The 60,528-nt window shown below is 42.4% G+C and overlaps 2 protein-coding genes across 5 annotated transcripts; both read right to left on the minus strand.

Annotated features, from left to right (window-relative positions):
• Positions 1-4,966: 4,966 nt before the first annotated feature.
• On the minus strand, positions 4,967-16,478 carry HIKESHI (heat shock protein nuclear import factor hikeshi). 2 transcript variants are annotated; one of them, XM_067314588.1, is made up of 5 exons: positions 16,367-16,478; positions 15,308-15,545; positions 9,212-9,363; positions 6,248-6,366; positions 4,967-5,333 (listed from the first exon to the last, which is right to left on the minus strand). In XM_067314588.1, exons 1-5 carry the CDS (start codon positions 16,394-16,396, stop codon positions 5,279-5,281), a joined length of 594 nt encoding a protein of 197 aa, XP_067170689.1. In that variant the 5' UTR covers positions 16,397-16,478; the 3' UTR covers positions 4,967-5,278. The 2 variants fall into 2 exon arrangements, with proteins under 2 accessions (XP_067170689.1, XP_067170771.1); XM_067314670.1 differs by lacking the exon at positions 16,367-16,478 and adding an exon at positions 15,826-16,323.
• A 12,359-nt stretch (positions 16,479-28,837) lies between these two features.
• On the minus strand, positions 28,838-46,631 carry EED (embryonic ectoderm development). Of its 3 annotated transcripts, XM_067314776.1 has the most exons (12): positions 46,494-46,631; positions 43,548-43,700; positions 37,985-38,077; positions 37,028-37,093; positions 36,110-36,235; positions 35,920-36,001; positions 33,535-33,626; positions 32,642-32,775; positions 31,465-31,570; positions 30,538-30,696; positions 30,027-30,100; positions 28,838-29,167 (listed from the first exon to the last, which is right to left on the minus strand). In XM_067314776.1, the coding sequence occupies exons 1-12, from the start codon at positions 46,620-46,622 to the stop codon at positions 29,041-29,043; spliced, it is 1,341 nt and encodes a 446-aa protein (XP_067170877.1). In that variant the 5' UTR covers positions 46,623-46,631; the 3' UTR covers positions 28,838-29,040. The 3 variants fall into 3 exon arrangements, with proteins under 3 accessions (XP_067170877.1, XP_067171018.1, XP_067170949.1); XM_067314917.1 differs by lacking the exon at positions 43,548-43,700; XM_067314848.1 differs by lacking the exon at positions 33,535-33,626 and having other exon boundaries at positions 35,930-36,001.
• Between the last annotated feature and the right edge of the window lie 13,897 nt (positions 46,632-60,528).

A 60,528-nucleotide genomic window follows, 5' to 3' on the forward strand; every position in this document is an offset into this window, starting at 1 on the left:
AGTTCAAAAAAAAAAAAAAACACTTTTTTAAGCATTTTTTTTTCCTGTGGAGCTCCTTCTCGAAGCGTGTTTTGAATATTAAAATTTTACAAGGGTTCAGAAAGCACCTGCACAAATTCATGGAAAAATAATCCATGTGAGGCTGTTAAATACAAAGACATAGCATAGAAAGTCTGTACAATGTAAATTGTTGGAGGCTGGGGAAGAATTATCACTGTAAACCTGCTCTAATCCTTCATAAACCTCAGTTTTTGTAACTGTCAGAGGTAGGATCCTGGTGGAGATGAACCTCTGGCCTGAACCAATACAGTCCTAATCCCATGCCATGTAGAACAGGTTTGAGGAACTCATCTTACTTATTTGCACTCTTTCCAGAGTACACAGAAGGTAGAAACATGGACAGGCTGCCTGGGAGACACAGAGACATTGCCTAAGCGTGCAGCAATGGGATTAGGAAAGCCAAAGCTCAGCTGGAGTTGGAACTACCAAGGGACGTGAAAGGCAATGAGAAGGCCTCCTCTAAGTATGTCAGCTACAAAAGAAAGGCTAAGGAAAGTGTGCTCGATGCGTCTGTAACCTGTAATAAAGACATAGGAAAGGCTTAAGTGCTTAATGTCTTTTTTTGCCTCAGCCTTTATTTATGAAGTCAGCTCTCATGCCTCTCAGGTCCCTGAGGCTAGCGGCAGAGTTTGTAGGAGTTAAACATAACCCACAAGAGAGGAAAATATAATTAGGGAACACTTAAGCCTGAACACACACAAGGCCATGGCATCAGTATGGCATTAGCTATGGGAGCCACAAGCCAGTCTGCCTAAACTTAGTCCCTGGTAAGGCTTTGGAGCAAATCCTCCTGGAAACCCTGTCTAGTCACATGACGGACAAGAAGGTGATTGGGAACAGACAGGATGGATTCACCGAGTGCAAGTCATGCCTGACCAAGTTGATTGCCTTCTGTAACAAGATAACTGGTAGTGCAGACAAGGGAAGAGCTGTGGATGGCATTTATTATGATTTTATCAAGGTTCCCGTAGTCTCCTTTTAGCCAAATTGAAGGGATATGAACTGGATGAAGTGGACTATAAAGCAGGTGGAAAACTGCCTGTACTGTATGGGTCAAAGATTCATGGCCAGTGATTCTAAGTCCAGCTGGCTTACTGATTTCTCCTTACTAAAGCTACTAGTTACCATTCCAACTGGTTACTAATGGTGTTTCTCGTGAGTCAGTACTGAGGCCAATACTGTTCAAAATCTTTATTAACAACATGGATGATGGGACAGAGAGCACACCGAGAAAGTCTGCACTCCATGAAACTTGGGGGAGGGTACGTCACAGATCAGGGTTGCTATGCAGAGGGCCGTAGACAGGCTGGAGGAATGGGCTCAGGAACCTCGCAAAAGCACCTCAGGGACCTTCAACAGAGGCAAATGCAAAGTCCTGCACCTGAGATGGAATAACCCAATGCAACACTGTATGCTAGGATACTGAGTACTGGCTAGAAAGCAGCTTTGCAGAGAAAGACCTGGAGCTCCTGGTGGGCAACAAGCTGGACATGAATCAGTAGTGCGTCCTGTTGGCAAGGAAGGCCAACTGCATCCTGAACTGCATTGTTAGGAACATAGCCAGCAAGTCAAGGGAAGTGATTATCCTCACTATTCAGTACTTGTGAGATCATATCTACTATATATACTATACTTGTGAGATCATACTACTACATCCAGTGCTGGGCTCCCACATAAAAGGAAAACATTCACATACCAGAGTGAGTCCTGTGAAGGACCAGCAAGATGGTCAGGGGTGAGGGGAGACTGAGAGCTGAGCTTCTTGCTAGAGAGGAAAAGGAGAAGGGGGAAAACTAACTTTTGTCTTCAGCACTCCTGGGGTGGTTAAAATGGAGCAAGACTCAGCACAAAGGTGCACAGTGAGAAGACAAGAGGCAACAAATACAAGTTATATCAATAAAAGCTTTGATATCAGGAAAAGTTTCACTGTGTAGGTGGCCAAACATGGGAATAAGGGCTCAAGGAGTGTGTGGAATCTCCCTCCTTGGAGATATTCAGACCTTGGCCTGACAAGATCCTGAACACCTGATCTAACTGAAGATAGTCCTGCTCTGAGCAGAAGTTGGGACCAGATAACTTCCAACAATCCCCTCAAACCTAAATTATTCTGTAACTTTCTGAATAACTACCATTTAAAAAAGCTGTAAGAACTCCTAAAGTATCAGGACAACATAAAAAATTGACATTAATACCAGTTTACAGAGACTGAGTTGACTTGAGGAAGAACAGACACTGGCAAACCAAGAGAGAAAGATAGTTAGGGAAGGAGGAAAGGGAAAAAAGATAACTACCAAACCAGTCTCCTGCATAAAGGTTATTGTTGCTGTTGGAAGTGTAACTAATTTGAATAGATCAAGCTCATAATACAAAAGAATCACCCTTTACTTAGGAAACATGGAATTACTGGTCACAGGTCCTGCTTATCAAGTGTCCAGACCTTAATGCACCCATGTTCTGATACTCGTAGATGCTGCCAATCTGGGTGTTCAAGCAGGGTCCCAATATGCATCCTGATACATCAGGCACCATTGTATGAGTGAGGTTGCACATCAGTCTGGACTCAACTTGGCTGGGATTCCTTCTTCTTATTCATACCTTTCCTTCACCCAGAAATGGCTACCTTCCTCTCAGCTGTCCTCTACATATACTGTAATTGTGCGTTGTACTGCTACCAGCTAATATTGAGTGGGAAATATATTTGAATTATTGCACACAGGGAATATGCTTGCTCTGTGTGATCTTGCTTTACCTAAATGGCAGTAAGCCACTTACAAACAAAACCCACCTCATTTCCATCCCTTTTCTAGGCTGTCTACAGCACACATAGCCCCACTTTGAACTAGGAACGTGCAGTAAGAGCCACCTTGAATTCTGATTTTTGTATTGACAAGGTCTGGTGCAACATAACTGTAAAGCATGAGCTTTAACTCAGTTTAATCACAATGAACAGCTCCAGTAAATTTCCTTCAGGCAGCAGGTACCATAACACTGAAAAAAGGTAGCAGGTAGCCAACTCTCAAAGGGATTCAAAGACAGAGAATCTAACTAAAGGCAGTGTTATTAACACAGTCATACAGAAACTGCTATTTGGTGACCTGTTTGTTTTGGAGGAGCTGAAGTTGCTCTTCAGGACCTTTTAATGGAATTCTGCATGTCTGTCGGTCATTTATACACAACAACTTGCATGCAAGAGTGCAAGAGAAATCCAAACGTTTTAATCTGTCTTCTTACTAGGAACATCTATGTTAGCATACATAAGCCTATGAAACTGCAAAATCCTTGGGCAGTTAAAACACAAGCCTCTGAACCAGTACATGGTCAATGGTTCCAGTAGCCAGCTGTCGTTTAACAAGACAGAAGGTCCCCAGTCCAGGTATTCTGACACCCGGGGCTACCAGCGTGGAGGTACAAGAAGATGTGGTGGGATAAAACTAGCCAGAGAGCCTTGACTCCTCCACAGAAAGGAAGATTTCACTGATAGAAAAAAATTCTTCTCTAATCCTTGAATTTCCCTCAGGCCATCACTCTCAAACACAGCAGGAGCTGTAGGACACTTTCACCTTCTTTAAACATGACTCCTTTCTGCTCAGACTCAGTTTGGTCAGCGTAACCCACTGAATAGGAAAATTAGTCAAGTGTCTCATTGTAGCCACCAGCCCTGCACACCCACCTACCTCAGGCCCCAAGGTTATAATAGCAGTTTCTAATAGTTTGCACTAAGAGATCACTGAAAAAATAGCTCCTGAAAGGCTTTCTGGAGCACTGGGAACAAGAGCCCCATAATAACAGTGTTCATGCCTTCCATCTAGGTTATATCCCTCTCTACAGACGACAGAGCAGCCCTCCAACGCTATTCTCCTGCCTCCCTTCTCCTTCACACTGCAAGGCATATCTTCAAGAGAAAGGCAGCTGTGAGAGCACCGGCGAGTGCCTGGCACCTCCCAGCAGCGTGCAGGCAGGCGAGGGGAGCAGGGCTGGGCAGTGGGTCGTGTCACTAGGACACAGCTAACCCGTTACCCCCACCCATGTGTCACAAGAGGGGCTGCAGCCTCCATCACCAGGAGCTTCAGCCAGGTTCTGCCCTGAAATGGCTGTTTTGGGAGCTGGCCCCTCCCCAAGGAGGGCCGTGCATCGAGGAGAACCACAACCTGCTGTTCCCAGGCTGAGGCTCAGCCCATTCACTGCAGTGTGCGGACCCTACAGTTGCCTCTAAAGAAGGAAATTTGGCTGCAACTTCTGGTAGTGGTGGAGTCTGCTGACTCTTCCCTGACTGACTGACTAAAGACAGTAGTTCTTACTGCATTCATTTCGCTCCTGGGGTGAAAACAAAATCAAAAAAGGCCGATTTGTTGTTTCATGATACTATAAGCCCTCCAGATAGTAAGAGGCATTATGCTAATTTTTTCCTCTACATTATTCTTTATACCATAATTAGAGAAAGCTGAAGAGAAGTAAGAATTAATCAAATACCTCCACTGCCAGTAATCCAGCTCTCATCTCACTGAACACTCCTGGATTGCAAAATACCAATCTACATTTCTTAATTGGCCCATAACAGCCATTTCTATGCTATTTGGCATGCAGTGGGGAAAGAGTCCCAAAAGATTTCACTACGCTTTCATGCACGAGAAATTAAAAACAGCTACCCTGAGATTGAGCCCAAAAGTGTCTTAATGAGGAAAAAGTAGTAAATACAGTTGTACCATTTATATGGTACAGTACACATTCATGGGGACAGGAATCTCAGTCGTCTGCAAAATCTAAGTACTTACAGCCTAAGTACTAGGCATAAAATAATCATTGTATTCTTAGTCAGTAGCCTGATCATCCTTAAGAATGAGGTAAAGAAAGATACTACTTTCTTTTGTTTACAGTTCACCACCACCAGAAAACTTCACACCACAAGTATGAAACCATACTGCCATCTTTCATCTTTTAATTCCTTCCATTTTACATACAGTTGCAGAAGAGTATTTCTAAATATGCGTATGCACCACTGACTTCTTGCTGAAGCCAAGTACTTCAATTAAAAAAAAAGAAATGCGTAAGCAAGTAGTTTTCATGGGTTTTAATTTTAAATAATTTTCGAGTATTATAAAAGCTACAAGGTTGTCTATTCAGACTAATCGTTTTTTCCCAAAAAATTTTTAGTGGAGATATTTGCTGCATCTTTCAGGTAACACTCTTCAGAAAGCACTTCAAATGCCATGATTTAAGTTTATGTTTTCCAAAAGAGAGGGTTCTGTGTCAGACGTCTCTGGAAGTTCTCATACCTAGGAGAAACAAAAGGTGTCATAATTAGAATGGCTTCAAAATGATACAAATCAGGTTCTCTTGCAGAGAACAAGAAAAATTGCATCTATTCCGCAACATGAAATGCTTTTTAATTTACAGCACATTGATGTTCTGCATCAATTGCACAAAGGAAACCTACTGCTTCCGCTAAGTGCTTACGTGTCCATGCTGATCCATACTAATGGACAAACCGAATTCAGAGAGCCGAAAATACTGTTCTAAAACAATGGGTTAGGTTAATACTGTAGAGATGGCTAAAGGGAGCTAAACTGATAAACTGTAGGTAAGAGTTTTTTCAGACATTCTGAAGACTGTCTGCAGTTCACCAGACTACGTGTGCTATCCCCATAACGAGTTATTTCTGAAATTAGTCCCTGAAAAACAGTCCTTAGAGACTTCTGCATCTGTGCTCAAGGTTTGTTGGTGGTACAATCAGGTCAGCTAGGAACATGATTTCTCCACCTCTCCCACATACTTAAGCTACAGAACTATGCTGGAACTATGTCTAGGAAGAGACCAAGCATAACAAATAAGCACGAACTGACAGACATAGCATGTTCTGTCTTTCCATGACTCGAGAAGCATTTGTAGAATCAGTAACACACTGTAAATCCGCATATGATAAGGATTACATTTCTAAAAGAAGCAAAACTCATAGGCATAGTATTTTTCTAATCAAAATCATTATATGAAGACACTGACAAGTAAATACAAGAACAGTGGACAGAACATCTCTATTTCAGATAAACAGTGGCAAATCAGTAACAGTTTTAAATATTTTTGCATCATTTCACCACACAGCATGACAGTAATCTAATACTTCGAAACTAGCCGTTTTGATGCCTAGAAAAAAAAAACAAAAAGAAAAGGTGCTTGAGATCATTTCCATTACCATTTCAGAACTATGTTTGCAGGAATGAAAGCTTCAGAAGGATTTGGAGTCATCTGCGCCTGAGTAACAGCAAATGAGGAAGCAAAATTATAGAAGTTATCCAACATCTTCTGAGTGAACTGAAATAAAAGAGACATTTTACATTTAATTTCAAGAGGGTTATTTTTTTCCCCCCAATTTAAATTTTTGTGCAAAAGTTTAACTGATACGTAACTCCCACATGAAGTAAAATTAGCATTGTTATCTCATGCAGCGGGGAGATGGATATGTTAATACACACCTCCCTGGTGACCTAAAGAGATCAAAACATCCTAACTCTGTCTTGTCCTCAGATCCTTCTACTGTCAAGAAATCATCTTGGAATCTTCAACTTCCACCCTCCCTGCCCAATTTTATCCAACTGGATAAAGAGCTTTGGAAAGAACATTTTCCCTGATTCATTTGGGGACCACATCTTGGTAAAATCCTGCGACTAACCAGTGACACAGTGACTACAGCTGGTCTTTTCCTCCAAATTAAACCATTGGGAGAACTCTACATCAGGACAAAGTGGCAAAGCCCAGGTCATAGCAAAACACTAGCTGTTAAACCAGCTGAAAAGCCTGCAGTGATCTGCCTTGTTACATTACAATTTCCACAGATTCCTGCCAAGACAGGAGACAGACTCCAGCAACTGGGAAACTTTGTTCAGCTTTTATCACAGAAGGGTTGATTCCCTGGCATCCTCTGCCACATGTTCTTGCTGGGAAAAACATGAGAAAGATACATAGCAAAAACTGTGGGAATGAGGAAGTACAAGCGATGAAAATGGATTGAGAGATTTCAGCCAAGAATCAGCAAGACTTGTGTGGGGAGGAGGGGACAGCTGGAAATTCTTAGTTAGCTTACAAATAAATAAGTGTACAATATCTCCTTCCTTCTTTCCCCTATTCATTACAGTTAAAAGAAATTATTTTTATACACACAAATACATACACACACATATGGGTTGTTTCAGTGGGGGAACAAAGTATCTTCAGAGTAAAAAAGATGGAGAAAAACAGAGCCTGAGGCAACGTATCAGCACCCTTGAACTTCCCACCACCTACTTTGATGCAAACAGAGGGTGGGAGAAGAGATGATGCCCTAGAACCCAAGGAATGTATCCTCAGTCTCACCCCACTCTCATGCAGAATTCTGCTTTTTTGTCCCGCTTCTTTCCATTATTTTTTTTTATACTATAATTATGTAAAATGTATCATCATAAATTTTTATATGCCTTCTTAAAATGTAGTGGAAGAACAATCGCTTAATTTAGAATAGTGACAAATGATTCTGGCTTTAAAAGAATCTATTTTTATTGCTATGAAGTAGTAGTTCCAAATAGCTGATATCAAGATTTGAAAAAAGCCATTAGCCATTCACAAACTGTGTTCCCATCTACACATATCACCTGTATCACCTTCCTCTTCTATCTAATCCTTCAAACATTTCCTTCAACAACGCCTTCATAAATCGTCTCTACAAGAGTAATTGTTGTTTCAAACCCTTACTGAACTGACATTCCTTAAAAACAATGTAAAAATTTTGGTTAAAATTTCATTGTGTTTTAATAGGGAAAAATCCACCTACCTGGAAATAACATTTGCAAAGTGACATATAATCATGAGGTGTTTTTTTCTTTACACATTATTGCCAGGAAAATCCACCAGCCAGCTTGCAAATGACTTCAGGTTGCACGTTATTAACTGGTGACCTAACTACTGCTATTATAAAAATTGGTAGAATCAGAAATAACATTTAGATGTCATTTGCCCCAATAAGCCAAAAAGCTTGATTAACCCTAATATACACAAATAGCTGTCAGTCAACTCATAGTCAAGACAACTTTCTCCAAAGGAGACATTACGTATTTGGAACTATAATGTATATAACCTGTCAGAGGACATCAGCTTCATTATCAGGATTACTGTTCAATTACCAGTCTACTTCAATAAGTGTCTGTATGAAAAGCAAGCAAGAAAAAAAAAATGCCTCAAACAAAGCCTCTCTTTGACTTCTTAAGTGTTAAAAGATAATGCCAGAGCCAACAATGGTTCTGGGAACATCAATTTGATCTTAGTTTTGACCAGAAGATCAAAGCCTAAACTCAAAACACACCTACATAACAAGATTTCAAAGACACCTTCTTGCCTTTTCAAGACACAAGTAAGTATTCAGAAGAAGCATACAGTGATCTGACGTGTTATGTGCAGACACCAGTTTCATCCAGAACACTGTTAGGGAAATCAAGAGTTGCCATGCAGATCTAGCTTGCCTTGAGTACTGCTGTTAGATGGCTGACTAACTGCTATTGCTGGCTGAGGATTTCCAGAGGTTCAAATTATCAGACCTGCTGAGTAAAAATGGCTAATGTTGCAGCCCAAGGCCTGGTCTGCAGGAAAAAAATACATCCTTCTGTGGCAGAGTGCATCATTTTTTAATTCTGCAGAACTACATTAAAAGGATTTCTCAAGGGTAAGTGGTACCATTAAATCTCTACATGCATCTATGCTCAAGTCTGTGTTACCACTTGAGTAGTTTTCGATCATCCCTGTAGGTCTATGCCCTGAACATCTACAAATCATCAGATACTAACTGAACACGTGTGAGAGACAGCAGGTATTTGCTCCTGTGAGGAAGCCTCCCAAGTATTTTTACAGTAGAGTGACATAGATACTATAGACATTAATGACCTGATTCCACTGAACAGGCAAAAAAAAAACCCAGTCTTCTGCAGGAGACATATTCTTTCAGGGCAATACAATGTAATCTCAAAACACCATAGCATCCAGCCAAATGATTAGACAACAAATTAGGTTAGTTATGATTCTGTAACCACTTTTATCAGCTTAAAAGAAGGAAAAAAAAAAGTTCTTCAGAGGCTCAGTTCTTAACAAACTTCAGTACTACAGAGGACTTCTTGAAACAGGATGCCCAAGTTACCTCAGTGAATGAATCTACTGATGATACAGCAGCACTTGCGACAGGAGTCTGTTGGGCCAAACTCTCCAGCAGTTCCACCGAGATTCCAATCTGGGCTACTGTTGGCGTCTGAGGGAGGTTCATGGCACCAAAGGGGTGTTGGCTTCCTTTCCCTGAAAACACCATAAACAGCATAAATGTTAGACTTGGTACACACGTAAAGACGGTTTTACTTAAATCATCATATTTCTTCTGTATAAGATACTCCCCCCTCCCACCAAAGAGTTCTCCCAATCACAGAAATCCAGAAGAAAAGCACAGTCCAAACACATGCGCAAGTACACACAAGCACATACACACCCAATAGATGAAACAGTGAATAGGTAAATTTAAAATACAGCAGATCTTAAGGATTTTTCTAAGAACAGAAAGAAAAAAACCCCCACAACTTTCAAAGCTTTCTATGATGAAAACTGATCCCAAGTACAATAGGAAAGATGATCTGTGAGTAAAAGACACAGCAATACCTTTCTTTACAGAAACCAATTCTTTAATTCCCATCATAATGACTATAGAAAAACCCCAAACACATTTAGCACTGCTGAACGCTTTTTTGATTCACTCATTCAAATGAAGTGCTGGTGAACCTCTTTGTGCAGTGAGAATTAAAGGGTGTTCTTTGAAGATCACTCTGACTTTAAGCTATCCCTACAGCAAAGTGGGCAGCCCCATGTATGAACAGAACAGCTCAAAACCACCACCAACTACAGCAAAGGTCACATCTCAATGGCCGCGAAACAGAAGTGTCTCCAGCTTTGCAAAAGTCACAAAGAAAACAGCAAATCAGGCAGAACACATACCCACAAATTGCAAAACTCTTATACAGGCATCATTCCAGCCCCCACCATCACCTCTGATCTTTCTCAGCTGAGCTTTAACCAGCACTTTCAGTCCCAACTTCAGCTACAGACTCTGCAAACAATAACAATTGTCTACAGTCACTGAAATTGCTCACTCTTCTTTATCAGTATCCGACAAGGAAAAAATAGGAAAAAAATCTGGGGGGGACCACAATGTTACTAGTAAGCAAATACTAACACTCCAGGTAAGTCTGAGCTAACATAATAGGCAAGTATTCTCATAACATAGAAGCAATGCTTCAGCACCACTCTCTGGCCTTTTACTAGCTGGAGAAAGCAAAGCTAGTCAAGAGCTATCCTACAGGCCTGTAAGCACTATCTTGAGCTGCAAGGAAGTCTAACTGAAATCTGAAGCACCATCTGACTTAGCTCCACGGCCAAGAACTCAGCCAGCAAGAAAAGCATAAGTCCGAGGAATCAAACTGAAGATCTCAGAAACCTGCCAATTCTTCTGCAGAGATGCAAGGCTCTACCATGAAGGAAGCCAACATCCAACCCATACAGAAATCGCATTCAAAACTCAATAGCCCTTTCAATTGAAGCCAAGTGTCAATCCTGCACACGCTCAGGAATATACTAGCTTAAATCCCCTTCCACATCACCTTTCTTTTCTGCTCCCATGAGATTTAGCCTGCCAAATCAATTCCAAGAAAAGAAGAATTAGTCCAATTCATGAGAGACACTCTAACATTTATTTTAACATTAAGGTAAGTGTACAAGAGAATCTGTTGAGCATTAAAAACAAACCCCCACATAAGCAAAAAAAAAAAAAAAAAAAGAAAAGAAAAAAAAAGAAATAGATGGCAGAAGCTATCTGCAATATCCTAGTACCTTACACCAGAAGGCTGTTACCCTCTTCTCCTTCACCTCCGATATAAAATTCACACTGGTTAGAAAGTCTTTGAATTCTGATCTGTTTCCTCAACACACTCCATATCTTAGAACTGATATCCAGTGGCACTTTACAAGAAAAGCACTCACTGTTCTATTAAAACATACTTTAACACAAGGCCAGTAAGAAGAGTTAGTCTCCTAAAATGCTATTTAGCAGCTCTTTCGGGAAATGCCATTGTTGTTTGAGCTCAGTCCATACAGTGCATAGATGCTTGCTTTATAACTTTAGAATTTACAGAAGTATTAAAAACAAACCAAAAAAGCTATCAGAAACCAGAATGACTAAATATCATGTTTAAGTTTACTATTAGAAATTCTAAAGCGATACAGTTGGCACAAGTTTTATATCTTCTAACACATTCACTTGAGAAACTGACATTTACAATAAAAACCTAACACCCTCAAGCAACAAGAACCATCAGAAAACATCACTACTTTAGAAAGACTTAATTAATGAAAGTGCATCTATTCTGTCACTTTGCATGCAAGAATGATACTTCCCGAGACCGATGGCCTCTGCAAGCACTACCCCAGCAGTACAGATACTTAGCACCGCACTCCCACGGAGCCACTCTCCTGGAGAGGTGCCTGCCTAAAAGGATCAGAGAAAAATGTCCCCTGCCATCCTTATACCAACTGTATACTCCACATTTCAAATGCTACCTCTTATAATTAGTATTTCAAACCTTATGAATGCAAAGAACACAGTGTGTTGATGTACTAAAACACAGACTGAGATTTTGGCGTTCAGATCCTGTACTCTCCAAGATACCGCGTCATAACCAGAGCAAAGAGCAATCAGAAAAGTATTTTAATTTTCTCCCCTCTCTCCTTTCATGCAATCTTGACCCCAATACCCTTCAGCACAACCTTGTCAGAAACCTTACCCATTTGCATTCCTCAAATACAGACATTATTTTACCGGGTATATTTGTGAGTGGGAAACAGAAGATCACACACACAACCACACACTGTGCAGCAGAGAAAGTCTGGAATGCAAAAGGCTATCCTGTAACTTCATCCCACTTGTCAATATACTCCCAGTAAGACTGCACAGTCCCCCCTAAAGGCTGTTTTCCATTTCTACCACACTTTCAGTCACAATTAAGAAAATAAACTTTGCAATTGTGAGGTAAATAGCATTTCCAGACCCTTCTCTATGGACAATCAAATGAAATTCATCTACATTTGATTAGCAAAATAGCACACAAAGCAGTCAGAAAAGAATGTATAATCACATTCACTGAAGCACTACCAGACCTTATACCGTAGGGAAGCAGTTCAGGCCTAGAGGAGCGGCTGATACAAATGAGGGCTGCGCCGCCATTCAGAGGGACCTTGACAGACTGGAGAAATGGGCAGAGAAGAACCTCATGAACTCCTCAAACCAGATTTTTGTGTTGTTGCCCTACTCACTCCAAACAAGAAGAGTGTATTTCACAAAAGTGATCCCCCCCCCTTAGCTCATTTACCAAAGCAACCTTGGTAACACTACAATGTTCCTCTGTAGTGGCTTTCCTAAGGGAGCACGGGAGAGGAGGAAGGAGGGAAGAAAACTAAGCAAGCTGTGGCAATGCCATTCCACTTGATCCACACAGGCTAGAAGTCTTAAATACAATATACGCAGTTAGGGTATTTTTACACCACAACTAGTCATTGCAATGACTGGCAATGTGCGCAAGTCACACGCAGGGCAAAACCTGCAGAGTACCAAGGAATTCTAGACACAAAGCACGAACTTCATGTGTGAGTAAGAAACTCTACACTTAACCTTTCACAACTTACCTGCAATAAAATGCTAGGGCCCTTCAGCTGACCACACCTGCCCACTTCAGACACACTGTAGCCCTCTTCTGTTCATCACACAGCAAGAAAGAGAAATCCTCCTACAGCCACTGCTTCACAGGGAACTTACAATTAGTGCCACAGTTTACTGAAAGTGTGAATTGGTTCTGCTCAACCTGGGATTAAATTTAAGCACGCATATCAGTCTGCAGTATTTTGACTCTGTAGCATTTTGACTCTGCAGCACAACAATTAATACAACTATATAACATCCAGCAAGCAAGCTAATGTCACAATATACACCCGGAGCCATTTTATAAAAATTTACGCAAAGTTTCTTCCATCACTTTTAATGCACATACTCTTCACATAAGTAACAAAAAGCTGACTTAATCCATACACTTATACAAGTTCTCGCCAACTATTGTAGATTGTAAAAGGAACAGACACACTCTTTATTATTACTTCCTTTTTTTTTCCAAAAGCAAAGGCCACATCAACTTAATTCTGCTATTAATTGTCAAATTACCTCTTAGCATTATTATTTTAGCCTGAACTTCCCATGTTAGAAACATCTGCCCAACCTCCATGCTTCTCATCTTAAAGGGTTACTTGCCATTTCCCCTCAGAAAATGTAATTATGCTGAAAATACCTTCCCACCTTGGCAACTGAACTACTCAGCTTGAAACTACTGCTTTAACTAAATGGAACCAGGCTAGAAACATAATCCCTTGCCACTTCTTACAGAATAAAACTCAAGTTCAACTTCCTTATTTATTCTCTTCATGGAACAGCACTGCTACCTACTAGTGAAAACAGACACTCTGAATCAGGAGACGTCCTGGCACCCCATCCACTGGATGAGGACATGCCAATGACATTTGTCATGTTCAAGAAATTAACCTGAGATATTCAAATGCAAAACACAGACTTCAACAGGATGGTTCCTACTTTCCAAGATCACTCTCTCCATCTCCTCTTTCTACACAGTCCTCTCCATCAGACAACTGTTTATGGGCACGGAAACTAAGGTTGTGCAGCTTATACTGACTCTGAAGCCAGACAATCAGTAGACAACAACAGAAAGGCAGAGCTCTCTTCTTCAGGTGAAACACAGCACTGCCACATGGCACAGCCAGCACATTCAACTAGGTCACAGAATTGTTCCTCAAATGCAACCCTTTGCAACTTTTCTGCTTCCAACAGGAATTCTAGCAACTGTCTCAACATTTCAACCAAACCAGAGACAAAAAACAATTCTGAGAAAATTCAAGGGACTAGAGCCACATTTACAACACACAGGATTATACAAATGAAAGCAACCTAATATTCACTTGGAAATAATGCCTAAAGGTGCTATCCTTCAAAAGCATCTGAAGATATTTTTTGCTACAAAGCTCTCTGAAGACACACATAACAAAGAAAGTCCAGCACGAGAAAAACACTGCAATAGCTGGGGAAGAAAGCAGGTCCTACGCTTTACTCTGTTTCACTCACTCCACAACTTCTGGACATACAAAACCACACAAAAATAAAATTTTCATGTGGCTGTTACATGTTCCAAGAAGGCCCAAAACTTCTGAGTAACATACATGGCCAGAAATTATTTTGCCCTGCACCTGTAAAGCCTTTACCTTACGTCAGATTACTATCCAGGACTCATTCAAGAGAAAGCACGCCACCTACTGAATTAATACATTTCCTCACAGCATCTTCAATAGTTATCTAAACAGAAATTAAAGTTAAGGTTGTAAACTACACTTAAACCTATAAAAGATGCATATTACTTTATCACCATAGTCCTACAAACTGCATGACTGACATACCCATTCCTTTATTAGACGAAAGGTGTGCCTTTGGGATACTTCACTTTGACAGCACGCATGGAAAAAAGACCACATAATCAAAAAACCCTACTTCATGTAGCACTAGTCTTTTCTGACTCCCATATCTTTACTCAGGTGTACATCAAGGATAAAAAAAGCATTTGGAAAACTGCTTTCCAACGATAATACCCTGAACTGAACCATTACATAGTGCACAGCACCTGGACTAGACGAAGCTAGCTTTCCAAAGCCATTGTGACAAACTGCTCCTTAGAAAAGGCAGCTCTATGCCACAGTGAATACAGCGCCTTGGTAACAAGAGGTACAAGAAAATATCGCAGGCATGTCCAGCCAAATGCCTAAAACCACACTACGGAAAGTGCACAGACGTTCTTCCTCAGCTTCCCCATACAGGTTGCAGAAGCACTGCAACCTGTATGCCAACGCTGTTGCAGTGAAGTTCCAAATCAACACTGCCGACAAGGGCAAACAAGTGAGAAACTTCCCCAGGAGCATTAATACACGGCCAGACTTCCACAAAACCACTCCTCATATCTCCTAGGGACTACCAGAATAAACACAGCGGTCCGGCTTTTCAAGCACCCTTTTGATCAACACCTCCCAACATTTAGTCCCTCAGGCACGCAGCAACACACCCATTCCACTGACTGCTATGTTTTACTAATCTTACCAGATTTGAGACCAGAAATTTTGAAGATGGCACTTGGCTTCTCATTAGTGACAAACCCAAGCAGCTGCCACACTGCCATCCCACTCTGGTCCGGATAACAAAAATAGACAGATCCTCCCATTCCTTCGGGAAATGGCAGAGTTCCCAGCATGAACACCACAACATGGTTGATGTTTTCATAGTCCGGTAAGTCAAAGACAAATTTGTCCTCAGCCACTTGTTGAGGAGCTGCTTGCACCTAGAAAAAATAAATAAATAAAATAAAAAAGCAATGTTAGTAAAGATTTTGTTCTCTTTCTTTTGACTATAACCATGAGCTTCCCTTTTCAGAACTACACCCAAGGCGGAATGTACACTACACTACACCCAAGACGCGAGGAATACACTAAACCTAAGTAGCAAACATTCAGATGAAAGGCAAACTCAGCAATTGTGCAAAAGGCTGCTAAAAAAGAATCACAAGCCCTCACCAGCTACACCCTTTGCACATCCCACCCGGGACTACAGCATCAGAATACCTTCGCTCCCCATCTGCCTAGGAGGAAGACAGGGTGCAGCAGAGCTTGACAAGTCTGTCAGTTGTGGCTCTTGACCACCTGGCTAGGACAACCCCAGTAATCACGGAAACCTGTTCACATAGGAAATACAACAGGCTTTCAGACAGGTAGTACAAGGATGGCCAAATGCCACAGCACAAAGAAACCCTCCTTTTTACCCCAGGTGCCACATCCTTGCAGCCAACATAGAGCCTGGCCTTGAAAAGCTTCTTTTAAGTGCCCAGCTTGCCAGAAGCTGACTCAGGAGCTCAAAGCCCTGCATGACTAGAGAGCAGGGTGACTGCCGCCAGGCAGGATGCCAGCAATGAAGCTCCACAACGCAGCTGCCTCTGGGGATGAAGGGCAGGAGCCAGCAGAGGCGTGGGGCGAGCGTGAGGGGGGCGGCAGGTCCCCTCGGCCTGGGGCCGGCCCCGGGAGGAGCTCGGGCGAGGGGAAGAGCGAGATCCACGGGGCGGCTCTGCGGCCCCTTGGCAGCTCCACCCGCGGCCCGGGCAGTGCTCACCAGCCTGCCCGCCACCAGGCAGCCGAACATGGCGGCGGCGGCCGCCGAGCCCCTCAAACGCTTGGCTACTCCGGAGCCTCCATGAGTGCCGACTCCCGGAAACCACCGCGCCCCCGGGCGGCCACAGAATCACTTCCGGAGCGGCGCCCCAGGTGCGGCAGCGCAGGACTACAGCTCCCGCTGTGCACCGCGCGCTCGCGCCGCTTGCGGCGCTGCGCGGGGCGGAGCGGTGCCTGATGGGAGATGTAGTTCGCATCACCGCTCCCCCTCCCCAGTCCCCGCGCCATCAGTGCAGAACCCAGGACAGACAGTGCTCGGGAGAGCGCGGGCTCTGCTAGGGGCTTTCTATCGACGATGTCTTGAAATCGAAGTTTTAGCAGAAGACACTGTCGAAGAAAAAAAAAAGGATAGTCTTCATTCACTTGCTTTGTCATCTGGTACGTTTGCATTTAAGGACATCACGCTGCACTGATCACAGCCCTGCAAGCCGAGCCCGTGCTGCTGTCCCACGCTCTGCCGAGCCTACCAAAGCCCTGGGAGTATTTCTCCCCCGGCGCTGGGGACAGCTGCACGCGAGCGTGGTTTCTGCTGCGCCTGGGCAGCCATGCAGTCACAGCTAAAAACTTCCAGTGTGAAATTATTCAGCTACTGACTGTGGCACAGCCTATCGCTTAGGACAGCCTTATTATTTTTTTTTTTTTAAGTTCACAGAGCTGTAAATCTGACTCCAGTATGAAAGTGTCTTTGGTACAAGCAGTGACTAAATAAGTGAGCACGTCAACCTCGAAGAGAAAATGTGGCATGGCTATAACAAAGGTCTGTAATATCAGGAGTGGCATAAAAATTAAAAAAATAATCATTCATCGTTTCTGCAATACAAGAAATAGCACCACATCAAATTATTGGGTAGAAAAAGGAGATAACATCTGCACGGTGTGTAGAAATATCTGCCACAGTTGCAAGAATTTTACATGTGTTCAAAAACAGATTATAAAAATTCAAAGGAAAATGCATCAAGGCTTAAGTACCAAGTCACAACCTCTTGTTCAGAAATGCAGGAGTCACCAGGAACCTGAACTTAAGAGGTAACACCTGAAAACAATGCTCTGTTTTCCCTGTTCTTCTACACTATTACATAACTCTTCCTGGACACTGCCAGAGATAGGGCGCTTTGGTCTCGCCCAATGCAGCCATCCTTTAAACAAACATGACTGATTTTCTTTGAGTACTGAAGAGCAGTGGAAATTTTATGTCTTGGTTCATATATCTAGAAATTAAAGTTGATACTGCTATGAAAGTAAAAGGTTAGATCCAAAATGCTTATATCCAGATAAAGCTGGCAATCAACTTAGCCAAAGCAATTAGGAGACCTCGCTGTTATGGAGCAAATAAAATCTGCATTAGAAAATTAAAGAGACAAACACTAAGGGAAAAAAATAATCAGAAAACATATCTAATTAAATATGCTGACATATACAACAAACTAAACTGAGGGACAATTGATGTAACAGTATATGATGCTGCATTGCAAAAAAACTGAATTTGTCCTCACAGATATAGTTCAGATTCTGGAAGTTTACATTAAAGCAGTGTGCACGTCATGTACATTTACTGTGTAAACTGATGATTGGTGCCATATCAGAGTACTTACCCTTAGACAGCACGCAGTGGTCAGAGAACAACCCTCACTGACTTCAGCATGAACTTCCACCAAAGAGATTTCCAGTCTTACATCAGACTTTTCACAGATGCCTGCACAATGGTTTAAGGGCCAGGTTAGCATCACATATGAACTCTGTGGCACAAAGACGAACAAAATCTAGTTCCCCGAACAGTCTTTGCTATGTCATCATCCCTTCTCTTCCTGCAAATGCCAGCCTCTCAACATCTTCCGACTTTTGCAAAAAGAGGCAAAGGTCCTGACAGCAAAAAAAGACTTGAAATTTCAATGCTATCTGGCAGTGAAAGGAGAAGGGAAATCTACCTTTGCATTTCACAGACCTTTACACAGGTAAGAGGTGATAAGTGACAGAACATTGTGCTCTGTGCCAGAATAAAAGGAAAAACCCACCAGGGGGTTGAAACAGCTGCTCATTCCCCTCAGGCTCAGTCCCCTCTTCTGTCTGCCCCAGGTTCCCTTTCCAGACCTATTTGCAGTGCTGAGAAGTCTTGGCCCACTTTTAGTCTAACCAGTTCTCCCCCATTCCCGTAAGATCCTCAGTCCTCTGCCCACAACCGTTTCCAGTTTCTGTGTACATCCAGAACCTGCCTCCAGGAGCCTCCCCAGATTCCTGATCTTTTTCAGTTATTCACTGATATCTGTTTCTATATCTCAGCCTCTGTCTTGGCTATCTTATTTTTCCACTGTCTTTCTTCCTGTCTGACCTGTATCTCTGCCAGGCACCATTCCTTAAACAACTCCCTAAATCCGTATCTTTTTTTTTTTCTGCTTCAATTTTAGCTATTTTTGAGATGCGTGACACACAACTACCTGTAACATATTACCAAAGTACATCCTTTTTTTTCTCCAAGGTGCTGATACCTGGTTAAAGAAATAAGCAACTGAAAACAGGGAATTTCAACAGAGTAGTTTCAGCACACAATGCTGCTGACTCCACCTAGCATAAAAATTTTAAAGCTAGATCTAACCAAATTTGATTTAACAACAGCAGGATAAGACATCTTTAAAATGCTTTAATGCTTTAAATGTTGAAAGTAATTTTTTTGTCAAATTTTTTCATATGAACTTCCATTGAAAAGATAAAAGCATACACCTTGTATCCAAGCTCTTTCACTTAGCTTTGAAAAATAAAAGCAAATACATATCTTCGTAAGCATTAGGCTCATTTTGATTTTACACTTTAGAATATGTTCCTGCTGTAGCTGAGCCACAATATACAAAAGAGAACATGATTAAGGAGCCAAGGAGACAATTTAACAGGAAGACACTGATGAGAACTCCCTCCGAGGGAAAAGACAGTCTGTAGTCCTGGTTTATGCATTTTAACCAACGTCTCTTCAGGACAGGATTCATTAATGACTCTAAAGCAGACACAAAAGGCCAGAGCTCACCCATGAATATGCTTTTAAGAAGATATCAACGGAAGAAATCGCACGACTTTGGACGGCTAGTTTCTCTAAAGGACTTCCTGCACTCAGCGAAAGAGGAAAGCCCTTGTTTCGAACTCAGGAGCCCGGCTTTCTCTCCACTGACTACAAAGACTGCTGACAGGGACTAGCTGGCCACCTTACCTGTTGAAATCTGGTGCCTGAAAATGGAAGGCGGTTAACCTCTCCCAACATCTTGCCTGCAAGTTGTGAGGAAGGAACCGGCCGATTCTGCAAACAAAACTTGGCAAGGAAGCCTGCGGAGGACGGTACAGGGAGGAGAAGGAGACAGGTTTCTCCCACGAGTACACCGGCGCACCGCACGGACAGCCGACGCCGCTGAGGCCAGGAGTTGTAACTCTGAATACCAACTGGGACAGGCTAGTTTATGTCAAACAACCGTATATAAGGAGCATCCACAGACTATAAGGTCGCATTTACGTGTAACAAAAAACACAGCCAGGGCAACAAATTCTTCGTCTTCTGTTTTTGCTCGGGATTGTGTCTGGCACATGCCTCCACAGCAATAAAAAGCTAAAGCGCTTTACTGCCACCCTCTTAGGACTCTATTAAAAACATTCGGTTAACATTAAGAGCGCGGCAGGCTCCCCGAGCGGGCAGAGCAGCGGCGGCAGCGAGAGGACGAGGCGCCTCGAGCCGAGGAGAAGAGCTGCCGTCGGGGCCGTTAGGGCCGTTGGGGCGGCTGCCGCCTCTCGCGCGCGCCCTCCCGAGCCCGTGGGCGCCAGGCAGGGGCGGGCCGGGCGCCGCGGAGACGAGGGCGGGCGAGGCAGGCGCGGCGGCACCGCTGCCCCTGCGCGGCACCGAACTGCATCTCCCGTCAGCCCGCGCGCGGCCCGGTGCCGTGCGGCCGCGCCCCCTCGGCCGCCCGCGCCGCGCGGAGCACCTTGGGAGTTGTAGTCCCGCGCCTCACGGGCTCGCCACCGCCCGCCGCGGCGCTTCGCGCAGCATCTGAGGGGGCGGCCGCTGTGTTTGGGTGGCCCTCCTTGTTGTTCTTGACATCTCTTGCCAGATTTAATTCCAAACGGGCCTTAGCCTTCCTCGTCGCATCCCTGCATACTCTGACAACATTCCTATATTCCTCCCAAGTGGCCTGTCCCCCTTTCCACTTTAAGTATACTTCCTTCTTCTGGTTGAGTTTTGCCAGGAGCTCCTTGCTCATCCATGCAGCTCTCCTGCCTCCCTTGCTTGACTTCCTACTCGTAGGGATGCACCGCTCTTGAGCTTGGAGGAAGTGATGCTCAAATATTAACCAGCTCTCTTGAACCCCCCTTCCTTCTAGGGCCGTAGCCCATGGAATTCCTCCAAGGAGGGCCCTTTAAACAAAGGCGCCTTCGTGCACCCTTCTGCGCGAACTGCTGCATAAACTGCTGCCTCTGGGAGCTGCACTCTAGGCCTGGCTCTTATATAGGCCTCTCCCTAGCACTGGCTAAGAGGGTGCTTGACCCGCCCTAATCAAGGGCCACCGGCATCAAAGGCCCCAACTCCCTCTGGTCAGGGGCAACCAAGAAAGCTCATTAGCAGCAGCCACTCCTAGCTAGAGCTTCTTCCAGGAGAAGTTAAGGTCTCCTGCACTTGTCCTTGCCTAGCTTCCCCTTTCCTGTTCACAGCAATCACCTTCTAGTTCCTCAGGGGTCCTCAGAAAGCCCACAACTTCCAACAAGATCCTCAAGTTCTAGTCAGAGCCCAAACATGGCTGTGCAAACTCCTGCGTCTGTTCGCTGCCTCTTTTAGCTGCGCTCAGCTCTCCTCATACTCTTATGCCTCAGTCTTTACTGCTAAAACCAGCCCTGAGGAATCCCAGGCCCTGGAGAGCAGGGAGAAGGTCTGGGGAAAGGAAGATATTCCCCTGGTGGAGGAGGATTGGATTAGGGATCACTCAAGCAAACTGGACATCCACAAGGCCATGGGCCCTGATGGGATGCACCCACGAGTGCTGAGGGAGCTGGCGGATGTCCTTGCAAGGCCCCTCTCAATCATCTTGGAAAGGTCGTGGTGTTCAGGAGAGGTGCCTGAGCACTGGAAGAAAGCCAGTGTCACTCCAGTCTTCAAAAAGGGCAAGAAGGAGGACTCGGGGAAGTACAGGCCAGTCAGCCTACCTCGATCCCTGGAAAGGTGATGGAGCAGCTCATCCTGGATGCCATCTCTAAGCATGTGGAGGGAAAGAAGGTGATCAGGAGTGGTCAGCATGGATTCACAAGGGGGAAATCATGCTTAACCAACCTGCTTGCCTTCTATGATGGAATGACTGGCTGGGTAGATGAGGGGAGAGCGGTGGATATTGTCTGCCTTGACTTCAGTAAGGCTTTCGACACTCTCTCCTGTAACATTGTCTCAGGCAAGCTGAGAAAGTACTGGTTTAAATGAGCAGACAGCAAGGTGGATTGAGAAGTGGCTGAATGGCAGAGCTCAGAGGGCAGTGATCAGTGGCGCAGAGTCTAGTTGGAGGCCTGCAGCTAGCGGTGTCTCCCAGGGGTCAATACTGGGTCCAGTCTTGTTCAGCTTACCCAGCAATGACCTGGCTGAAGGGACAGAGCGCACCCTCAGCCTCCAAGGTTGCCGATGATACAAAACTGGGAGGAGTGGCTGATACACCAGGGGGCTGGAGAGACGGGCAGAGGGGAACCTCATGAAGTTGAATAAAGGGAAATGCCTAGGGAGCAATAATGCCATGCACCAGTACGGGCTGGGGGCTGACCTGCTGGAGAGCAGCTATGCGGAGAAGGACGTGGGAATCCTGGTGGACAACAAGTAGACCACGAACCGGCAGCGTGCCCTTGTGGCCAAGAAAGCCAGTGGTATCCTGGGTTGCATTAGGAAGAGCATTGTCAGAGGATGGGCCCAGGCTCTTCTCAGTGGTACCCACGGATCAGACAAGAGGCGCCGGGCACAAACTGAAACACAGGAAGTTCCCTCTGAACATAAAGAAAAACATCTTTACTGTGAGGGTGGCTGAGCACTGGAACAGGCTGCCCCAAGAGTTTGTGGAGTCTCCATCCTTGGAGATACTCAAAAGTCGTCTGCACACGGTCCTGGACAACGTGCTCTAGGTGACCCTGCTGTAGCAGGGGGATTGGATTGGATGATCTGCAGAGGTCCCTTCCAACCTCAACCGTTCTGTGATTTTGTGATACTTGAAGAGTATCATTATGGTGAATTATTGCTAAACTTCACTGGTTGTGTAAAAGCTACAAATACAATCACTATAGGATGCTTGAGGAAACAGGCATTTAGTATATCTAGGGAAATTTAACATAAGACATGTCCAGTATCTTGAAGCTGCACAGTCATTTTAATTGTGTTCTGCAGATTAATGTGGAATTCCTCTTCAGGCTGTTAATCGCCTTTCCCTGTGGATTCGGTATCTTCACCAGCTGTACATCACTGACAGTGGAATATTGACTTGCAGTATTGTCATTAGTGCCAAAAAACTGCATAAAGCCTCCTGTTCCCTTTTTGTTTGTCCCCATATTGTTCCACAGGGAACATCCCATTTCTATTATACTTTCTGGGGTGGAGAGGGCAGAAGTTGCTCTTGCACGAATTGTGTTCTGTAGCCTAAAACAGTGATTCTCTGTAATCTCTGTGTTTAAGCCAGATTTGCTGCTTGGCTTTGTCCCATCATTAAAGCTTAGATTTTTAAACTCAGCCTCTGATTCCAAATGCTTCACAACTCTACAGGCAGATGGCTCAGAAAGCTTGGCTGCACAAGCCCGGTTAACGGTCTCCTACATTGTGTATTTTTTTCCACCTGGCCTGGTGTTGAACAAATGCCATTTGACTTTGCACAGCTGGCCTTATGTGCTTCAGCAGTTCAGCAATATTATGCTACCTCACCCAGCTTTTTGCTCAATATGTTCTGGTCCTGAGAGGTATCAAAATGGTCTTTACTATTTCTTTGTGACAGGGAGGAAAATAAAAGCCTGATCAATGTTGTCCAAATTAAAAGCTTAAACCTGAGTATTTCAACCGACAGTTCACCTTGTTTGGACTTTAGAGGTGAAAGACCAATTACCTGTGACTGAAGTTCACAAATTTTTGCTTAGCTCTTGCACTTGTCTATTTTGTCCCAAGAGTCAGGAACTCTTGGGGGTTATTTTGAAACAAACTGGGAGTCCAGTCCAACTGCATGAGAAAGGCTGTAAATACAGTAACAAACCATAACTTTCAACACTGGCACTGCACTTCCAAGAACAGAGAGCTCACAACAGATGGATTATTGGGCTGCGGGTGACCCAAATGCAGTCTGTCTTGTATCTCAAAAGAAAAGACTGTAGAGAAGTTCTTTATTTACTAATCTGCAGAGTAAAGGGCAAACTTAGGACACACACGTGTATGTACTTTCAGAAGCAATGGGAATGAATGAGACATAGAAGCTATCCCAACAGATTTACTTTCTTTTTATGGGGGATAATAAAGATGCATTGGTTTATTAGGCTGGAGAAGTATTTTCTTGTTTAGGAATGGAATAAGCCTCCTGCTGCCTTCTCCTGTTTCAGGATGAATTGCGTTTTAGTGTGTTTTCTCTGCATGTTTCAGATGATGAAAGGAATATACCATGGAAGGGATTAAACTTTGTATTACACCTTCATGATGAAGAGTCAAATGCTCCTATTCAACATAATATATATCTCCTAGTGATCTCTTGTCCCTCAGCACACTGTTTTTAATGGGAGAATAGGATTACATAGTAGTAGATCAGGAATAAGCCTGATGAGAAACAAAAAGATGCACTTATGCATTTGGTCTGCCTTTATATCTATTTTACTTTTTTGCAAAACAAACATACCTTCCCCCCCAGTATTTCTGGGAATGCAAAAACTATATTATAACCTCTGTATAATACAGTTTTTTTAAAGGTCCTGCTATACTTGGAATATATTTTCATGTGGTGTTGAGTTTCTTACCACTAGGCAAGAAAAGTGAAACTTTAATGGAAGACACTTCGAACCAAAAAGACTAAACTGATCATTAGGCTAGAGGTCAAACATGCCCTGCCATGGGAGACTCAAAACCATGACAGTAATACACTTAGTCACCTCCATTTGGGACATTTTCCTAATCATTCTTCCTCCTGAGTCAACATGAACCACTTGCCAGAGCAGGGAAAAGTTTTTTTTTAGGAAGGCCTTACCTGTTTATGGGTGTGTACTCACCTCATCACCACAAGGATCCAACAGGGACTGGCAGGTGGCAAATGTAGGAATATGGAAAGCAACAAGTGCATACACTCATACCGGTTTATGCTGAAACAGACACAAAAATCTATCAAAAGTAGTAAAAATTCTAATTATGCAAGGAGTTGGGTTTTTTGTCTTGTTTTTGTTAAAGGAGATAAGTTTTAACAAACCAAATCTTTCTCTGGAGCACAGTTTCTCTTATCCAGACAGATAGGGGCCCTCAGCTTGCCTGAAAACTTCCCATTAGCACTTGTAAACCCATTAAAGAGAACGTATTTCTTGACTTTCAGACATGGCACACTACCGAAACCAAAGCTCCCCAAGGTACAAAGCAGTGAAAAAAAATCAGGAGAGCAGAAAACACATTGAAGAAAACATGCACTTCTATGCATACTGGAGAGGGCTAATTTGATACATATTTGTGTGAAGTTCTTTGCACTTAAAAAGAAAGAAAAATGAAGTCTCAAGAAGAACCTGACTTACATTATAGTAACATTTTTATTCCATCACCTCCAAATGAGTAAAACCTTAACAAATAGGACATTAGTCTCTGGCTGAGGAGAACCCCTTTCAACTTAATTACCAATTTAACAATCAGGAACCTGTTTTCTACTTTCAGCTGTGCTAAAAAAAAAACACAAAAAAAACAAAAAAAAGCCCACCTTTCTTGATGACTCTGGGCAAGTTTCTGCCTAGAAATTAGATTTGTAGCTAAGCCAAACATTTAGCCAACTTCTAAGCCTCTGAATGTTGGCGGAGAAAGACAGGAACTTGGAGGTGGTGTCGCCTTTCTCCAGCTTTTTTTAAGAAGGGATAAAAGATGAATCTCTCTTTGGAGATACTCAGTGTGCAATGGTTGACAGAAACAGCAATTTTCACACTTGATTACACTTTTTATATAGAACAGACATCTGTAACACTTGCAGCTTCCTGAAACTGTTTCCTGGCTGTAATGCAACCATCAATCAGTAGGCAGAGAAAAGCAGGCAGGCAGAGCCCAACTTTACCTCTGTCTCATCTGCGTTTTGCTAAAATAGGGAACAGAAGCAGCTGATTATATAATTTGACAAAGAAGAGAACTATGGGTGGCTTGCAGACAATGGGGAAAAACACAGGTTAACATCTCTGAGGACATTTTTGGTAGGTTTACTCAGCCTTTTGCAACTTTAGGGTCAAAGCACACTTACTCTGCTGAAGAACTTGAGGAACTGGAGCTCTCAAGATATGTGGGTGAGCACAGTTTCAGCTCACACAAAAGTATATATTAATATACATATAGTATATATTAATATAATATATAGATTAAAGGCTTTAGAGAATATTAAACTGTCTTCCCCTTTACATTCTTTTGCAGTGATTATAGCTCCTTTAGTGCTATATCCTCCAGAAGAGACACTGTAAACATAAGCCGTTCTATTTTCCTCTCTTTTGTATTCTAGAAATAGGCAACTCAAGGAGAAGAGGAAAAAAAAGAAAAGACAACCAAATAAATACACAACTTTCCAACACTCAGACCCACAAAGCTCAAGTGAACCCAAAAGGAAAGTCTGTTCCCTTGTGGTGCATATTCAAGGTATTATTTACAGCCAACATTGTCTTGATTTTACATCCTAAAGGCAGGCAGGGCTGACTGCATAAAGGAGAATTTCTTCTTCCCCATGGCTTGCTTCAGCAGTACATTTGCCAGTTCACATTTTCTAGTTCTCCCCCACATTAACAGCTTAAATCTGCTTTCGGCTCCATCCAGGTTCCTCAGAGCAAACCTGTTGGAACATTTTTCTACATTTTAAGTAAATAATCATCGGACTGCTCAGAAGTTAATACAGAAGTTAAAGCTGACCCTAGTTATGTTAGGTTTCCAGTCAGACACCACCCTTCCTTCTTCTCAGAAACAGAGCAGCTCCATTTTCAGAGGACACCACTTACCACCAAGAAAACCACCATGACTGAAAGTCCCTAGTTCTAGTATCCAATTTCACTCTCAACCATGGGCTTTTTCTAAATGCTTAAGAACATGGAAAAACAAAGAAACGGTGTCAAAGAAGTTTTCCATAATTCTGGGGTTAGGTGAGAATGGAAGCTTTATTTCTATAGCTATGGTGGAAAGCACATGGCAGCAACAGTCACGCAAGCCTCGCCAATGTAGTCTCCACCCACCGATGTTAACAAGGCCTTCCTTTTACGTACCTTCTTACAAAGATCATAATTAAAAACCTTTCCTTTTATAGGACCCTTGCTCTATATGGTTGGTGCCTCAAGGCTGGCTGGATCCGTTTTTTACCAGTAACCCTGCTTACAGCTTGTCTGTGAAGGAAAGTGCTAGAACAGTAAAGAAACATTCATGCCAGGCCGCAGCCAAGATTGCCTTTGAAATCCCAAACAGTAAATAAACCCCCAAATACATTACACGGTCTGTATATTTTCACAGGCTCCCACAACGGCTACAGTAAAGCGTTTGCAAAGGCAAAACAGTGTCAGCCTCCAGCACAGGTGTTACGAGTGAGGTTTTGCTCCGCTGAGCAAAGCGGTTTCCTTGGAGCCGGCAGGAAGCCTGGGCCCTCCCTCTGCCTTCTCCACTGCTCTCCCAGTCACCTTCCTGCTCCCACAACTTCTCCGACTTTGCCAACCCCCCAGTTTCCATAGAATTCCCTACGAGGTGCCCATGGGGCCCATCACTGTTGCATATGTTCCAGTTGGTGCTGTGCTAGCAGTTCAGTACATTCAGGAAAAACAGATGATAAAAACTGCCTCCGAGCTCCATTCTCACCTGTCTCCCTCTCCCTCTTCAGCCAATTCACGCTCAGCTCGGCAGGTATTTCAGCCTCCTGCCTCCAGCCATTCTGCCTGTACCTGGTTCCCCAGAAACTTTGCTTGGGCAAGAAAGAAAGAGCACTGAATCCAAGATGCTGGGTGATGCACAGGTACTGCCTCAGCTCTCCAGCGCTCTCCATCGTACGTCATATACTAACGTTTGTAAACTACTTGGCAGCTCTAGATCTCATTTTTTGCAGGCTCCTGAGGATAAAATATTAGAACTGGCTTAGTCATTACTCCAAACTGAGCAGGTAGAGTTCATCTAAACAGAGCATTTACAAACCCAGAACCGTAACAAACGGGAAAAAGCAGCATCCTGAAAGAGGAAAGCCAGATGTGCGTTTAAAATCAGTAGCAGACAGGACTGCTTTTTAACTCATTCTACTGACCAAAAAAAGCACTAGTACATTGCTGGAGATGGTGTGCTTGTATTTATGCAATATCCTAAGACATTCTTTTCAATTAACGTGTGTTATGGGGAAGGATAAGAGGAGGGCAGCAGAAAAAAAATACATAAACGGTTCTGCTTTAGTAAGTCTTATTAACATTTCCCTCCCACCCCACTGAAAGTGCTCACGGCTCTTGTGCAATGTCTTGGACCGCTTACACCGAATACAAACAGTAACAGATTTTAACTATACACTGACAAGACATTTGCACAAATGTTTTGGCAACCAATTATCACTGTTAATGATGTCTGCTATCTCATTTCAGTTTTTCTCCATTCATTTTTAGTAATTGTTCATATTTTAAACCTATATGAAGCAGTGTTGGTTTTAGAATTTGTTATTCCTAAAGGAGGTAAAATATTTGTGAGGATACTTGATGATACTGACAACAGAGGCAATTTAAAAATATTTCCAGTAACTAAATTTGATGTAAAATAATTCCAGTAACTAAACAGCCAGAATCTAAACAGTAGAGCAATGATTACTACAGGAAAAAAAAAAAAAAAACACAGAAAAAGTGAAGTTTTTCCATTAAATAACAACAGAAATGGTGAAAAGCACATTCCAGATTGACCTTATTAAAACTGAATCAATTGCAATGTGTAACTAATTTAAGGAGAGGAATGAGTTCAAAATATTTTTAGCAGTGATTTAACATTTATTTATACTCTATTCCTAAGTGCAGTATTTCCTTTGTGTGGTCCCTGGATAATATTCAATAGCTTCATTAGGTTTTTATTTAACACAAAAAGGGACAAAGACAGCTGCAAGCATATACATACCAAATTTCTATCTATCATATTACCATATATTTACTGTATGTGCTAGCTGTACACAATGTAATTTCCCAGGCCACAACTGAAACTCATTGAAGGAAATAATTAAAATTGACAATTCAAAAAACCTTTACAAAAATACTTCTTTTTATTAAAAGCAGCAGAGTTCAAGCAGAACATTACACAGAATGTAAACATCACTAAGTTCAGCTCCAGCCTGCTGAACCTCAGGGAAAGTCTACACTAAATGCATCTACTGTACTAGCAAGTTAACAGACTATATTATAATTTGAAAATATATTTTCTACTTTGAATTAAGAAAAGCTAACTTATCGTAGTCTGTCCCAGCGCCAGATACTGGCATCATCGCACACAGCTATAAGGATACTACTGTCCCTGCTAAAACTGGTTTGTCGAATGGCAGCAACACATTTAGGATGAGTAAGAGTTGTACACCTATATTAAAAAAGAAAAAAAAATTAATTCAGCTGCAGTGTTAAATCTGCACTTGCTACTACATTATGGACTGCTGTTCCACCAACCTCTAACTTATACTGCTTAGGTGGGATTAGAAGGGCAACAGGATTACACCCTTCGTGGTGTATTTTGTACTCCAAATCTGGATTTGGGAAAGCAGCAATTTCCTGCTCATTCACTGTCACCCAATTTTCTCATTCATCTGATTTTCATTGAAGCATTAACTAAAAGCATATTGAATCACCTTATTTAGGATTTTGTAATCAATTTTCTTTTCTAAAAGCCAGGAATAAAATATCGTAATTGGGTGATTAAAGACAAATGTTTTCAGGAATATCGTATGTTTAAAAATATACAGAAACATGCAGTAAATCACCTGGCCAAGCAGGCGAGGAACTGGAAGGCCATCCTGTTTCCTCCACATTATGCTTATAGCTAATCTATGTACTCCCATTACTCTAGTCCTTTCACCTGTTCCTCCTTTGTCATGGGCTACATTCAGTTGGCACTTCTCTGAATTGCTTTTAAATTCTCCACCTAATTAGTCTGTAAGCTATTTGAGAAACAAACTTTCTTTTACTCTATCTACATAGAGCGCCCAGCACAATGTGGCCCCAATGCGTCTGGGGCTTCTTGGCACTACTGTAAAACAAACAATAAAATAGTAAAAAATAATAAATGTTTAATCTTCAGGGGCTCAAAATGTTTATTTGCTTAGTAGTTAGAAGGGACAGTTGCTATTACTATGCAAGAATTTCTGTAGTTATCAGTAAAGGAAAAACAAAAGCGCCCCAGCTCCCTGTCTCAAGGAAAATAAAATTAAAAATTAACTACTCACTTGGCTTTATGAGGATCTTCTATTTCTAAATCCCAAACATAAAGTTTGCCAACCTGATTGCCCAGAGCAAGCATCTTTGAAAGAAAGCAGAGGATAAGTAAGTTTTGAGGTATTATTTCAAAGAATGGAAGCTAGAATTTTGTAAATGCTCTGTAGCTGATAAAGTGTGGATGTATGTTGGAAGATGACTTAATGAGGTTGCTAAAGGGGTGTGAAATACTACAAAGTTTGTCTCCTTTTCCCCACTTTATTACCCATCTGTAGATATTAATAAATTTATCTTTGGTGGAAAACAAATATTTGGTTTAATTTTTCCCAGCAAACAGAACCCAAAATGAAACATTTGGAGCTCCAACAGTTTCATATAAAGCTCCTTGTACCAAACAACTCCGCTTTTCAAGCATGACATCACAGCACATGAAGCAATAAAGACTCTTCTCTTGCACATATACATGGAATCACTGAATAGCTAGTCACCTTCAAATATAGCTAAGTCAAAGCTCACACATACCTTTTGCCAGAAATCCATGGAAAACCTCATGTACCATATATCACATTGGCTATAATCAAATCTCCCAAGTATGGTCACGTTTGACTCACTGGGCTTGATTTTATCTATATCATCTTCCATTTTGCCAGGTTTCCAGCACACAATGGCATTTTCACAAGACTGGGAGGGGAAACAGTGAAAATTGTCTATTTTTACAATTTATATTGCATATTCAGTCTAACTATAATTTTAACCAAGCACTCCATCTCACAGCTTCCCCAAGGACATTAAAAAAGGAAAACTGAAAATCTCACCTTGGACCTTAGATCACAGCCCCATCACCAACAATTTGTCACTGTCCATCACTGGGAGATTGCTGCCCTCACAGCTCTGCCAGATAACAGGATTGCATGAGCCCTCCCTCACCCATTTCAGAGGAAGTCAACCAGATGTGACACTTTCACAAGCAGTTTCAATTAACCTAGATTTGAGGATTTCTCCACCAATCCCTTCTGCCAATGGGCACACAACAATTTCTGGCAAAGAGGCAGTGACACCTACCCAGTTCAGTATCTGCAAGCAAATGTTACCGTTGTTATCACAGAGATCAAAGTTACTCCATTAGGGGAACCCTCATTTCTCCCCTTAGTTGCAGGACCCCGATCAGTATTACATTTTTTTTTTTATTGTACATTCCATGCAGATCCTGATTAGTTGGTATCCCTGTACTCTTAACAGAGCTACAGCTGTAGTTAGTAAAGATTTTTAAGTACAAGTTGCTTACCCACACATCCCAACAGTTGACAAAATTCACAGCACATTCAGTAAAACCATTTGACATGGCATGGTGAGTTAACCTACCACCCAATTTCTAATAGAACTTAAACTGTTTAAGAGCCTCAGAACAAACAAGCAAGAGTAACATAGGTGGAAAAGCTGCCACCTTACCTTGGAAAGAATTAGATCTCCCAACCATCGTACACAGTCAACATAGTTCCTATGAATGTCTCTGGTAGAAAAGTCAGGAAAGTGAATTTTCTGAGAAATGAAAGGCCTATGGAGAAAAGTGCCAAGTGAGGTCCAGAGAGACACAGAAGCACAAGTCTAATTTTTAAGAGAGACATTTAACATTCCTTGATGTTAAAACGACAAGACTGTCTTTTGCCACTCCCCCACAAGTTTTATAACAAAGTAGATTTATGCTTGTTTGGAACAGGAACAATCCCTGTCTTCATCCTCATTCTTAATGAAATGCCTGTTTTCCCAAAAGGCTCAAGTTTACATGACAGTGCTAAGCAAAACCACTCCTTCAGATGCTGAATACAGCTCCCTTTGGTAAACACCTCAGGAACTAATTAAGACAACTCAGTTTCCCTGATGCTCTTCCTGCAACATCTAAATTGTTAAACATAAGACACTCTAAGGAACATCATTTAATATTTGGTAACATTACCAAAAAATAGCAAGAGTACTTTCAGTGCTAGTCTCATTGCTGAACATGTTCAAGTGTGTTTTAGACTCTTCAATTCTCTCAACGGTTTAACTGGAAGTTAATTAAAAGGTTGATGAATTTCATAAAGGAGGATTTATCTGTCATGTATCTAATTGCCATGTTTACTCGAAAATTTACTCGGCTCTCAGGTCAGATCAGAGAATTATGAAAATGAAAGTTACTACTATGTAAACGTTTTGTCCTGGTTACAAAGTCAGATAAACATACAATAATTAGGAATAGTTACCCACAGTTACATTCATTTAAAAAAAATATAAAGCTGAATTATTTACTGTATTTCATTACACAGATTTGCTTCCCTCCTAAAAATTTTGAGGTGGGAAGAAGAAAAGCCATTGACATGTATTGAAACACAATGAGACAGCAGCTTTTAAATAAAATTGATAAATATAAAAATCTCAGACATTTTCTAGTCAGGACTTTGAATTCAATAAAATCCTGCTAAGGCATAACATCAACGAGACAAGTCTTCTTTCAGAGAGATTCAGTATCACAATCTCCAGGTCATTCATTATCCCCGAGAACAACCCTATTTCAACAGGATTTGATCCGGGCTATTAAGGAGAAAATTCATATTTTGCAAAGACAGACAAGAAGATGAAGACTACCTACCTGTTGGTTTTATTTGGATTGTACTCATAAGACTCTTTGATGGCATTTATCATTCTCTTGGAATTAATTCTCCAGAGTTTCAGAGAGTGATCCATCCCACAGGACATGATTTTTTCACCAAGAAGATCATAATCCTACATATATGAAATAATTTTGAGCACCCTCAGCCTAAATGGCATTATAGTAACTCAGATTTTACTTCCATCATATGCAAAACATGGTCAAAACAGCATTTTCTGTGTAGAGAAAGCAATAAAACTATGTATTTCAAATGGAAAAATACTAAGAATGACTTAATCCTGCTCACGGTAAAGAAGCACAATAATTCTATTTACTCTCGCCCAAGGGGGGAAAAAAAAAAAAGACATATTCAACAGCACTGACAGACAATGAATCTACTGCTAGCATTCCCCTCTAGTAAATTCCCTCAGTTTCATTTTATGGAACAACCTTGGCAGAATTCCAAAGCTAATACATGGCCGATGACTATTTACAACTACAGGAGAATACAGCATCATGTTTCATATAGATATACACCTCATCTTTCTTTTTTTGCTTGGTAAGACCTCAAGAACTTCAAAAGTGGGACCATAATGAAAACTTATTACTCTTTCTAGCCCCACTGAGCTCTATTTTGTTTACTTCTAGGCTGAGAGACAACTAGCTACTGGAACAGATAAAAAAATGAACTCCTGTCCTGTTTATTGAGAGTTGGCCAGATCAATCAAACCACTTCAGAATTACGCTAATCTATCCACTTAAAACATTGCTTATGCACTTCAGGTTTATTAGGCACAATATCAAAAACAGTGCACAGAAGGATAAAAAGTTGCATATTGTGGACTTACTACCCTTTGTAAATCTAAATCACTGCCCCACAGTCTTCCACTTACTGCACTTAACACCTCATCCCTGTGCCCTTCTACTCCTCCAAATATTGCAACCAGCGTGTCTGTCTGGATGTTCCACAGTCTCAATGCATGATCTATAAAGAACAAATAAAATTACATGCTGCTTTTTATACGCACATATGAATAATATACTTCAGCTTCACCACTTTCAATTATACATACCCACGTAAACATCAAAAAAGCCGCTCAGAATCCAATTGTTAGGAACAACAGGACTGCATACACTAGATTTGCCATTACAACTAAATACTGTTAGAGTTAAATCTGTAATTGAAAAAGTGTGTCCATTCCTACCCCATCCCCGCCCCCAGGAACAGTTTCCGTCAAAAATATTTTTAGGTCTTAGATCATCTGAAAAGCAGAGTCTGACCTTGGACAAGCGTGTCTTTATTCAGTCTTAGCTCAAAGACAATTTAATATTTTTAAAAAATGTTAAATTCCTTTCAGCCATTCTTATATCAGTGTTCAGAAAGCTTGGATTTTCCATTTTTTAATCTTTAAAATATTATTCTTTATGAATCATAAACTATAAGAGCAGGAAGGAATGATTTCTGTAAACAATACATACTTCCAAGTCAACGTGACTAGTCCACTTGTTTAAAGAAAGTTTTAACAATTTCTAACGCAGAACCTCTAGCATATTTCTCATTGCTCTTAGAAATGGGAACCTCTAGCATACTTCCCATTTGGGCTCTACAAGCACACTGCACTAAACTACAGCTATACCAATGGGGATGCCGCACAGTCCTACACGTTTTCCTTCCTTCCTACTCATCTCTCAGCCAAGCAGTTCTGAGACCCCAGTACTCTCCTGCCTCATGCCTTCTTGAGGACAGTACCTGGTCCAGAGATTGCACGTTACAACTCCTAGTACTATGACTAATATCAAAATGTTATTAGAAGAAGAACTTAGAAAATACGCAGAACTCAGGAAATTCTAAGTTATAGACACACAGCACAGAACCACAGCAAAAACTAGACAGTTGCAAGAATCACAGAGGTTCCCAACTGCTATTCTTGTGTAGCTTTACCAGTAACACTGAACAACTATGCCAAAGTCAGAAGTCCCCTTATGTTAAGGTTTCCAGTCCTAGCATTCATAGATACTCATTTCATAGACCAGCTGATAAAATATGGGCTAGATAAGTGGTAAGGTGGACTGCAGACTGGCTGAACTGCAGGGCTCAGAGGGCTGTGATCAGCAGCATCTACTCCAGCTGGAGGCCAGTCACTGCTGGTGTCCCCCTGGGGTCAGTATTTGAGCCAAGGCTATTTAACAACTTCATTTATGACCTGGATGACAGGACCAACAGCATCCTCAGCAAGTTTGCAGATGACAAAAAACTGGAAGGAGCGGCTGATACACCAGGGGGCTGTGCTGCCATTCAGAGGGGCCTGGACAGGCTGGAGAGATGGGCAGAGAAAAACCTCATGAAGCTCCACAAAGGGAAGCGCAGAGTCCTGCACCTGGGGAGGAATAACCTTTTGCATCAGTACAGGCTGGGGCTGATCAGCTGGAAAGCAGCTCTGTGGAGAAGGACCTGGGAGTGCTGGTGGACAAGTTGACCACAAGCCAGCAATGTGCCCTTGTGGCCAAGAAGGCCAATGGTATCCTGGGTTGCATTAGGAAGAGCATTGCCAGCAGGTTGGAGGAGGTGATCCTTCCCCTCTACTCTATCTTGGAGATATTCAAAATCCAACCAGACATGGTCCTGGGTAACCTGCTGTAGGTGCCCCTGCTGTAGCAGGGGGGTTGGACCAGACAATCTCCAGAAGCCCCTTCCAACCCAGCTATTCTGTGATTACTGAAGGCTTATTCTTGTGACAGATCAAGCGTTCCTTTACTTAACAAAATAGTCAAGATTACGAAGTTGTGATTGTTTAGACATTCCAAACAAGACTGTACGACACCATACAAAAAACTTACTTCTCCCTTCACTAGTACCCTTTTTACACAAACTCTATCCAGTGTCTGAGCTCCTCCTGACAGAGGATAAGTTTTTCCCATGACCACAGTGATGAATGCTGTCTGCAACATTAACACATCCCCACTAGATGGCAACATGATTCAACAACTGGGAAAAAAAATTAACCCAAATTACTGTTAGAAAGGAAAAAGCAACCCCAACACTCAGCAGCACTGTCCACAATCCCTTTGTGCCACACAATTATTTTTACTGTAGGCCACAAATTTAATATTTACATTATATATAACCTTTAAGAGCAAGATTTGCTCTAGACTTTCAGGGTAAACTTGTTCAGCAGCATTCATCAACTTGGATTTGAGAGGTTTTGGCCACCTTCAAGACCAAAAATCCAAACCAAAGTACTCTGACTTATACAAAAACAAAAGGCATTTTTCCTCACCTTTGCTTACAGATAAAAGGAGATTTGGATCTCTTGGATGGAATTTCAGTTCATTGATTGCATTTCCATGGCCTACATAGTGCTGGGATAGAATTCAGAGACCAAGTTATCATTTCCCAGGTTCACATGTATTTAGGTGTTACACACCTTGCTGAAATGCAAGCTGTATCTCGAAGTTCTGAGCACTCACCTTTATGCACTGCATTGTAATAGGATTAATTATCCTAATAATACCCCTGGACCCTGCCACAGCCAGAAGAGGATGGCTTGTATTGCTATCGTATGTCCATGCGCAGGTGTAGAAATTCTCATCTGCCTACAAGGTTGCACATTAAGGAACACAGAAGTAATGGGAGTTTTGTTTTTTTAAGAAAAAGGAGTGCTTTTTCTAACAATGTAATTTTTTTTAACAAAACAAGCTTGATGCCGTTTTGTAAAAGTACCCAGGACTCTGTATTGGGACCAATAATAGAAAGATAAATATTTAATGATACATCTGTAAATATCAGCTCCATCTCCTTTTCTACATATCCCAATTTCCTCTCTTCTGTTCCACAATACACAAGGAACACCTTCTTCTTTTGGCATCACTTTTCAACCTCTTTCTCCAAAACATTCGAAGACCAGGAATAAAATGAGTGTAAATCAAAACAGAATTCACAAGTCAATACTCATGAACTGTGACTGATCAACACAAGTTATTACCACTTCAGAGTATGAGAAATTCTTAGGCTTTAATTCCAGTTCCAATTCAGAGGGAAGCTAAGAACACTGTAAAACAGTGAATGTAAAACATTACACAAACATTAGGGTTGGGAAGATTAAGCTGATGGAGAATCAGTTTCCAAATATTTTAATACAGCATGTTCCATGAGTCTGCATTTTTAGTATTATTTCAACAGGAGGAATTCTAGGATGTGGAAAAGAAGCAAGGCTTGGACCTACCATGAGGAATGTGCCATATGAGCAAAATATTAAATCACAGAGAAAATCTCCAAATTCTGTTTCTTATGAAGCCTTTTCAATTCTGATAAAGAGGAAGCAAACAAGTGTTTTGCCTTTTTTTTTTTTTGCCCTTTTTTTTTTTTTTTTTAATTTAAAAGGATACATCAGCATCCACGTAGGACTGTAGCAGACGTATTTCTCCTTGGGAATGACATTCATATAAAGTAACCTGGAAAAAAAAGTGAGAGAGATTACTGCTTACTTATGATACTTCCAGTGGAAATCACATGCAACTGAGTATTGACCTTCTGATGATGAGAGGTAGTGTGTTTTTATGGTTTAGATCTCATCCATTATCTGCTCATCTGCAACACAGGGAAGCGGTTTGGTAAAAGAATGCTCACAGTTACCTCAGGAAAGCATCACACTAGGACTCGTCAGTGTGCTTCCCAGATGCTTAAAGCTACTAATTGAATTGTCTCTATAAAGTTCTAGTTCTAGTTCCTAGAACTAATTACTGTAGCCACCTCTAACATGATTTTGGTCTTTTAACAAGCTGTTGATATCTGGTGTAATCTTAGGTTAGCACTTTTGGTAATTGCCAGGTGGAACAAACCTGGAAATTGAAGGCTTCTTGTTTATTCACAACACATACATAGAGTGCCCTTCAGGAGTTATTTTTAAGACTGAAATGACGTAGATCCTCGCTCAGGAAGAACCTATAAATTCACCTCAAGCAGGCCATCAATTTAGCTGCCAAGCACACTGGCATCATTGCCACTTCCCATCCAATTTTAGAGCATATAATCTTTTGGAAAGAGTAACACCTAAGAAGAGAAATTTTAGTGAGAAGACATATTTATGCACCTCTCTCCCTTACCACACAGGCTAATTCCCAAGTAACTAAAGCAGGACATGATATAACAATCCAGTGGTTTCACCTCTCCCAGATAGCAGACATTACATACCTCAGAAATAAGGCTTTCTATATGAAGCTTTTCATATGAAAGCTTTCTATATTGTGTCACTACTAAACACAGGTAAAGGGATTGGCTGGAAAAAGGAATGCAAACAGAACCGCTAGGAAGGGCTTATGGTTAAAAACAAAAAGATCACTCACTCTGTTGCTGCCTACAGTGGCAAAAACAAGAGGATCACCTTCTTTACTGTGCCAGTTAAACTGGACTCCAAACAAAGGCTGACCATGGTCCTCCTGTAGATGTAAAGTAAGATTAGAGATAAAAAATAAAACCCATAGACATATTTCTGTGAAACTGAGCTGTGGGGGTAAACAGCTTAATTGGTATGTTTTCCTTCTCAAACTACTAAGTTCACACACAGTATAATTTCAGAGAGTAAACAGTTAAAAAGAGCAGTTTTGCAACATCACATTTTATCTTAGCTTTCTTAAGAGAAGTTAAAGGAAAACTTTATTTGTCAAGCTTTTAAAAAGTGAAGGAAAAGAATTGTTGTCTCACAGTTATGGCCAGAAGTTGGCAGAACTCCTGAGTTATATCTGTAGCTCTATACTTATGTTGTTTTGAAACCTTCGACAAAGTAACCTAGCCTAACAAGCCAGGTCTATGTGCTTTTTACATTGTTATAACTACAGCTGTGGAAGGATTTACAACCTCACTGAGGAGGCTTATGAGGACAGAGAAGAATTATACTGGTGTAAGAGTAGAGAAGGGTTACATTCAACTATTCCAGCATGGTTAGGTCCTGCAACTCTACCACAGACATGATGAACTAATTCCAGCATGTCATACTGCAAAATTCACATTTACAAAGTGTTTTGAGATCTCCTTCACAAACAGTTACCAGAGAAATGCCAAGCATTATTTTTTATACAGCTTACATCAGTTTTAAAGGAAAAAAAAAAAGCAGATATGTTTATAAATTGTGATGAATATGGCAGTGTTTGTTAATAATTAATAACAGTCTTTTGGCCTGCCCTAGAAGGATATTTTCAGCAAGAGTAATGTTCATTAAAGTGCCTCCCCACAGGGGACTGTCTGGGACAGTACGGGCAGGCAGGCAGTGTCTCATGACAGCTGTTGAACACTCTTCAAATGGTGGTTCTTCAGAGACAACACCAGAAACATTAGCCCTGGTAGTTCTGGCCTATCCAAGAACCACAGGATAAATCTGAGGCGGGGGGAAAAGTCCAACACTACTCAAAAGAAGTCTACTAAAAAGCAAGGAAGTCTGGAAGGATTTAAAAGTGGCAATATTTACTGAGAAAAATATCATCTGTTATTACCTCCAGAAACAGAGCTAAAAAAGCTAGAAAGCAGAGGGAGAAAAAATCTTTCAGAAAAAAGGCCCTCCTGAATTTCTGAAATAGAGGTCAAAGCTGAATACAGATTAAGAAGAATTTTTCCAAGTTTAACTCAATAAAGTATTACCCATCAAAACATGAACTGGCTGGTTTGTGTGAAGGGAGAAAAGGGATATTCGCAAAGAAAAAAGTAGTAAGATCATTAGTCACTGTGGTACAGAAGAAAAAAGCTGGTATTTAGCACCTGTACAGAATTACAGTTTAATTAGAATGAACAATGAGAAAATTGTATGCCATGAAATCTCAAAATCATGGACTTGTGTATGAGAGTCCAATAAAGTTTTGAATTTGTTTGTAGGCTTGTCTTTAGAGTGTATTTAAGTCTTCCTTGGAGAGCGTGGCTGAGAGGTCAAATATGAAATAGGTGATTAGCATAAAAAAAAGTTATTCTATTATTAATGAGTTGTTTCTGAATGTTTGTATGCGAGTTCATCCTGGTGAATAAAGAGGGCATTTGATCAACTACACAAAGGCAACACACATGTAAAATCCATGGATTCACGCAGTTTTATTAGAGATACAGCAGCAGTTTTTCTCTGGCACAGGAACACTTGCTTTCCAAGAATCATCTCGTTCTCTCTCATGTGCACTGTTCCTGATTAGTTTTGTGACATGGGAAATATGAACCAGAGGAAGAAAAAGCTTGGCATCCAAGATTTCCCCCATGCCCCCAATATGGGATATTTTTCTAGGATAAGCTGCGACAAGTTAATTATTTTCTACATAGAACCCAGTCTAGGGTGATACGTGGTAAGCAGAGATATACAATAAAGGACTATATTATTTCTATATTTGAATAGATTCCTAAAGTATTTAAGAAGTCCTTTTCACAGACATAACTTATTTCCCTAGAAAAATTACTCTGTGGGACAGATGTCTTTAGATTACTTACACCATCCACACTACATTCCTCATACGATGTGCTACAACATCCCAAGAGACTGATCATACATCCCAAGAGACTGATCATACATCCCAAGAGACTGATCATACATCCCAAGAGACTGATCATACATATTACAGATTTTCTGGTGTGTATTGGATGGAGAGAGACAGAGGCTCTTGCAGGATGCCACTAGGGTATCAGAAGTTTTGCTTACCTAGTTTAAACTACCATCATCCTCACTGGTAAGAGGCAGCATGTAAGCACTTCTGATAATACTTGTCCAGTCTAATCTTTGTTCCAATTGCTAAATAATGAAGCAGGTTTTAAAAACACTGTGCTGTTAGCTGCTGCGCATTATGGTTATCCTGTAATACCAAATCTGTCATGCAAATAGGACCACTGATTTGCATACAAGAATAGTATGACCCAGATGCTAGCCAAGAATAGCAGAAACGTGAAATGCCACCTTCACACCAGCATAAATAAGGGCACAAGACCCAAAGCACTCAGGTGCCTCAAGCATCAGGAAGGAGACAGAGGAGCAACTAGACCTACAATTGTTACAATAGCTTTCTTAGAGCACATAAATAATCATATTAAAGTTAATTTTGCCCTTACTTGCTAAACTCCATCTCAGGTTCCGGCGAACAGAGTAAGAGTAGACCTGTTTTCAAAGTGGAAGCAGTTATATAAATACTAAGGCAGCAAGAAGATAATCACCCACAACTACATGAACACACCTTAATAATGTCACCCTCTCTGCTAACAAGGCACTAACTGACCATGTGCGCGTTCCCAGTCCTTGCAGTGGAAGCAAGCCACCAAGAGTGGTTTTAGTTACCTCTCTTTTACACGGCAGCGAGCTAGAACCTTCCTTGCTTGTGGCCTGTTACTGAATCCCAGCTCAGGGGACAGTTAGTAGAAGCTGAGAAATCAGACTGCAAACAGCTACTGAACCACCCCCTAAACAAGAACAAAGGGTAGGGCAAATAATGGCATTGTTTTAAAGAGAACACAAAGCAGAATACACACAGTTCTTTGCTGGAAGATCTATAAGCAGAACATATATAAATGTATGTGAGCATGTGCTTCAGTTAGCTGTATATGCTCATTTATAAACTAGGTTTCCATTCAGCCCACAGGGAGCAAAGATGATTCTTCAGTTCACATAACAGTATCTTAGTACTGTAAACAGCAATAACAATAAAGCAGTTTTTGATCTCCTATTATTTGCAAAGGTTTTTTTGTTTGTTTGTTTTCCTGGTACTTATATTTCAGCTAAAGTAACTGCCACAATAGTGTTTAAAAAACATATTTAGCAAGCACTGAGTTTTTCAGGCTGAATCATAACCATTTAACATTCAAAGCAGTCAGTAATGGACATACTTCTTTGTTTCCTTAAGGAGAAAACAGTAAAAAAAGAAAAAAAAGTGGGGGAGGTGGAAAAAAGAGCAGGAAAGTGGAAATAATATAATTCACACATTCTTAAAGGATAAATTTCCATGCCTTTAAATTGTGTTGACTTTTCGTTAATTTTAGTACATACACTTTACAGCATAGCTCAAAGACAGTATAAACTATGTGATACAAGATGTGGCATCCAGAGAATCATGAATGTCTTTCCCAACCTATATAGAACACTCAGTTGTTACAGTTTACCTCCACAATATCTGCAAAATTAGTATGGAAGAACAGGAAAAAGAAAATTAGAAAGGCTTCCTCAAACATGAGGCAAAGAGGAGTTACCAAATGTGGCTGCTTTCTAGTCTTCCTATTAACACAGCTCAATTTCAGCTCAAGAAGAAATGAGAAGAAAGAGATAATAAGAATATCCCACTTAGCTGAATCAATCTCCCACAGATTGATTCCACTTGCACAGGAATCTGTTTCCAGGCCCTGATCCAGATCCAGGGAAGTCAGGGAATGCTTAACTCCATAAGGTGGCCTTTTGGGTCACCCTACAGTGGGGCCTCAGTTTAAGTTGGGGTGTGGGTTTGTTCTGTTTTTCCAGAAGAGACCTAAAAAGTACCAACCACGCAGGGATATTGGTCTGTAGATAGAAAACGGACGTGTGTAGCGAAACTCAAAAGCTGCTAAATGTTTGGGTGCAGAGAGGCCTACACCCGTGTTAGAAGCATAACATGACGCCACCAAACGCACGCTGTCTGTGGGGGCGACTCATGTGAATAACAGGAGCAGCTGTCTACCTACGTGAAAACGAAAGAACTTCCCTTCCTCCTCCGCCTTGAAAGGCCGAGGATAATTTTTTATTAAACAGCAAAAAAGGCACAGAGATCAACTTACTTCCCAGACACTTTTGTCAGCGTAACTTCATATCACAATTTCTCCAGTGGCAAAGCTACTTTAGGAGGTTTCTATGCTCCAAACCTCTCATCCCCTCCTGCTCAGCTACCCCATCATTTCAGCAAGGCAGCCTGAGGCATAAGTTCAGAAATAGCTACATCAGCGCAGCTCAATAGTTAAGTGTGGGAGAATGACAAAACCTCTGAAAGCAACTCTGCAGGAAGTACCCATGATAGAACGGCACGCACCCTCTTGTTAGCTATATAAAAAGTTTAACAAAGCTCCCATTTTGTTCCAGACCCAGCGTTTCCTGTATTTAGAAGTCTTATAAAAATCATATCAGATGGCACAGTTACAGCTTTTGACATGTAAATATCTCCCACACAAGACCAAAGAATGAAAGAACAACATCTTGCAAATGCAAGAGGATCAAACTGAAACCAACTCATTGAGTTCTCCATGGTCTGTGACCAGTGCAGGAAAAAAGGAAAAAAAAAGAAAAAAAAAAGAAAAATACCTAGAACACAAGAACAGGGAGTAAAGGCAATGGGTCCACATCCCTTAATACCACCAGGTATTATGTGAGAATATGCGTGACCTAGATCAGGTGCAAACACTTGATCACACTTCTGACAAATTAACCTGATCACACTATACAGCATTTATGTTAATTGCTAGATGACAGAAAGTACTCGTTCTGGCAAGTGCGAGGAAAAAGTTACTCCAAGGTTGTAAGGGTCTTTTTTTAATTTATTTATTTTTAAATACATTTCAACTGGTAGAAAAAGTCTGTATTAGGTAAGTGCTCTGCATCAAGTTGTCACAGGTTTTGTTTTACCTGAATTTGTTTCACTATCTCAAGTAACTGCAGCACCAAAGAAATACATAATTATAAAATAGCACATATAGCTTTGCAAAACTGTACAAAACTCAGGACAATTACTTTCTACTGATTTCTATTTCTCAGTATTCTTTTTCTTTAAAACTTTGTTTATTCAAAACAAGAAAGGTACTTTCTTCAGATGAGCGTAGAACATAATTATATAAAGATATTTTAAAATATCAGTCTTGACACTGTTTCACAATCAACATTAACATCACTGGCAGCAAATGGTATCCAGCTTTCCCGTGCTGAATTTTACACGTACATACCTTTAGGCTATTTACACATTTGAAGGAATATTTGCACTTCTTTGACTTCCATTTTCCTTTCCCCCAGCTTTTTCTTCCCGGTGCGTTAGGAGTGTTTGTTGGGGTGTCAGGGCGTTCAGTGTTAGTACCGCTTTCAATACTAACAGCGTCATCCTGAAAATATTCAAATTATATAGAATGTAATATAGATGTCGTTAACCAATGTACAAATTCAACTAACGTTACAGGACTTGGCCTTTTCAACTTTCCTTCTCCTCCACAAGAACAGAAGATCTCCTAGGACTTGGATTTATTTAGATTTGCATAAATAAATGTATTATTAACAAAATACCATTCCTCACTAGAAACAGAGCATGAGTCACAAGAAGGTCAGTCCAAAAGGGGCATATGTGAACCGTGAACTAGTGAAGTTTCTTCAGAATATAGGAAGCTGCTCTTAAGAAAGCGTCTAAAAATAAAGCAGTTGCTTTCCCTGGAAAACATCTTTGACGTAGATGAAAGGAGCATTTCTGAAGTATATGGAATGAAGAGATTGTTTGTGTAAAAACATTATGGTTTGTCACGTCAAGAATCTAACTGTTCTGGGAAACTTTTGTATCCCTTCAGCAGCAGCACGCACAGCGCGGTTCTGCAGTAAGGCAGTTCTGCAGTAAGTCAGCACCGCCACCAGAAGAGGAAGTCCCACTCTCCCCTCCTGCTCTTTCCTACCAATACCTGATTTGACTAAAAGGTAATTAAAAAAAAACCCAAAAACCAAAACCAACAAAAATAAAATTAGTTTCCTGTCTGATCAGCTAGCCAATCCGACTTGCCCTCCAACCGTCAACAGCCAGAGCCAAGGTAGGGGAGAGGGGAATCGAAGGAAGGGAGGGGCAGAACAACCCATTCAGTCACTGAGTAGTTTTAGGTCAACTTTGGACAGTTAACAGAAACTGCAATTTCATATGTAGTCTAACTGCAGGACACCAATGAAAAAGACTTTCCTCGTCTCTTCCCCACCCATCACTGCCCACTTCTTCAACTTCACCTGCACCATAACTGGCGATCCTGTGGGTCTATATGAGTAAGTTCAGCCTGTTGAACGAACAACAGTTTTTTTCTAGCAAGTTAGTTTATTCATTTTCCATCAGAGCAGTAGGGTAAAACCACTCATCCTAAGGCCATGTGATTACTAGATCTCAACTAAGGGAGACAGAAGCATACAACAGCCTGTCACTGGAACAGATTAAGTGTAACATGAAGTTGCATCAGGAACTCCATTAGAAATATGCTATAAGGTCAACTATAAATATTAATACATCAGTTCCCACCAAACATTTATGTTCTCTCCCAGTTGCATATCTGTATCATGGCAAGCAGGGAAAAGGACAGATATACTGGTTTTCAGTTGCCCCAAAACTTTGAAAATCAGGACATCTGAGAGAAGAGGAAATAAAAAAAAAAAAGAGGAAAGAGCACACAAGGCTTTGAGTGAACTGCCCAAAGCTGGAGTCATTGCCTTCACACTGCATCCCTAAAGAGTCAACCCTCGCCTAAATATGCTTATCTGAGCTTTGCAGTTTTTATGTTTTCCAATTTCTTCTCCTAGGAAATTTCAGAGCATCCCAAATTCTACTCTCCCAAACGCACTTACTGGCAAGAGTCATAACACTTCAGAAGACTGAAGTTTTCTGTGGGCTAGTAATGTACTGTTGATATAAGAACACCATCTAACTGGCAGAGCAAAGACAGTACAATACAATTACAACATAACCAACAGACTTGCGGCCAGGATATCTGTGGAACAAAAACACTCTTTCTCCAAATCCATACCATTATGCCAAATTTTAAGCAGAATCTAGGCCTTACAGGAATAGCAGAGCTCAGTAACAAGCTCTTGGAAAGAGAATCCTTTCACCTTAGAGGTGGGTCATATTTTTGGTAACCAAAAAGCCCACATCCCTAGGTCACTGCTAACCTGCAGCAGACACCAAAGCAAACCCAAATGCCCTCGTCCCTGAATTACACTCGTATCCACAACTACACTCATGTTCACAAATGCCTTGTCTGTAGGACTGGCTGCCGAGCGCTGCTGTGCAGTAAAAAAATCAGTAGCCGGGGTACAGGGTACCTGTCTATCGCCTCACAGGCAGCACTTCTGCAGGTTACGGGGGAGCGCGGTCCACATCCCTCGCTTTCTGCACAAGCGCTCTAACTGGGAAAAAAGCATTGCATAAAGCTGAAACCCGAATAACACCCCCAGTCCAGCAACTACATAACCTGAGGGGCCGGACAATCATTTAAAGTTTATCTTTCTGGTATGAAGGTATGCCAATCATGTTACCTTTGTTCTGAACACTAGATTTCAGCACAACTTAGAGATAACAGCCCTCACCCCCTGCAGCCTTCTCCTGCTGACAGGAGCTGAAGGACGTTATCTCCTACTCTTCATTCACCAAAGGGCTATACACATAAATTTACACCGAACATGTTACTCTACAACGTGACGGCGCAGACACACGACGCAAAACTGCAAGAGAGAAGAAAAAATTGGCTTTTTTGCAGGGGGAGGAAGAGAGAAAAAAAAAGAAAAGAGCCTGACGCTTTAGAGCAGCCTCGGGACGACAGCGGTGCCACAAGACGCCTGCGGCCGGGGCCTCCAGCGCCGCATCACCCCCCACCCACGTGGAGCACCGCGGGCGCCTCTCGCCGGCCTCCCCGCCGCGGCCTCCCTCCAGCGGGCCGGTCCGCTCGCGGGGCGCCGCCGGCCCCAGGCGGCTGCGCGCCGGCCCGGGGGCCCCTCCCGGGGGGCGGCGGCGTCCTCGCGCCGGGCCGGGCCCGCCCGCCCCCCCCCGCGGCCGCCGCCGCCGCCGCCGCCGCCGCCTCAGCGCTCCCGCCCGCCCGCCCCCGGCGCGAGGCCCCGCCGCCGCCCCGCCGCCCGCCGCCTCGGCCGCCGCCCGGCCTCACGTTCTCGTCGCCGGACAGGTCGCCGGGGTTGCTGTTCTCGTCGCTGCTCAGCTTCTGCTTCTTGGCCGGCATCTCACCGCCCGCTCCCGCCGACGCCGCGGCCGCCGGGGCTTCTCCCCGCTCAGACATCTTCCCCGCCCCCGCCACGCAGCCGCAAAGCGCCGCCGCCGTAAAGCGGCCCGGCGCCCGTGCCGCCGCGGCTGCCACACTGCTGAAAAGGCGCCCGCCGAGGGCGGCGAGGGGGGTGGGCGGTGCCCGCACCTAGGATTCACCTGCCGAGACGAGCAGGGAGAGACGCGCTTGCGGCGGCGTGCTCAGCGGTGCGCCGACCCTCCTGTCCGCTGCGGAAGCGGAGGCCCCCGTGGGGCAGTGCATAATTCATAGCAAAAGGTTGTCGCTCGCAGCAATTAATGAAAGCCCTGGGAGGCCACAGCTGCCCGGATTTGTGCTCCCAGACCAAGGCCGTGATAAAAACGTTCGTATTATGCATTTGTGCGTATACGTAGAACGAATAGGCTTGGTTTTAAAATATGCCTGGAGATTCTTAGATTGGCACCTTTATTAAGAGTAAACCGTGATTATGCTGCAGATACGTTAAAGGAAGGGCGAGCGCAATTTCCAGTGCTAAAGGTTTTTAATTCTCACCGTGGATGCCCCCGAGATGGCAGAGAGCAGACCGCCCCCCTGCTTTTGCAGCTCTTGGCTGGTGGCCTCCAGATGGGCAGCTGTGACTCCAACTCCACCACGTCGCATCGGCTCATCCAAAACATCAGGACAGCAAAAGCCCCAACCAGCCTGTGCTTCTTGGCCTGAGCGCAGGCCAGAATCATCGGTAAAAGCATTCAGCCTCCATCACCAACTTGCTGGGCCCAGACTGGTCTTTGCCTTCTCCTGCCTATTCTAGATGCTAGACGACTTATTTCACCAGGTGACAATCCTGCTGGCCTCTCTAGTCAGCTCTTGGTCTAAAACACTTGCCTTTTTTTTGCTGTCTCAGAAGATGTGAAGGGCTGGTATTCCAGGAGACACGAGTTTCCCAACAGCATGCTACACTTCAAGCTTCTATTTAAAGAACTAGTTTGTGGTGAAACACTAGCTTGAAAGTTCAGAGAATTTGCTTCAGTTTCTGCTTGGCCAAGATTCTCTTTGGAAAGCCTCTGAGCTTTTCTCCACCTCAGTTTCTCAACTGCTTTATGGCAGTAGCATTCCTTACATACCAGGGGATATTGTGAAAAAATAGATATTAGAGCTTATGAGTTGTTTAATTAGAATGGTAGTGCTATATAAATATCATACACAGATTAACTAAGAAGTAATAGGGCCCATGAAATAGTGTGTAGAGAAAAAGGAGAGAACAATAAAATATTGAGAAAAAATTCTGCAGTCAGTTTTAAGTAATGATGATTTAAGAGTTCTTTAAAAGCATACAGTGTATACTTGGAAAGGGCTAGTTATGACATATATAGGAGAATTTTGCCAAATATGGGTTCTTGCAATAGTCAAGATAAAAACATCTCTAGTCATGGAGCATAAAAAAGAGATGGGCTGTTTCTTTCCACGTGTAAGAATATTTCTGGATCATACAGGGACATAAAAATACTTCTTATATGTGTGGGAGAAAGTAAATCAGACTCTTTTTTTTTGATTCATTCTCTTCAAGCCACATTTCTTTGTAGAATGAAGATCATGCAGATTCAAAGGGACCTACAGAGGTCATCTAGTCTAACCCACTGCTCAAAGCAGGGCCAGTTTGAGCAGGCTGCCTAGGGCCTCACTGCATCCAGTTCTGAATATCTCCAAGGCAGGAGATTTTGCAGCTACTCTGGTTCCTGTTTCAGTGTTTGACCAGCCTCATCGTAATTTTTTTTTCATTATGTCAAGTCAAAAATCCCATATTCCAATTTGTGTCCATTGCTTCTCGTGCATCTCTGAGAGGAGTCTGGTTCTGTCTTCTCTACATCCTCCCATTAGGCAGCTGTAGACAGCAGTAGATCCTTAGCCTTCTCTTCTTAAGGCTGAACAGACGCAGTCCTTTCAGGCTGTCTTCATACATCATGAGCTGTAGTCCTCTGACCAGCTGGGTGGCCCTCTGCTGGGCTCATTCCAGTATGTCAATGTCTTTCTTGTACTGGGGAGGCCACAACGATACCCTGTACTCCAGATGTGGTCTCAGAAGTGCCAAATAGAAGGGAAGAACCATTTCCCTCAACTTACTGGCTACGGTCTTGCTAATAACAGTCCAGTATGTGGTTAACCTTCTTTGCCACAAGGGCACACTGCTGACTCATGCTCCACTTGCTGACCATCCAGGTCTTTTGCTACAAAGCTGCTTTGTTGGCCCCCAGATTGTACTGTTGCATGAACCTATTTCTTCTCTGGTGCAGGACTTTGCATTTGGTTTTGTTGAACCCCATGAGGTTCCTGTGAACCCATTTCTCCAAGCCTGTCTAGTCTCTCTACATAGTGGCCCGAACTCTATCTTATCGATCATTTTCCCCAGCACTCCCCCCCTCCCCACCAGTCTTGTATTGTCCACAAATTTGCTGTGATTGCTCCCCATCCCATCCTCCAGGTCATCAGTAAAAGATGTTAAATAGTATTGCCTCTAGTATCAGTCCCTGAAGGACGCCACTAAAACCTGCTGTCAGTTGGACTTTGTACGGCTATTCAGTTTTTGAGCCAATGGCCCAGCCAATTTTCACCCACCTTATAGTCTGCTTAGCCAGCCATACTTCACCAATTTGGCTATAACGATACCGTGGGAGACCATGTCAAAAACCTTGCTAAAGGCATATAACATCCACAGTTCTCCCCTTGTCCTCACAGCCAGTCATCTCATAGTAGAAGGCAATCAGGTTGGACAGGCATGATTTACCCTCAGTAAATCCATGCTGGCTGCTCCCAGTCACCTTCTTGTCCTTCATGTGCTTGGATATGGCTTCCAGGGTGATTTGCTCCATCACTTTCCCAGGGACAGAGGTTAGACAGACTGGCCTATAGTTCCTTTTTACACTTCTTGAAGTTAGGTGAGATGTTTGCCCTTCTCCAATCATCAGGAACCTCCCCCGATCACCATAGCCTTTCAAAGATGATAGAGAGCAGCCTGGCAATGACATTGGCCAGGTCCCCAGCAGCTTTTGCTGCATCCTGTCTGGTCTTGTGGACTTGTGTATGTCCAATTGGCTTAAGTGCTCCCTCAGTTTATCCTCCTCTACCCTGGGTACTGCTTCGCTCCCACAGATTCTGGCCTTGGAAACTGGGAAATAGAGGGCAGACCATACCAGTTAAAACCATAGCAAAAAGAGCATCAGGTACCTCAGCCTTTTCCGCATCCTTTCTCACTATGTCCCCTGTCTCATTAAGCAGTAGGCCCGGGCCTTTCCTTAGCCTTCTTTTTGCTGCCAGTGTACTTAAAGAAGCCTACCTTGTTATCCTTCACTTCCCTGTCTAGTTCCAGCTTCAGCTGAGCTTTGGCTTTCCTATCTCCAGGCTTGTAGGCTCAAGCAATGTCTCTATATTCCTGCTGGTCAGCCCATCTGTGCTTCCACTTTCTATGTACTTCCTTCTTCTGTTGGAGCTCAGTTGGGAGATCTTTGTTCATCCATGCTGGCCTCCTGCCACACTTGCTTGACTTTCTGCACAACGGAGTGGACCGCCTTTTTTTAGAGGAGGTTGTCCTTGAAGATCAACCAGCTGTCTTGGGCCCCTTGCCCTCTAGGGCAGTCTCTCATTGGATCATGCCAAGAAGATTCCCAAGTAAGCCAAAATTTGCTCTCCTGAAGACCAGGGTTGTGGTTCTACTATTTGACTTGCTCACTTCTCTCAAGATTTTCTACTCCACAGTCTTGTGTTTGCTGCAGCCAAGGCTGCACCTTCCCATCTTTGACCAGTTCTTTCTTGTTTGTAACTGGTCCACCAGAGCATCTTCCCTGGCATCTTTCTTCTCTAGTATGCTTCAAGTACCCAGTATAAAACAGAAAGACCTCCTCCCTCCTGCATTCTTCTGGTGGTGATTTTGGCAATCAGATTGTTCAGGTAGCCCTGTATTTTTTCTGTGAGAGCATGCAGTAGTGGCTACTTAAGAAAGAATGTAAGAAACAATGGTGGTTTAAAGAGACTAACCTCTTGATCAGAGTTAGCTCAGAGTTTCTCAGCTGTGTAGACAATACTGAATTTTGCCATCCCAAAGATGAAGGGACTGGGCTATGCTGCTGTCAAGAAAAGGGAAAGGAAAGGACGATACTTAAAACAGAGAGCTAGCAGGCAGACAGATCAAGGAGCAGATCCCTGGAAAACTAAGCTTGTTGCTCCCACTGCCACACGAGACGTAGAAAAGGCTGGATAGGTGTTTTCCCTGGGCAGTCAGTGTTGCCCTCAACCTCTCCCATTGCTCAGTGGCGCAGCTAATGGTCTCTTTAGAGCTCCAGCATTTACAGCAGGGCCCTGGCCTTTTTGCTGCCCCGATAGCCTGCTGCCCTAGACAACAGTTATTTTATCTGCATATAAGATAGCCTTGCTCCTGAATTAGCTGAAAGCAGTATCCATTGTATAAAAAGTGTTCCTTCATATTCATCTTTGCTGTTTTCTAAGTGCTTATAGGTCAGAGTTGCTGAATTGACTGGCAAAAGCAAATTTGTAATTTTGTTAGCTTGGTGGGAAAACATAGCCATGGCAACTGAGGTGGATTCTGGTCTGCTTCATGCATTGTCAAGAGCTCTGTCAGTTAAGTTACAATTACAGGGGCTGTTTTACTGGTATTTTTATTAAGAGTCTGAAAACACAGCTGGATTTTCAGAACACCAGTTGAGTTTCAGTCTGACAGCTAAAGACAGATTTTTTGACTTACAAGCTCAGCAAATTTAGAAACCATTGAAAGAGCATTAACACAGAAACCCAGAGTATCCCTTTTGCATAATGAGAGTGTAACAGCCAGAAAAGGCTGCAGTCTTTTCTCCTCCTTGCTTTTGAAAGATTAATGGGTCAAATCTTTAGCTGATTCATGCACTGAAAGCAGGGAGCAGCATTTAAGAAGAGCCATGTATTTTATCCTTCTGCTAGAGCTAAAAATCTGCATTAAAATGGAAGGTGTATTTGAACCAGAAGATGAGACAGCTGAGTTTATCTAATAGCTCAACACCACTGAAAGAAGGATATCTCACCTACCCCCATTTTTAAAACTTCTCCATGTTGCTATTTCTGGTTTTCCATCGCTTACCTTCCAGGGGCTCCGCTTTTCATCACGCTGTCAATGAGCAAGTTCACTCACTCAGTAACCCAGCAGAAAACTAATCAAGCAAAGTAATTTGATCTTTTTTCTTTAACTAATGAACCAAATCAGATGTCAGCAAACTCTCTCATGACCACCAGAACTGGCTCAAGGGAAGGTTGGAACATGAATCTAGGAGTGAGAGATGGGCAAGGAACAAAAGGTCTTCTCATGGTAGTGATGAGCTATTAAATCAGCTCAGCCATCTCCTGTAACTTCCTTGTGTGCTCTAGTTCTCAATTTATCTTCAAGGATGAAGGAGTTTGACCCAAGATAGAGGACTGTATATGCTGCTCTAGCATCTCTGTTGCCATGGTGACAGGCTCTGATGGAGGGGCAACAACATGCAGTTAGAGTTAGTAAAGCCCAAACTTGGACTGTGGTTTCTTGGTTGGCAATAGTGTTGCTTTGGCAGCCCCATCCCTGCCCATCCAACTAATTTTTTCATACTTCCACCTGCCCTCCTGTTCTGTGCCAGGAGGTGATTTATATAGCTGCATAATGAATCATAGAGGTCCAACGATCTGCTTGAAGGAAACAAACAAAATTTCTCTATTTTGCCCAGTTGTATTAGATCAGTTCCCTTATTTGTTCATTTTGTATGAACAGTTCTGCTGGCACAGTGCAGGAGGTGGCACACGAACAATTGGTGGGAAGAGAGGGAGGCGGGAGAAAAAAAGTCTGGATTGCTTAAGCCAGCATCATCACCAAATAAATCCTCATGGACCCACAGCTCATGTGAACAGAGCCTTTAGTCCACTTTAAAGTGACCTTTCTTCCAGAATAAGTTGTTCTGCATGTGAAGGAACTTGCTGAGCCAGCAAGGCACATTTAGACTGTATGAAACATGTTTACAAAGGGATTTCAGACCCCAGTTATGGCAGAAACATGGGGGATCTGCAGACTCGCACTGGCTCTGGGACAAGATCCAATAGCAATGCAACCTTCATCACCAACAGGCACTCCAGCTGTTGGCTTGGCATGATACGCCTGTATCAGCAACAATTTAAAATTTCCTGTATGATAAGGCCTAACGTCCATCCTACTGGCCATCCCAGAAAGGTCAAGTACTAAATCTGTCACCAAAGCGTGAAAGAATCTGAAACAGTTCCCTAATGCTCAGATAAAGTGTATCTCGCTTTACTTGTTTGTACAGTGAACAGAACTATGGGCAACCCTCTCCTAGAACTTTCTCCACATCTTTCCAAGAAACCCTACAAGGATGTTCCCCACCAAGATTTGCACTCATCTTGGGAAAGATGTAGCAGCTCAGGACCATCCAGAGAAGCCTCATGCTTCCATTACCTTTTGGTGCCTTGGGGAGGCTGCTCATGGTCTGGCTCTGTCCTTAACATCAGGGAACCGTCTTAAACATCCCTGTTACATAGACAGTCTGTGGAGAAGTTAAAGAAGTTATAGATTCAGCGTTTATTCTGCATTGTCTGTTCTGTGTAAGCATCACTTGGCAAAGAAGTGGCTGTTGTGAAAAATATATGGATAGCTGAATACAGTTTTGCCAAATATGACTTTTGCCATTTTTCTGTTTGTAACTTTTGCCTTTTTCCCATGCCCCACTCTATTTTATTATATGATTTACCATGACAATACACTTTCCCTTAAATATTTTTCTATTGAAACAGCCACACTCAATGTTTAGCCGAAAATATTTTCCAGTGAAACATGCAAAGCTATGATGACTCTATTGGCATCATCTCCAGAAGTTACTTGCAATGCTAGATAGCAGTGCAATGCTTAGTTGCAACAAAATCCAATGATTTAGAATTGCCTCAGAGACATCCTTGTTTTTCCTCTCAAACTGAGGATTTCTTTAGCTGCGTGGTGTGGAAATGTTTTGCTTGAAAAAAAAATGGTCTGACACCCTAAGGTTAATCTATATTTATGTAACTGGCTTATTCTCTCAGATCATATTTCAGTTTAATTTTTCAGTAGTTACACTGGAAAAACTCCAAAGTAACATGGTACAGGCACAGATTTACCGCCAGTGCTAACCCACATGAGCAGCTGCTGGAGCAGCACCTATGTGCTTCTGCCTCTTCCCATTGCTGTAGCTCTTTCTTCTCCCACAAACCCCACTCCCAGGCTGAGGATCTACCTGCCTCTGTTGTGACTGGCAGCTTTTTATTCCTGAACCATTCCTCTGCTCACACCAGTCCCTGTAAAGTGCTAACTCTTTTCAAAGAGGAAAACCTTTGGAATTAATGGCTTTTCTTCCCACTTCAGAGTATGGTTTCATGCTATTCCAATTCAATGTAAGGGCAGACTGCCACCAAAAAGCATGTTCCCATTCCACTGCCACTCTCCCTCCTACCTCAGCCATGTGTTCCCTCTCTTCCCTTACAGGGGATGGTCAACCCCATTTAGATTAATTTAAACCACTGCGGAACCACGCTCTTATCTGTAGGATGCTGCAAAGCCAAGCTCAGACTGTGTTGTTGCTAAAGCAAGGGGGCTGCCAGGGCAATTCCTGCCTTCCGTACCATTCCCCTCATGCACACAGGATACTGAGAAAAGTTCACGTACCCAAAGATTTACTAGTGGGGTCTGTAGCTGAGGGCCTACATTTACTCTAAGAGTGAAAAAAAGCAAAATAGGAGAGAGAGAGAGAAGGAGAAAGGAAAGGGAGAACTCTCCCCAGTGGGCAGCGGGGAAGAGAAGCAAGGGGGGTGGGTTCCCAGCTTAGCATCCTTTCCGGGACTCCTCTCCAGGGCACCCCCATAGTATTTTTCCCATAATAAGTATACAGTTTTCATTAGGACCTGCTCAAACTCCCTATTGATTGGAATCACTTATGTTGCAGGCGCTGCATGCTGTGTGGTTGTTTAGTTTTGTGCCCCCTGTAATGTAAACCAAAAGCTATAACAAAGCGTAGGAAAAAGGGGAAAGAAGAAGTGATTCTCACGCTGGTGGCAATCACTTCCCATGAGAACCTGCTAGCAAAAATATCGGGATTTGCAGGTGCAAGGTCATGAGAATAACAGCCGGAGAACAACAGCATGAGAAAAACAGGGGAAAAATACTGCCCTAGAGGCTCTTGCAAACACTGCCAGGGCAGCCTGGGTGCAAGGATACAGAGCTGGGAGTGGAAAGCAGGCTACAGAGTTGCTGGAAGGCCCTTAGCAATAAAAAAGGCGAAGGCACCTAAGGTGCTGTGCACCAGACCCAGTACACACTCCTTCCTGTTACTTGCTGCGTCCTTTCTAGCAGCCACACAGCCACACGCTGAGCGGGCGGAAGGCACAACAAAGGAAACACTTCCCTGAGACAAAGCATCATCTTAGCCAGATTAAAGCCACCCATGAAGCTACATTTTTAGGGGCTGCTCCCATGTGCCCACTCCTTGGACCTACATTGGTAACCATTTAGATATACGGTGAGCCAGATGTGGGATCGGATCACGTTGCAAACTAACTAAGCCAAAAGGAATACAGTCATTTTTGACCCCATAAGTACTAGAGCCAGGACCAGAGAGAAGATAGGGGCAGAGAGGTGCATGGGGACATTTACTGAGCAGCAGGGAGGGCTTGGATTATCTTAAACCAGTTGTGAGCCTGCATTTCCAGCCACACTTTCCTGTCCTCTTCCTTGCATTTGCACAAGCTCACCTGGTGAACTGGGTAAAAGCATACATCTAGCCTGGAACTATACTTCTTCTCTTTGTGCTGTTTTAATTTTCCGCCAACCTGTTTTACCACTTGGCCACACCAATAGTTGCGTTGGCCTGACTGAAGAGGCTGTGCAAGGGTATGAACCATTGTCAAAGGGAAGGTACCTAAGCTGATGTTGCCTTCAAAAATAATGTGTTAAACCATGGCTGAACACTGCTTTCCACCACTTTGCCATGTGAAGGCTTTAAAAGGTCTGGAGATGACAAACTCAGTATATCTCTATGCTGGGTACCACCAGGCTAGCACAGTGCTGTCACGATTGCTTTGTACCATTCCTTGCTGCCAGGCTTTATTAGAATAGCGGTTTATCAAGGGAGGGAACTGAAAGTACGCTGGGGATGCCTAGGATTAGAATTCCTAGTGCTCCTTCCATATTTCTGAGAGACTCTGAAAATAGTTTTTTGCTGTGGTAAATTCAAAATGCTACACTTAGGCAGAAATGTCGCAGCACAAGCGTGGGACAGAGAACAAACAAGGTAGGGACCAGTTCTCAGGAAAGAGACTGAGGGATTTATAGCAGACAAAAAGTTGAACATGAGTCAGTAATGTCAGCTACTACAGCTGAGTCAGATACCATGCTAGGGTCTCTAGAGAAGAGCACAGACTAAGACATGAGGTTGCTTGCAGTCCAGTTACCGTGGGTAAGGTCTCACCTGTCTATCCAGTTTCAGACACTCCAGTTCAAGAACAATATGACTCAGCTGGAGAGTGTCCAGAGAAGAATCAGCAAGAACGATGAGAGGGTTGAAACCATGACTTGCAAAAGAAAAAAATGGAACAAATTAGAACTTCTTTTCCTAAACAAGAGAAAACTTAGAAAGGATGTGATAACAGACATGAACTAAATGAAAGGCCATTGAAAAGAAGAAATCATCTGTTTTCTGTAGGACAAGAAGCAAGGGGCTCTAATTACAGCAAAGAAGATTCAGTTTATGTATCAGGAAAACTCTTATGACAGCAAAGGAATAGGCAGTGAGTAAGAATAGATTGCTTGGGGACGCTGTGGAGTACCGTATATGGAGACCTTTAAGGTTAGAGAAGTGTCAGGAATATTTTAGGCAGAACTGATCCTATATGGGGCCAATGAAGCCAATGGCCTCTTGAGTTCCTATCTATACAGGCATGTTCCAGGTGCAGGGCAGACAACAAGAAGGAAGCACAGAATTAACCAGGATTAGTAGAGCAGAAATTAGAATAGTCTCATAGATTAAATTGCAGCAGAAGCAGGGGGAAGTCTCATTGGCCTGACCTCCACAGCCAAGGTAAGATTTGAGCTCAGGTCAGCTACATATTTCTGATAATTCTCAAGAAACTTGAAAGTTAAATGTTTCCACAGTGAGTATTCTGGCTTGTTGCTGGGAAATGGTTTATAAAGTTGGCTGGTGGAAAAAAAAAAAAAAGTGAAAAACTGTGCAGCCTTCAGATCCTTTCTGTGCCCTGTGGCTTTGCTTAGCTGTTTGCTGTGGCTCTTAATTTGATGAAAGCAGTGTTGTCATTTTGTAAAAGCAATGATGAGAATAGCCTTCCTTCTTTTTTCAGTTCAGCCCCAAACAGAAGGCCTGCTTTAAAAATGGTGTAGCCAAATGCCCAGGCAATCCGAGCGTGTACATGCTAGCTGTTCTTAATCATGGCTTTATGTACATTCTTGGATGGCATGCAGGCATCTAGCTTTGTGCCTGCACAGTAGCTGCACAGCTGCATGTTGAATTTCAGTCTGATGGTCAGGCATCTACCATACTCCCACCTGGTATCATTTACTTGCCATTGGGCTGCACATTACTCACATTACTGGCTAAGGATTGACTCTTAACATCTTCGCTATATTTAAAGGAGCTGTTAAATTGATGGAAATGACACTATGTAAGGTACCAGCAATGTGTACAGCTTTTATACTATATTGTCTGCTGTCCAACTGTATTTGAGGGAAATCATCAGAGCCAGATTGAACTGCTGGCAAAATAATGCAACGAAGAATCTCTCAGCTTGCTTTTTTAAGGGTTTATTATCTAAGAAAAGCCATAAAACCCCTTTTAAGAAAATTAATTGTGTTTCTTGTAATAAGATAAAAACACTTGTATACTTGTAATCATGTCAGATACTTACTGAGAAGTAGACAGGAGGAACATTCTCACTAGGTTCTGACTAGCTATGAACGACTCGCTTCCTTTTCACTACATGTTTAAAACTGAAGGAAATAATAATGCTCACTTCCTCACTAATGGACTTTGACCCTACTGATGGAAAGTGCTGTTATAAGAGCTGCTCTATTATTTTCAGGAAAAAAAAAAAAATTTTAGGGACTCAAAGAGCTTTTGACATGACAGGCTGAGAAAATTGCAGATTTTAGACTGTATGAAAAGCTTGTTACTCAGACTTCATTCACATGTAGCATGTGTGGTATCTAACTAAATATGCTTCTTTCTACTTACCTTTCACTGGGTACTAAAGTATACCTCTTTTTCCCAGAATTTGTAGTTCTGCTTCTACAGAACACGATCTGACCTAGACACAAAGAATGTGGAATTGGAGCAAATTGTAGCTAAGGGGCTTCAGATGGAGATAGACTGATCTCAAAGGAGGGTTCAGCAGGAGTGGGAAGCTGGCCTGGACACCAGATTATCAGGAGCTGCAATATTCCAGCCGAAATATTGCCATAAGACACTGACAAGAAAAAGTGTATAAATATGCATCCTATCCATTTCCAGAGTGGAGCTCAATAGCTGTTTCATTTACACTTCATGGATTTTTAAGAGTAGAAGGGATATTATATCATCCAGCTTGACCTCCTGTTTAATAAGCACAACAGAATTTTACCAAGTTATTTAGTGTTGAGCCCAAAAATCTCGTGTTTATTGACAGTATTTTCCACAAAGGCATCCAGTCCTGAGCTGAAGACTTGAAGAAATGGAAAATCTACCGCTTCCCTTGGTAGTCTGTTCCAGTGGTTAATCACTCTTACAGTTAAACAATTGTGCCTTTTTTCTCATGTGAAATTTGCCTGGCTCCAGCTTTTAGCCATCTCTTTGTGTTATGTCTTTCTCCACTAAAGAAAACTGATACTTCTTCCCTGTAAAAAGTAAATTTTATTATCAAACCACCTTGTAGTCTCTCTCTCTCTTTTTTTCCCTCTTTTTTTTTTAAGCTAAAACACCCAAGCTCTTTGAGGGTATAAACAAACATGCATATTGTAAACAGCTGTGACCACAGGAGTGCTTGCCATGTGTACCCTGTGTACCCAGCCGCACCTCTTGCGCTCCTCCTCGTCTGGAGGTTACTGTCCCCTGTCTGCCAGCAGTCCTGCCTCCCAAACTGTTTCAGTTCCAAATAGTTTGGTTAGCTTAATTGATTTAATATTAAGGGTCTTGGCTTACTATGACGGAAGGTGGTTAAGGAGTATTCACATAAGCAGCTCCACTGGCAGATTTCAAGCAACAGTACCTTTTGGTGGTAGGAGGAGGCTGGAGACAAGCAACTAGCACAGCTGGGTCAGGAAGAGGATGTCTACCCACAGCCGTAGGGCTCTGACCCAAGAATACAGCCAGGTTAAAGCTGGACTGCCCTAAAGAGTTACTACGCACAGCTTAAGTCCCACTCTCTCTGGTCACAACTCTGTGACAATTTCAGCCAGACTAATTGCTACAGCCCTGATCATCCTCCCCCAGCTATATGCTCCCACTCTGGTCCTAGAGCCAACTCTTGTGCTCATCTGACCCTTGGTGAGCCAGTCCAGGCACTAAATCAGTAGAAAACTTTCACTTCTTGTTTTTGTTTATTTGTTTCCTGAAGTAGTTTCCCGCCATTTTGGTGCCCAGAACCAGTTCATCCAGGGACTGGGCAAGTTCCAGTGCCAGTGGAGGACACTGAAATCTGTGTTAACATTGTAGGCATCAACCCCTACTGCCATTTTTAATCTGCTTGTGACTGTGAGTTAGAACCCTAAATTTCTCAGAACTCACAGTGAAACACAATATTATTCCCACAATTGCTGCATAGAGCTAAAACCACCCCTAAGATGATCACTTTGATAAATTCAAATTTCAATGCAATACAGAGGCATGGAAGAGGTAACACTAGGACTGGATTTTCATATTATCTTGGACTATAAACTACAAAGGAGAACTGGAAATCAGCCTATTTCAAAGTTCCCTGAAGACACCCAGTGGAATGCAGCCACTGTGTTACAGACCTGAACTAAAGCCCAGAGGATTAATGAGAAGGTCCCAGTTAGCCTTCAGCTGCTGCATATCTGCATAATGGACTGGCTTCAGCAGAAGGGCACTGCTTCATACGTGGTTCGACAATCTGATGTTTAAGTACTGGAGTAGCAGAGGAAGACTTCTTTTTTTGGTTTAAGATTTGTAACAATGTTGATCCCTTAATCTAGCTTTTGTTTTGTTTTATCCAGGGAATAAATCACCATAAAAGAAGATGTGATATCTTAATGACACTCACATTCATATAACAGATTCCCACAGTACCTAAACAAGCACTATCAGTCAAACTGCTGGTCAGGATCTTCTTTCTTCCTCTTTTTCATGTTCATTTCCTACCCACTATGGTACCGATTCACAGAAATTTGCAAAGCACTGAAGAAAAAAGTAATAAATTCATTACAAAAGCTCATGACACAATCTACAGAAGGGGATGTCTCAAAAGGTACTTAAGTAAGTAAAATAATTCACATATCTCTGTTTTCTAATATAATCCCAGCAATTCCTATGGCTTATATTGGCATGGGTTTATTCTTTAAATAGATACTGGAATATAGGCAGCTGCCACAAATGATCGGTACAGACAGAATTATCTACCTTGTTTTAAAGTTGAGAAATAATGAAAGTGTATCCAACACTAAAACTACAGACTGTACTTTGCTTTAAGTCCTCCAGTTCACAACAGCTAACTTAACTTTAAATGCATATGCAAATGCAGTTATGTAGCACACCATTTCAGCACCTTCTCAGCTGTAATTACATGCTGTAATCGTATAGAGTTTAACACTGTGCTAAACTGGGACTTTAATTTATTTAAGTTTGTCAAGAAAAAAAAGCTAGAAGAAGTAAACTAAATAATCCCAGCAAATTCT

Source organism: Apteryx mantelli, chromosome 1, assembly GCF_036417845.1.
Source record: "Apteryx mantelli isolate bAptMan1 chromosome 1, bAptMan1.hap1, whole genome shotgun sequence".
In the NCBI taxonomy this organism is placed as follows: domain Eukaryota; kingdom Metazoa; phylum Chordata; class Aves; order Apterygiformes; family Apterygidae; genus Apteryx; species Apteryx mantelli.

Bases quoted from the DNA above. Each gene is read 5' to 3' on its own strand.
- EED (XM_067314776.1), bottom strand. From the start codon at position 46,622: ATGTCTGAGCGGGGAGAAGCCCCGGCGGCCGCGGCGTCGGCGGGAGCG. The intron at 37,094-37,984 runs GTGAGTGATCTT...TTTTTTTTCCAG, and splicing joins CCACTGTAGGCAGCAACAGA to GTTACTTTATATGAATGTCA. The intron at 30,101-30,537 runs GTATGTGTGAGC...TTTCTTTCAAAG, and splicing joins CCATGGATTTCTGGCAAAAG to ATGCTTGCTCTGGGCAATCA.
- HIKESHI (XM_067314588.1), bottom strand. From the start codon at position 16,396: ATGTTCGGCTGCCTGGTGGCGGGCAGGCTG. The intron at 9,364-15,307 runs GTAAGATTAGTA...TGGTGTTTTCAG, and splicing joins AATTTCTGGTCTCAAATCTG to GGAAAGGAAGCCAACACCCC. The intron at 6,367-9,211 runs GTAACTTGGGCA...CTTTTATTTCAG, and splicing joins CAGTAGATTCATTCACTGAG to TTCACTCAGAAGATGTTGGA.